Source organism: Malus sylvestris, chromosome 3, assembly GCF_916048215.2.
Source record: "Malus sylvestris chromosome 3, drMalSylv7.2, whole genome shotgun sequence".
In the NCBI taxonomy this organism is placed as follows: domain Eukaryota; kingdom Viridiplantae; phylum Streptophyta; class Magnoliopsida; order Rosales; family Rosaceae; genus Malus; species Malus sylvestris.
Window position 1 is genome coordinate 14,840,586 of NC_062262.1, and position 64,330 is coordinate 14,904,915.

General features: G+C 38.4%; 4 protein-coding genes and 2 long non-coding RNA genes across 7 annotated transcripts in view; 3 read left to right on the top strand and 3 right to left on the bottom strand.

Moving 5' to 3' along the window:
- The window catches only part of LOC126616213 (uncharacterized), a 1,957-nt gene extending 554 nt beyond the window's left edge, over positions 1-1,403 (bottom strand). Inside the window, exons 1-2 of the long non-coding RNA XR_007621059.1 lie at positions 1,026-1,403; positions 408-470 (exon numbers count right to left, since the gene is read on the bottom strand). This is a non-coding gene — a long non-coding RNA (uncharacterized LOC126616213). The remainder of the gene's footprint in view (positions 1-407; positions 471-1,025) is intronic.
- An 18,300-nt stretch (positions 1,404-19,703) lies between these two features.
- LOC126616212 (bifunctional protein FolD 1, mitochondrial-like) lies at positions 19,704-23,231 on the top strand. Of its 2 annotated transcripts, none has more exons than XM_050284227.1 (5): positions 19,704-19,958; positions 20,085-20,398; positions 20,484-20,720; positions 20,806-20,973; positions 22,868-23,231. In XM_050284227.1, exons 1-5 carry the CDS (start codon positions 19,811-19,813, stop codon positions 23,036-23,038), a joined length of 1,038 nt encoding a protein of 345 aa, XP_050140184.1. In that variant the 5' UTR covers positions 19,704-19,810; the 3' UTR covers positions 23,039-23,231. The 2 variants fall into 2 exon arrangements, with proteins under 2 accessions (XP_050140184.1, XP_050140183.1); XM_050284226.1 differs by having other exon boundaries at positions 19,705-19,958; positions 20,082-20,398.
- Positions 23,232-34,576: 11,345 nt separating this feature from the next.
- On the top strand, positions 34,577-38,827 carry LOC126616567 (uncharacterized). The gene is made up of 3 exons (XM_050284638.1): positions 34,577-35,125; positions 35,444-35,650; positions 38,497-38,827. Exons 1-3 carry the CDS (start codon positions 34,622-34,624, stop codon positions 38,638-38,640), a joined length of 855 nt encoding a protein of 284 aa, XP_050140595.1. The 5' UTR covers positions 34,577-34,621; the 3' UTR covers positions 38,641-38,827.
- LOC126616565 (pentatricopeptide repeat-containing protein At5g08305) lies at positions 35,657-38,449 on the top strand (the record flags this gene model as incomplete). Its single annotated transcript, XM_050284637.1, has 1 exon — positions 35,657-38,449. A coding segment is annotated over one exon (1,647 nt), but the record flags the coding sequence as incomplete, so codon positions are not given.
- Positions 38,828-38,904: 77 nt separating the features above from the next.
- On the bottom strand, positions 38,905-41,109 carry LOC126616568 (uncharacterized). The gene is made up of 2 exons (XR_007621197.1): positions 40,779-41,109; positions 38,905-39,639 (listed from the first exon to the last, which is right to left on the bottom strand). It is a non-coding gene; the product is annotated as an uncharacterized LOC126616568 (long non-coding RNA).
- A 16,110-nt stretch (positions 41,110-57,219) lies between these two features.
- On the bottom strand, positions 57,220-59,029 carry LOC126614185 (cytochrome P450 94C1-like). The gene has a single exon (XM_050281765.1). The coding sequence runs from the start codon at positions 58,959-58,961 to the stop codon at positions 57,456-57,458; it is 1,506 nt and encodes a 501-aa protein (XP_050137722.1). The 5' UTR covers positions 58,962-59,029; the 3' UTR covers positions 57,220-57,455.
- Positions 59,030-64,330: the final 5,301 nt, after the last annotated feature.

Genomic DNA, 64,330 nt, shown 5'->3' on the forward strand with positions numbered 1-64,330 from the left:
TGGGCCCTTCCCCCAACACCCAACTACATGTTCAAGCCCTTCACCCTACGTTTGAACATATATAAGTTTTCAATACTTTGTTTAACCAACTTTACACAACTCAACACTTGACTCTAAAACATGTAATGCAACCTGAGCATTTCAATTTCACAGACACAATTGTAAACCTCAACATATTCAATCCATAAATTTTACATAGCTCAACCACTCATCAACACATAATAACATTTAACAAAATCAATATATAAAATACACCAGAGAGGAAACTATCAGCCCATAACACAACCATGACAATCAAATGTTTCCATTCCATCCGAACATTTCATTACTACTGTAATAGGTATAATTACTAATATCACAAAGATTAAACATGATATAGAACTATCATCGGGAAATAGAGCCCCAACCTCAAGTCCAGCTAACTAGAATACCTCTCTAAGCCTCCGAAGTGTCCGGAGTCACTCCCAAACCTAAAATCACATAAATAATAATAATAAAAGTTAGCTTAAAGCTGGAATAAAGATTCAATTTCAGCCTATCAAAAGTTTACCCAAATATACCCATGTCACAACCTCCTAATGAACCAAGCTTAAATCCCCATATTGTGACCCCATTTTCATCCCTCAAAACTCCATGGAAAATGATGAAATTACCTGGTTTTTAAAGCTTAACAAACCTAGTTTCTAATCTAATAAGAGTTTCCCAAAATGGATTTAAGAGAAGAAAATAATCAAGCTCCAAAGTTGAGTTCACAAACAGTTTTTCTGCAGAAAATCTGCAGATTTCTAATTTTTTTCACATTTTTAAATCATATTTTTCCATAGAAGATCTCAACCAAAATCAATGAAATAAATTGGGCTTTGTTCCTTGTCATATCTAATTTCAAATATATAAGAAGACTATTTAAAAACATGTAATGGATTGAGAGAAAACAAGAGCCAAATTGAGGCTCACGAAACTGCAGTTTTCTAGAAATCAAAGTTGTAGTGGTAAGAAAATAGAAAAATTAACAAATTTAAGCTAACCTTTTGTACCAATCGAAGATCACACCAACACCTTCTCAGCTCCCCTCTTCCGATTTCCTACTTTTCCCTCTCCAAAATCTCTCACTCTTCTCTAATTCTTCAGTGAGAGCTAGAAATACTCCCTTTAATCCCTTCATTTCATCTCTGTTTTAGGATGCTTACTCACTCCCCCTAAACTACCCACATCACCCCCAACATTTATGGACAGAATCTGATTATCTTGGTTCCCCACTGTGTGATGGTTGGGAAGAAGAAGAAGAGTTTGGATGTCTACACGTATAGATCATCCTTTGTTTGTTTTTTTTTTTTTAAGCTAAAATAATCTTACTCCTGTAATTTATATATATATATATATATATATATATATATATATATATACCCGGTAGTTTCTAACACGATATAGTGACACGACACGAAAACGACACGAAAATAACGAGTTTCGGGTCAACAAGATAACTTATCGGGTTATTATCAGGTGACCCGTTAAGAACCCGTTTAACGGGCATACACGTAGGTAACACGTGGGTAACCTATTTCGACCCGTTAAGAAAAAAATTATTTTGATAATTTTAAAGTTTAATTACTAAAAGATTTATTATAAAGTACAATATCCATATTAATATATACAATATATTCTATATTAAATATATAGTTTTGTATTATTATTCTATATAAGTTTAAAAAAAGTTTTAGTCATTATTTATTTTTATTATGAGAGTTCCTTATTATCATTACTAAGAAAATTTTTACTTAACATGTTGTTGTCCAAAATTAAAATAAACTAATATAGTATTTGTATAGGCAAGAACTAAGAAGACATACATACAAGTATGAAAAATGTAAAAGAATATATAAACATTCGTGATTCATCATTATTCCTTCACAAGTAGATAAAGGTTACACTTACATTATCATTTAGATTTTTAAAATCCTCCAAACCTTCATGAACAATGTTTTTTATTTGAGGGCAAAATTAATAATAATTATTGTAGAAGTGTAAAAACTGTAGAAAAAATATACAATCACTCATAGTGACAAACTTTACAACTTTCATGAAAGGGTCAGCTTCGAAATCCAACACTATAATTCATAAACCTTAAATTTATATTTAATCGTCGACTGTCATTTACACTTTATTCTTCTTATTGAATTTCATTTTTTAAATTTTCTTTTTTGAAAACATGATCATCTGGCTGATGTAAGAAGATAAACGATTCAGATCTTTGATATCATGTTTCGATATTTACGAGTAACTGAAATATGAGTCGATGTCATATAGTTTGTAGAAACTTTATAAACATCAAGCAATATTTTCACTAACCGTAAAACTCTTAATATAATATCAACGATCCAAACCGTTCATCTTCCTGCATCCTCTAATAGATCAAGTTTTCAAAAAAGAAAATCTGAAAAAACAAAATTTGATGAGAACAATGAAGTTTAAATGTAAATAACAATCAACGGTTAAATTTTGATCTATGATTTATATTATTATAATGGCAAATTTCGAACTTAAGCTCTTCATGAAAGTTGTAAAGCTTGTCATTACGAGCGTTTATATATTTTTTTCTATATTTTTTTACACTTCTACATTAATTAAAAAAACTATTAAAGACTTTAGGTAAGTGAAAATATACTTAAAAGAAAAATGTTTTTTTTTATGTTTTGGATGTGACAATATGGTATGTATATACTTATTTAGTATTATGTTTTTCATTTGATTATTTATTGGTTTAAAATATATTTTCCTTAACGGGTAACAGGTCGGGTCATATTACCTATTAATATTGTTGTGTCGATTTTGGGTCGGGTCATTTTACCCGTTTATTTTAACAGGTGTTACATGACACGACCCGTTAAGATATCGGGTATGACACAAAAACGACACGAGCATGGAAAACACGACACGAATGCCAGACCTATATATATATATAAAGAAAACCAAAAGAAATAATTTTGCAATCTATTTAAGCACTAGGGTTCTGCCGTCACCTTAACAATCCTACGTAATTCTTTCAATTACTTATGATTTACATATGCATATTTGAAGATTAGGCTTTCCTGAAGTATATCCTATTTGGAACCTCCAACATAGAACTTATATCTAACATCCAAACCTTTCGTGGCGTCCAGATCGAATGTAAACATGCAAGACTCATTAAGTTTTATGAAAACCTTATGAAAAATCATATAACCCTTAAGACGTGTCGTCCATCCTAAAAGGTTACACATATTAACGACAAGAAGCCAGCTCCAATTTTAGGGACAGCCGTCCACCAAAATTGCATCAAATTGCTTTTCTAAATATCCTAATGGTGGTCAATCATCAAGATAATTAGATAATTTAAAGCACAATGATTAATAATTCAAAACTTGCATGCATAATATCATAAGTAAATTGAAAAGAAACTACATATTCTTGCTAAGGCTCGTGGCCTCGGCCTAGCAAACGAAACTAGTTACGAACAATCATAAAACAAAATATTATTAAAAACATAGATAGAAAACACCTTGAAGATAAACTTGAATCATCAAAAGCTCTCTAAAGCCAAAATGCTTGCATTCTCTCTCCTTATCTCCCTAATGGCTAAATATCTTATTTATACTAATACAAAATAAAGCCCTAAAAGGTTTTAGAATAAAACTAGGAAACATAATAAAATAATAAAAGAGAAAATAAAAGGTTTCCTATTTGAACTAGAATTTGGAGTTCTTAGAAAATCAAACTTTTGACCAACCAAATCAACTCCGATTTGGTCCCAAAAGATCTCTTTTGAAAGATGGAGACGTTCCCTACAAATATTCAGAAGGAATCTTTCTCACAATATGCCATCTTGACTTTCAAAATACCCAAAACATCCAGAAACGTCAACCTGGGAAAGCTGCGCGCTGGGCCTTTATTTCTTCACCATGGTCTAACGGCTTGGTAGAAAAATCTGGACTTTTGATACAATCATCGTGAAAGACTCAAAAACACCCTTCAATTGGAATCACTCCAAAATTCATCCGTTTGGTTACTTTTTGCTCCAAAGGAAGTCGAATGTCCTACATTGAAACTATGTAACAAAGTATCAAAGTTCTACCAAAATAATCAATAAATTAATACTAAGAATAGGGTAAAATATATAGTATAATATCGACTTATCAAATACCCCCAAACTTAGATTTTTGCTTGTCCTCAAGCAAAACAAAACTCAAAAACAAAGATAAAAACTAGCAAACTAGCAAACTTTATTAAAACTCAACTAAGACAAAATTTCACCTTCAAGTTGCAGTCCATAGAAAACGTTAAAAATTAGAACATCTTTCCAAAAGTTTCAACTAATCCCACCACAGAGTCTAAGCCATTTAGAATCAATTAGAAAAGAATTCTTGAACTTCCTTTGTTGTAAAGTGAACCAACATAATTAAGGAGACTCGACTAAAATCTTTTTTTTTTTCTTTCTCTGATTTTTTCTTTTTGTTTTTGTTTTTTTTGAAGTAACAGTAGTGGTCGTGCAATATCAATTCCCTTAAGCTTTCGATCCAACCCATGTAACGAGTTTTAGGTCAATGACTCCCAAACCACAAAGGCTTTAGGGCACTAGGTGTAGAACACCCCTAAGGACTTATTAACTCGAGCTGAAAAGGCTACGAAACCAACTAACCACCATGCCCCATGCCAAGACTCTACCGTTTGTCGCGAGAATCACTGTTGATCAGACAAGACTGGCCCAGTTACTAGGCAAAGCCTCGGGTGGAACAATTATTACTTTATTCATAACAATAACTAACTTTACTTAAAACAAAAATTAAAATCAAACTTAGACTAAAAGTAAGTGTTTCAATCTCACTCCCCACTAACCATGTTGATGTGAATGTGCAAATTTTCAAAGTATAACTCATGAATAAGCAACGATAAATAGAAAAGACTTTACTGTGGGATTAACCTTTACTATGTCCATTTGTTCTAACGGTTAAAATAATCTATGGATATTAACTTAAAAAGAATGAAATTTTTTTATTTGACTAAAAAATTAAAAATCTAAAATTTCTTATTTCCCACCCCAAAACTTAATTCACACATTGTTCTCAAGGTGTGGAAAAAGAAATGACAGCAAAGACACTAAAGAAACCTAACTAAGCATAAAAAAACAGTAAAGTCAATAAAGAAACCTATCTAAATGAAATAAAGAAAAGAAAAATTTTAAAAAAAACAACATAAATAAAGAAAGAAAGACAAGAAAATAATGCACCTGGATTTAAAAATTTGGACTTGGCATTAGACATAGGGCCTGATGCAAAGAAACATGGAGCACGATTGGCAACCCTGGAAACCAAAAGAAATTGGGCCTTGAAAAGATCCATGCACCGATTGAAAACCAGCCCACGCCTGGCACACGTGCGATACACATGTGGGACTGAAACCCTAAAGCTCCACTATATAACTGAAAACACAGCCATTTCCATCATCTTTCATTTCTGAGACAAGCTTTTAGCCATCTATAGCCCAGAGTCATGAGAGCTCTCTTCCTCTCTCTTCATTTCTCTCAAACCTTAACACAAAACCGCTGCTCTCTAGCCGTGCTTCCATAACTAGAGCTCATATTCGAAGTACAACCTGCAACCCCCAAACTTGAAACAAACTCGCCTCACTTCATCCTATCTCAGTACAGCCATCACTGTAATCTTTGTCCTCAATGCAAGGTAAAAATGATGAGATGTGCCTCATGCATGTGTATATCGTGTGCAGGACTCTCGAATCCATAGCAGGAAGCAACCCAAATTGCAGATCTTAAGGTAGAAGGAAGGTAAAAATTCTCAACCACGATTTAGATGAATAGGTTATGAATTTGTGTGAATGATTTTGTCTCAGTGTCTTTATGTATTCGTGCACCCATGTTTGAATATATTTTGCATGCTCATAACTGTCCCTTTCTTGTACATGTCTCCTAATGATGAATGCCGAGGAAAATTCGTGCAAAAATCTGGATCTGAACTTAGTTACTGGTCTTCTCAGTGCTACTTGGTCCACCCTAAAACTTGTATTAAAGTTTTTTTTTAATTTGTTTAATTGAAATGTGAGAGAGAATGAGTGGAGTGGGTCTAAGTAGTACAAAGTCTTCTTTGCAAACCCACTGTAACGTTCCTTAAACTTCAGTTGGCTTTCCTTTTAAATTTCTGCGTCGTAATGTTCCTTTTAAATTTCTGCGTCGTAATGTTGATGTTGAATGCAAAGCTGTGATGAATGGATAGTTGAATGCATACTGAGGTGACTAGATGAATGCTATGAATCCACGAGTAGTTGCGATTAGGTCGAATCAGTTCCGAATGCAACCTGCATTCACAAATTAGAAACGTAATTAGATTAGTAAAGTAAAATAACAATAATTTATTTTATTTTATTTTTTCAATTTTCTGACTTTATTTTTTCATGATTTGTGTAATTGAAATAAAAGCAAGAAACTTAAATAAACAAAAATAAAAAGAAGAGAGTTAGAAATTTGGGTTGCCTTCCAATTAGCGCTTTAGTTAACGTCTACAACTAGACGGATTGGAATGAAATTGGTGATCACATGATTTGTTCTTTTATAGTCAACCACTCTTTGACAGCATCAAGGGCTAACAGTAGGTACTGAGTGACTAAATGGTGAACAACTGTGCATCTGAATTCACTGGTTGAGGCCCTGATGTCCACCCTTCTGTTTGAATGAATTTTTGTACGCAAATAAGGTTCCTTCCAGCGATATTTTGGTCTCCGTTGAATTGACTTTAATCTTGTATTTAATACCCATATTTTTTGCATTGGCCGAATTTGTCTATGAGAAATTTGGTTGCCACAAAACGTCTTTTTTTCCTTGTATGTCTTAGCCTTCTCAATAGACATGCCCTCAATTTTTGCAATTATGATTGGCTTTGTTGGTTCACTATCTGTTACAGCAGCAAAAATTGTTTTATCTTGAGCTGTTTGCCCTGTATCTAAATCTGGCAGATGTGTCAAGTGTTGGTCGTGTGTCGGTTCCAATGCATTCATGCAACTTTGTTGGTTTCCTTGCAGCCTCGGGATATTGTATGTGTGGCATATAGGTCTGGGTAGGAATGAGTTCTGGGGATATGTTAGGATCAACAGATTTTGGTGGAATTACAAGATTAACAATTTCCTCCATTAGGCTATAGTCCTCGCCTAGGGGCTCTTCAATTATGGTGCCTTCCTGCATGTAGTCATAACTATCTACATATTGAGGTGTTTGAATTACACACCATTCCTTTGAATCTTGTGGGCCATCAATTTGTTAACAAGGAAACTCATATTCATCGTGTTCGTCCCATTGATGCATAAGCTGCCCAACTTGTTGCACCAGATTATCTAATGAAGCATGGGTTATCTTGAATCATACGGTGGGTATCCTGAATCTCATGGAGGTTACTTTCAAAGGATTTAGCCATGTTTTCGATTGCAATCTTCCAATCAACTTTTGTTGGCACAATAGGCTATCCAAAAACCTGATGACTAGGTTCCCACATAGGATTTTGATGCTCTGGCCATGATGGTTTATAAAAAATTGAGTAGGGATTGCACCTAGGCCTTTGAAGATTGTTCCTCGTATTAATATGGTGTTGCACAAACTCTGGAAAATACTACCTTTGAGGACAATACATAATATCATGGGTATTCAAATTGCAAAGAGCACAAACTATAGGTGCTCCTTGTGAGGAACCAAACCAATCCATTGTTGCAATGCTCTCAAAATCAAAAAATTGTTACAAATTATTTGAAACAATCCCAGGCAATGACGCCAATTTCTTGATAAGGATTTTTACCACCTGCAAAAATAAGGATAAAAACACTTAAAATACTTGAAAGAGTACAAAGTTGTTGTAGTATAGCAGCTCAAGCAAGGTCGTTTTCCGCAAGAATTGAATGAATAATTTATGTTAAAATCAAATCTTAATTAATTATTTGAAAACAAAGTTTAGAAAAAGGTGATTTAATGACCTAAAATATTAAAAACGAATTTAATTCAAAACAATTAAATAAATTGAGAAAGTGAAGAAAACCAAAAGAAAATAATTTTGCAATCTATTTAAGCACTAGGGTTCCGTCGTCATCTTAACAATCCTATGTAGTCCTTTCAATTACTTATGCTTTACACATGCATATTTGAAGGTTAGGTTTTCCTAAAGTATATCCTACTTGGAACCTCCAATATAGAACTTATATCTAACATGCAACCCGTCTGTGGTGTCCAGATCGAATTTGAACATGCAAGACTCATTAAGTTTTATGAAAACCTTTTGAAAAACCATATAACCCTTGAGACGTGTCGTCCATCCTAAGAGGTTACACATATTAACCACAAGAAGCCAGCGCCAATTTCAGGGACAACCCTCCGCCAAAATTGCATCAAATTACTTTCCTAAATATCCTAATGGTGGCCAATCATCAAGATAATTATATAATTTAAAGCACAGTGATTAATAATTCAAAACTTGTATGCATAATATCATAAGTAAATTGAAAAGAAACTACATATTCTTGCTAAGACTCGTGGCCTCGCCCTAGCAAATAAAACTAGTTACGAACAATCATAAAACAAAATATTATTAAAAACATGGATAGAAAACACCTTGAAGATAAACTTGAATCATCAAAAGCTTTCTAAAGCCAAAATGCTTGCGTTCTCTCTCCTTATCTCCCTAATGGCTAAATATCTTATTTATACTAATACAAAATAAAACCCTAAGGGGACGTTTGTTTGACCGGATTAAGGGGGAAAGGACTAGACTAGACTATAGTCCCTTGTTTGGTCTGGACAAGGATTAAGTTTAATGGGACTAAAGGGGACTCGCCCCGACTGAACGGTTCGCTAAACGTTCTTAAGGAGACCCCTCGATTTCAAGCGGACTGGTAGTCCCGTTCTCTCCCCCGCTGCTGATCCCTCATCGTCTCCCTTCGCCTTCACCCTCTCCCTTCTGATTCGGACCTTCGCCCACTCCATTGGGCCTTTACTATCCCACCCAAACGCCTACACCCAGAAAAACAATCCACTGATTCCCTTCATTTCTTCTTCGTTCAATTCACTCTCTTTCTCAGCAAAATCGTCATGGTTGCAACCACCAGACGACCATCACCAGAACCTCGCCGTCGATCTCCGCGTTCGTGCGCGACCCAGATGCAAGTCGGGACTGAAAGCGTACCAAATGCCCAAGTACCAGTTGGGGTTTTCGTTTATGGTGGGGAAGAAGCTGAGAAACTTGTGAAATTTAGTAGAAATTTGTGAAATTTGGTATTTGAATTTTGTGATCTGTGAGAAACTTGTAAAATTTGGACCTTATGTTTTGTGATTCATGAGAAGCAGAGGTGGGGTTTGACAGGAAAAGAGGTAGATGGAGAAGGAAGAGAGGTTTGACGGGATGGAGAAGGAAGAGAGGTTTGACGGGATGGAGAAGTGGGGTGAAAAATGGTTACAGACATTGTAGAAGTAAGAAGAAGAGAATTCTAAAAAAAAATTGGAAAAAGATAAAGTAATAGTAATATATAATAAAATTTTAATTTTATATATATATATTAATTTAATATAAAATAATATAATATTGCAGTCCTGCTTCTTAGTCCGACGCTGCACCAAACACTTCACTAAATCAGTCCAGCTTAGTCTAGTCTAAGCCAGTCTATCTTAGTCCCTGCAGCTAGTCCAGTCCAAGACAGTCCGGTGCAACAAACGCACCCTAAAAGGTTTTAGAATAAAACTAGGAAACATAATAAAATAATAAAAGAGAAAATAAAAGGTTTCCTATTTGAACTAGAATTCGGAGTTCTAAGAAAATTAGACTTTTGACCAAACAAATCAACTTCGATTTGGTCCCAAAAGGTCTCTTTTGAAAGCTGGAGACGTCCCCTATAAATATTCAGAATGAATCTTCCTCAAAATATGCCATCTTGACTTTCAAAATACTCAAAACGTCCAAAAACGTCAATCTGGGAAAGTTGCGCGCTGGGCCTTTATTTCTTCACCACGGTCAAACGGCTGGGTAGAAAAATCTGGAATTTTGACACAATCATCGTAAAAGACTCACAAACATCCTTCAATTGGAATCACTCTAAAATTCATCCGTTTGGTTACTTTTAGCTCCAAAGGAAGTCGAATGTCCTACATTGAAAATATATAACAAAGTATCAAAGTTCTACCAAAATAATCAATAAATTAATACTAAGAATATGGTAAAATATATAGTATAATATCGACTTATCAAATACAAGAGGAAATAGGAGGATGAAAGAAATGGTTCCATACCTTCCATTTATAGAGTTATCAATGAGAACAGAGAAATTGGTACCCAAGTATCTCAATATAATTTATCAAATATAACAAAAAATTAATCCTTAATTTCAAAAATGTCAATTTTATAAAAACTTTCTCATATATTCAAAATTCACTTAAATAGACACAGATACCCTCAATTTATATGAATAACTAATTATTAACTAAAAGACTTCTTGTACTATAATCAAGGGTTGCTCTCACTAATATCTTCTTCTTCCTTTTTCGTTTCTTTTCCAAATGAAGAACAAAGGTTTCTCTCAATTTTATATTTTAACAAAATAATCAAAGAAACCTTGTGATCCTTAAATCTTTTTTTATAAATGTAATATAGCACGAAAAAATAAATACGAAAAGGACTTTCTCATAATTCCAAGCTGCCCTTCGACTATGGTATTACATATTGTACTAGCTTTTTATAGTATTGAGAAAAGTAGAAATGTTGAGCAGGACCAAATTTAAGGAAATTAACCAACAAAATTCTCATGCTAATTAATTAGGTTTTACCACAAAGAGAGGTTAAGAACATTGTAAAGAGTAAACAACTTAAGCACAAAGTAAGATATTGCTGCAATAATGGTAGCAACAAGAGCTCTCACTAAAGTGTTTTGTGGGAACCATGCGAGAAAGAAAGGCTTTTTTATTTACTTATTATTTCTTAAAAATAAAATTGAGAGAAACATTTGTCCTTCGTTTAGAAAGGAAATGAAAAGCAAAGAAAAAAAATATTAGTGAGAGCAACTCTTGATTATTGCACAAGAAGCCTTTTAGTTAGTGTAGATGATATCGTTTATTTAAAAAAAAAAAGTTATTCATGTAAAATGAGGGTATTTATGTCTATATAAGTGGAAATTGGATGTATTGAAAGTTTTTATAAAAACTGACATTTTTTAAATTAAAGGCTAATTTTTGGCTATATTTGATAATACCCGTATCTCAACTTTCAAGTGGTTTTAAAATACTTCCTATCTAAAGTTTTTTATTTTGTAGGCCGTGAACAAATGTTTGGCAGATGATGCTTTATTGCAGTGGTAGAAAATAATAATGCCTATGCATTTTGGGTGCGAGTTTGATTCCCAATGATCCCCTCCCGCTTAACAACTAACAACTTAACCTACTAGCACTATCATTTGTAAATACAAATGAACAAAAAAAAAAAAAAAAAATATATATATATATATATATATATATATATATATATATATATATATATCTCTGAAAATAGAATGTGTTCACTTACTTTCCAACTAACCTTGGGTCCCACCTCTATTAGAGAGTAGTAATTTTGTTTTAGAAATTACCACTAAAATTACAAAAATGGCACTCTTACCACATTTTCCATACAACATTTGTACCATCTCTCTAATAGAGTCTAATAGAGATGAGACTTACACGTGTTGGTGGGTCCTACCTTTGTTAGAGAGGTGGTATAAATATGATAGAAAAAATGTTGTAAATGTAGCTGTAAACACAAATTTCGTATTGCAAATCAAACAAGAACACGTATACAAAGAATATTTGTATTAATGTAAATTTAGGGTTACAATCTCTTTACAATTGAATCCTCTGATTCGATCTCCGAACATGTAAAGTGTGTATGTAGGGGTTATTAAACCAAGGTTCGCGATGACTTAATCTTGGATGAACGATTGCCTCAAGGATTTGACTTGTGGCGAGAGAAGAATCAGCACTTTTTGTGATGCTTGATGATTCTTCAAAGGTGTTGGCAAAGAACGTAGAAGGCTTTCTGAATTCTTCTGAGTATTTGGAAATTTGGATGCTTGAGAGCTTTAGAGTTTCAAAGCTTCAGCTTCTGGGCGTGAATGATTTTCTGGACCATTTTCTTTGTCATGGAGCCTCCTATTTTTATAGACTCTCCAAGTTTTGCCTACCGATGAATTTGGCCTTGATTGTGGGCTTGATTAATTAACGAAAGAACCAAGACTCGATTTGTGAGCCGGTTCGTGATTTGACTCCGTCAATTAATATTTGATTTAATTAAATTAAAATCAAATAATTTCTTTTCACCAAGTGTTGACATGTATCCTTCTTGATGACTTGTTTGATTTTGATGAGTCACATCCATGTGTACGATTTGTGAGACACATGGCACATGCCACGTATGCCCTAACATGTTTGAAACTTTAATGTGTTGGTGAACATTTATTTCACTGAAATTTCGATGTCTACATTAGCATTACTCTTACAATTATGTCTCTTTCCAACTAACCTTACCAAAATTATACATGACTTAATTAATAACAAAACAGAACATGTGGATTATATGCTTCTATAAACAATGATCAAACTTAACACTAGTGCTCTTTTTTTGAAAAAACAAATAAATAACACAAGTGTTGAATGTATTGATGCTACATTAGATAAAAGGAGAATTTGCGTGTGCTTAAAGAGTTAGATTATTTTATATATCGTCAATTATTGTGTAGTGGAACCACAGTGGCCAGTTGAAATTTTTGTTGAAACCCTGAACTTATTTCCCACATGTATCTTGACACGTGGGGTGTTTCTCTCAAGACTTTCAAGGACTTCTAGAATAGCTAGCTAAATAGATTGGCAAAATCAACTCATTGAGTGTTAATGAGAAACGATTTAAGATTTATTTAGTTTGATTTCACCATAATGAGGTATTACGCTATCATCTCTACTATCAATCTCATCATCATATTATGATTAAATCAAATTAACGGTTTAAATAATTTTTTTCGTTAACAACCTAATGGTTGTCTAGGTCTCCCTCATTTGTTTCTGAATCTATTGCATATTTTTTTTGCCGTGGGATGCTTGAACAAAAGAAATGCTATATCATCTAGGGGTGGGCTTGGAAACCCAAAAAAAAAAAAGATCAAACATTAAACTGAAACTAAAAAAGACCGAACCAATTAAAAACCAAATCGAATTCTACTATGAAGTCCGTCAAGGCTTAGGCCTTTATCACCGTGCGGGATCGGTAAACTAAGTCGTATTAGCCAAGTTTCAACGCCCATTTCATTACTCGGTGAGAAGTATCTAGACCATGTAGGATTAATCTTAGAGGATATTGAGTCATGACGATGACTGTATGAGCTTGAAAATATGGTCTGAGCTTCCAAGTCACAAGCCAAAATCAATTTCTCGATCTTTGGATATCTAGGTTCTGCATCGAGAAGATCTTTAGAAGTGTAGAATACCAGCAATTAGGCCCCCAACTCTTCTTGTATAAGGGCAGAGCTCCGGCTACTTCTGAAACTACCAAGTAGATGTATAAGTCCTGCGCTACTTCTAGCTTGGATAGTAAGGGAGGTGATGTGAGATACTTCTTCATGTCTTGGAAAGCTCTTTCATACTCATCATCCCATTTGTCTCGTTATGCCCTTTTGATTACTTTGAAAAAATGACTGCATCGATAAGTGGATCTCGAGAGGAAGCGGTTGAGCGTGGCTGCTCGACCGATCAAGCTTTGGATCTCTTTCAAGGTAGTTTGAGACTTCATCTCCAAGATTGCTCGGATCTGCTTAGGATGTGCTTCGATTCCTCGTTAGGTTACTAGGTACCCTATGAATCTGCCTGAATATACTCTGAATGTGCATTTTACAAGACTGAGCTTCATCTTGTACTTTCTAAGGCTATCGAAAGTTTCTGCCAAGTTACCGATATGGTCTGATCGTTGTTTACCCTTCACCATGATGTCATCGATGTAGACCTCCATGGTTACTCATTGAACATCATGTTTACTAGTCGTTGGTAAGTAGCTCCCACATTCTTGACGCCAAAAAGCATGACTTTGTAGCAGTAAGTGCCTCACTCGATCATGAATGCGGTTTTCTCCTTGTTGGGCACATGCATGGCTGTTTGATTGTAGCCGGAGTATGCGTCCAAGAAATTGAGCAACTAGTTCCTGGAAGTTGAATCTACTAGTAGATCGATTCAGGGAACTAGATAAGAATCATTCAGGCATGCGTTGTTGAGGTCCGTGTAGTCTATGCAAACCCTTTATTTGCCCTTCTCTTTCTTCATTACTAGTACGACGTTAGCGAGCCATGCTGAGTGTGCTACCTCTTCTATGAACCTAGCCTTTAGTAGCTTGTCGATTTCTCTTCAATGATCGTCGCTCGTTCGGGTGCGAAATGTCTTTTCTTTTAGATCACCAATTTGGCATCGGGGTCGACATGCAGCTTGTGGCAAGCTATCTTGGGGTCAATGTCGAGCATATCGGAATGTGACCATGCAAAGATGTCATGATTTTCCCAAAGGAAAGTCGTAAGTTCCTCTTGTTCCTTCAAACTCAGATGTGACCATCCCGTCTCGTTTGCTGGTGCATTGATTAGGACACCATCTTCTTGATTTGTCTGCTCATTTGGTAACTTCGTCGTCCCTTTGGACCTTGGTAACCTCTACGAGGGTAAAGGTATTTTTCTTCGACACCTTTAGTACTTGCACAATACATCGTCGAGATGTGGCCTGGTCAGACGATTTCTCCAACTCCTTATCCCGGGATGCAAAATCAAAATTTTTTATACTTGACAGAGGTTACAGCATCCAGTTTAAAAGCCAAGGTCGCCCTAGAATCCCATTTTAGTGAGACGGGTTGCTTACTATTGTGAACATCTGCTTTGGGACAACTGGTGGTATTCCCACGTCTAATGTAATGTTGCAGATGGCAGTCGAGGTGCCTCCATTGAATTAGATGAGTACTTCTGCTTGGCGTATAATTATGCTTTCCAGGCTTATCTTCTAAATTACTGAGAGCAGAAGTAGGTTGACCGTACTTTCGTTGTCAACCATCATTTTATCGACTATAATGTAGGCTAGTTAAACAAATACTACTAGTGCGTCGTCGTGGAGGAAGTCGACGCCTTCAGCATCCTACTTGGTGAAGCCAACGATAGGTCCAGGTTAGGTGTTGACTACCTGGACATGTGAGACTAATAGAGCTTGCTCGATCTTCCTCTTCTTGAAATTGCTGGTGACCCTAAGTGCTCGGACTCAGGCAAAATACCATTGATCTGAATTATCTTGGTCGACGGCTCTTCATCGGCCTCTGTGTTCCTTATAGGTTGTGCAGTTAGTTTGTCCAAGTATATGTCAACCTTGCCTTCTTTCACTAACTTCTCTAAGTAGTTTCTTCAAGTGTAGCAGTCGTCGGTTGTGTGACCAGGACCTTAGTAAAATGCACAGTACTAGGTGTGGTCCAACTTATCTCCTTTTGATGGCTTCGACAATTTAAACCATGGTTTGCTCTTAATGTCGCGGAGGATTTGGTGAATTGGGATCGAGAAAAACTTAGAATAATTATTCAGCGTCGGGCCTCCTGCCTGGTTTTGTTGTTCTATTGCTTCTCGTCCTCCTTGTTTTGAGCTACATGCCAATTCTTTTCAAGGCTGCTCGGATGCCTTGTCTACTCGCCGAGCCTCATCCTAAAGTCCATGCTTATTTTCCAGAACGAATGAGTCTGCCAGAGCTAGACCTTCTTTCATGATCAATTTTCTGAATAACGAATGGTCTGCTGGGAGTTCTTTTTAGAAAGCTCTAGCTATCGAGTCGTTGCAACCAATTACCTTCATTTTATCTACTTTGAACCTCTTCACATAGTCACGGAACGACTGCTTTGGGTTCTTCTTGATGTTGAACAAGTGGTCCGACTTCTTCTTAATCAAGCGATAAGATGAATATTCTTTAGTGAAAACCAAAGAAAGCTCATCGAAACTTTGGATAGATTGTGGCGGCAAGGTGTGGAACCAATCTTACACCTTGCCTTGTAGAGTGGTTGCGAATATCTTAGACATGAGGGCGTTGTTGTTCCGATAAATGATCATTGCATTGCGGTAGTGCTTTAGGTGCCTCTCCTTTGAAGGATGTAAAATATGGCATGTTGAACTTGCGTGGAGGCTTTACCTGCTCAATCTCATCCGTGAAGAGTGACCTGCTTATGTTGGTCATGTCTCTTCAGAACGCCTCATAAGTGACTTCGTTACGCTGGAAATCACGCAATCGTTATGTCAATAGCCTTTCTACTTCTTCCTGAATTTTCCTTTATTGGGGTAGTGGAGCTCTCAGCTACCCCCGGTCATGACCTGCTGGTTTAGGCTACTCTTCCATGTGCTCGACTTATCTATGCCACGGTTGAGGTACATGTGGTACTCTCCTAGCAAACGAGCGAATTGCTCATAAGCTACCAGTTGAACTTAAGTAAGATTAAGCGACTCCTTCTCTTCATCCATCATGGTGCCTACTCTGATGTGAGGTGGATGATGCTTCTTGCGGACCTAGTCATGAATAAACATTTCGCTTGGAAGGTTACTCATGTTGATTATCGAAGTGTGGCTCTAATCGTGAATGTATGCTTGTCTATGGGCCTAACTGAGAGTGCACGCTTCTCCGCCCATTAAGAGTATACGTTATCTCGGAGGCCTAGTCGAGCGTGTATACTGCTAGAACACTCGGTTCATGGCTGGTCGAGACTACTTGCCAGGACGCTATTGGAGAGGTTCATCGTCTGCCCTTATCTTACTTTAGGACACCTCTCTAGGGCATGCTGCATCTCGGTACGCTACAAAAGTTGATTCAACAAAGTCGTCTACTGCGCGAAGGCACTTGTAAACTCTATAACTTGTCGAGATAAGTATTGTTCATCATTTGGGGTGGAAGAGCTTGGATGATAATAGACTCCAAGCGCAAGTTTTGAGTTAGGATATGTTAAATCTGCGGAGAAATGGCGTGAAAATACCCCCGGTTCAATCGTCAATCTATAAATCTGAAGCCGGGACAGTTGAACTAGTCTTGGTGTGGTTTGGGCTGCTAGGTGGACCACGAGAAAGATTCAGGTCACTAGAGAGGGTCAAACCGCTAAAGTGGGCTGGGTCGCTAGAGGGGGCGTGAGCTGGGCCTCCTTCTCTCTCAGCACAACTTGGGCCTGCTGCTATGTGGCACGGGCCTGGGATTGGCACTGCTTTGTTGCTTGGGCCTGAGCATGCATGGCTATAATTGATGACATATGGGCCTAGTCTGCTGCAGTGGCAGCAAGCTAGGCTGCTTGCGCCTCTTGGCCTGTGTTGGGCTCCCTTATGGTGCGAGCTTGGGCTCGCTGCTACAAGATGGCATAGGCCTGGGCTTGGAGCTACAAGGTGGCACCTTCACTGTGGGCTTGGGTCTTGTCGCAGGCTGCCACAGTGGCTTTTGCTGTGGTGGCTGCCGTTAGCATAACCACGGTGGTGCCCCGTATGGGTGTTACCACTCCTCTTGTCATCGCGTTAAGCCTCGTGGATTGTCATGGTAGGGCTACATCGAGTCCTCCATCATTTGATCCGGATCTTTGAATGTAGGAAGTTTCGTTCGTCATGGTTTCCAAATTTCTAGTCATTGTACTTTTCTTTTACGTTTATTCATAAAACTTTATAAATAAATAAAATCTAGGAATAAGAACGTATGAAAAATCTACGAATGAATGAGAAATGAGAAACTTTGAATGAGAGAGTCTTCTTCGAGCGTGTGAATCAAACTCTCAATGAAAGCGCCAATTTGTGGATGCAAAATTCCGTCATCTTCTCCTTTGATGAAAATGAACCTGCAAAATAATAACACCTAAGATTAAGGCCAAAAACCTCACCCGTCCACAATGAATGTTGGGGCTTTGATCGAAGAATCTCTGATGCCAATGTTAGAATTCTGAAAAGAATGTGTTTAGGAGTTTGTGGGTAGCAAATGGCTTGGCATTTTAGTGGGATAATAGGGCTATTTATGGGAAAGTGGCCGGCCCTATTTGAAGAATAGTGGCCGGCAATATATGGTGTAATTGGGTGAATAATTGCAAGATATTATGTGAAATAATATCTTACAATCAACATGGCAATTAATCTTAAATTAAATAGGAAATTTGGGAGTTACCTTTTGAATAAGGATTTGATGAAGAGTGATAAGAGGGATTTGAAAACATACCATTTTGATCACCTTTGACTCTTCCTTGATTGAGCCGTTATTGTCCGTTACATGCGCGTGGAAATCTCAATGTGTCGCGAGGGTAATTTTGTCCTTTTAACCCAAACTCATCGTTGCCTGCTTCTATCAATGTTTACGGAACGGCTGGGCCTGCAGATCTGAGCCACAACTTGGATGACTCGACGGGAATGTGAGGCTCTTTGGCTTCTTGCTTCGTCATCTCTCCTTCTACGCTCCTCATCATCTTCCTCTTCCATCACATTTTCACCCACCTGGAGATTGAACATTTCTTTCCCTTGCTTAAACAATTTTTTCTCTTGCTCATCAATTTCCCACAACGTCCTTGAAGAAGACATTGTAAGAAGGAAGCAGAAACTATGAATAATGATAGAGATTTTGATTTTGGTGTGTGATTTCTTAGGATGGATGGTGAGTTATATGGAGGAAAAAGAAAGGATTATGGTGTAGATAATGCAAGTGGCATGCCGTCATTCATTAAAATTATGATCGAAATCTATCCTCAAAGATTGTAAACAGATTGTGACACGTGGCGCGACGTGATTGGTTAAAAATCTTATCGGAATTCTATCATCAACAATTCTGAAAAGATAACAACACGTGGCGCAACGATAACGATTAAATTTTTTATCCGAAATTACAAATAAAATTACATTGTATTATTTTATAAAATAAAAAATACTAATATTTTATTGCCATAGCTATTAAGTTTAAAGGTGGAGATGCAAAAGGCAGTTACTGTTCATTAAAGACAATTACTGTTCACTAGAGCCTATTTAATAGTGAGTTGCCATAGGAGGCCTTTGCAACGCTAGAGTTTAAAAGAGTGTTGAGGAGCAATATACATCTCTTTAGGTCTATTCTGGAGAGCTAAAAAGGAAAATTTTATGGGGGACAATTTCAGTGGGACTTCATGCCTTCAAAAGTGAGTCACATGCCTTTCACTTGACGTTAAAAAATAAAAAATTTGATAAAATTGGTTAAGTCAGTCGTTCAAGGTTAAATTCGAATCTAATAAAATCATTTCCTTTGATAAAAAAACAAAAATAAAATAAAAATAAAAAACAAAAACAGAACGTTCAAGGTCAAATTAAGGGGTGGGCATAGTCTGATTCCGCCTTAAGTAATTAAAAAATAATTCATTTCAGTCTTGTCGAAAACCAAAGGGAGAAAATATAGCAAAAATCACTTTGTCTAAAAAACCTTCCGATATCTCCAACAATATTTTTTTTTTTTTGAATTGTTATTAACACTCAAAAAATCTCATTATACTCTTCAATCATTAGGAAAGAAACATTAGGAAAGAAAAATACAGCTATGAGAAATGTAGAATAAAATTTTTGAAGTATCAATAACAATACCCTTCTTTTTTTATAACTTTCAACTAAAATACAAGCTACTTAGTAGCGCATAGTATTCTTTCTTACTTGCCAAATGAATTTACCTTTGGTTTTTGCTTCGCTGAACGATTGGATACCGAATAAAGCAGTAGAGAGCATAGTACGATAATCAAGGATAGAAGGTAACGACGTTATGGTGGGCGTCTGCCGCAGATTTCGTACCAAACCCAGAGCCTTGTTTTCAGCGAAGCTCTCACCGTCGTGTTCAAGCCCTCTCATTCTCCCTCCCGTCCGGATACCCACCCAAACCGCCCACCGTCTCCTCTCCAGCGGCGTCCACCGTAAGTGCTTTTCCCCACCACACTTTTTACATTTTCAGCGCATTCCCAATCATGGGTCTCTCTCTTATTTCCTTGAGTTTAAGCTGTTGTGATTGTAATTTGTATGCAACGCTGCAAACGCAGCAGGTATGAGAAGTGCTGAAATTATGAGCGGAAGGCCGATTGCAAAGGACATAATATCAAAAGTAGCTTCTGAAATAAGTAGAATGAAAGCTGCCATTGGAAGCGTTCCTGGGTTGGCTGTGGTTTTGGTGGGCAACAGAGAGGACTCCCAAGCTTTTGTCAATATAAAGTTAAAGGCTTGTAATAAAGTTGGAATTGAAACTTCCATTGTGCGGTTGCCCCAAGATTGTACTCAAAATCGGCTTATTGATGTAGTTTCGGGTTTTAACAAGAACCCGTCTTTGCACGGTATAATTGTTCAACTCCCTCTGCCACAGGTACCAAATTGTTTGAATTTGAAATTTATTTACAACTTTTTTCTTTGAATTAAGTTTAGTGTTGTTAATTTGGTATTTGGTTCAGCATTTGGACGAGGAAAGGGTTATCAATTTCGTTAGTCCGGAAAAAGATGTGGATGGCTTTCATCCCCTTAATATGGGGAACCTTGCATTGCGGGGAAAGGAACCGTTATTCATTCCTTGTGCTCCTAAGGCTTGCATAGAGTTGTTGCTCCGGTATGGAGTTGAGATCGTTGGGAAGAATGCGGTGGTAATTGGGAGGAGCAAGATTGCGGGATTATCCACTTCATTGCTATTGCAGGTGACACATAACTTTTGTTCTCTACTGTATAGAAAATCGGAATGTTTGAATAGTTGTTCAATGATGCTGCCTTAGTCCTTGACAGAGGCACCATGCAACCGTTTGCACTGTTCATTCGTTCACTAACAACCCAGAACAAATTACTCGTCGAGCTGATATTGTTGTCTCAGATGTTGGCATTCCAAATATAGTCGGATGCGATTGGCTGATGCCAGGGGCAGTTGTAGTCGATATGGGGAAAAATTCAGTAAAGGTGAATTCTCATGTTTTTATCTATGGTTGAATACATCAATGTACATTCATCTGTTTCTTCTAAAGAAAAATATCTGTTTCCTGGCTTTATGATTGTGTATAAGGAAATTAGTAGTTCAATGTCCCCGCCTGCAACCCTAAAATGCATTTTTGATATAGGATTTCCATAACTTGGCTCCTTTAGAGTTATTATGCGAACCATTCCATATCATTTTCCAGCGAAACTAGATTTGTCGGATCACAAAAACTTGAATTTTGTGACTTTACTCTCTTTATTCATTTGTGATCACAAAGGAAGATTGAAATACTTAGGATCGTACAAGTCCTGACCATAGAAAATCGTAAGGATATTTATAACATCCTTAGTATTTAATAGGCCTGATGGCGGACTAAATTTAAACACGTCTAGGGTAGAAATTAGTCCCTGAGGCAACTTAAGGACAATGAGGGATCCTTGAACGCTACTGCACATCCTTACTAATAGTATAGTTTAAAAGGTTACTCATCCACCTATTACAAAGAAATTTTCATGAAATTTCTGTTGCATCATTACTACTCGGACCTAGGACTATAAATTTGTTACTGGTATTATTGACCACACCGTCACTAGTTAATGTATAGCTGAACATCGATTAATATGTAAGAGAAATGCTAGCAACCTTCTCACTTACCTTCTCCGCATCTCATTTCAAACATCTCACTTCTTCTCATGTCACGTGTACTCCACTAGCACTCAAACTAAAATTTTAATTATAAACTATTTTTCTCCCTTTGTTAGTATAATTAACATTTTAGTTTGTCAACTAAAAAGTAATCAAATTTTTAGTTTTGCGTGCTGGTGGAATACACGTGGCATGAGTAGATGTCAAAGGGTTGAAATGAAAAGGTAGGTGAGAAGGTTGAAACTAAAATTTTAATTGTACACTATTTTTCTTCCTTCTTACTTACCTTCTCATTTCATCCAATACTGCATGAGTACCATAGAGAACAGCAGCCATAACTTGGTTAAAAAAGGTCGTACCCAGTGCACAAGGCTCCCGCTTTATGCAGGGACAAAGCTTCTAACTTAATGGAATTGGTCATTTAGGGGTTGTTCTTGATCGATTGTAGAATTGCTTTTTATCCTTGCTTTTTCAAGGAATTGATAGTGTTATTTCAGCGATGCTATTGTTTACTTGTGGTTTAATAGGGCTTAACGGATCCTCGTGATTAGTTTGTTTTCTAAGAACTAGGTTGTTATCTAGGGGTTTAATCTATAGATAAGCTCATGATTTCTTATTTTTGCAGTAAATAAATTTTGATCAAAGGTTACAGCATAATTGTGTTTGAAAGACTAGGATTATTATGATCTCAAGAATGATAGTCTTTCCCTTGTTCGTTAGTTTTATAATGATAGTGAATGATAGTGTATACCAGTTACAACTTACCTGGTATCTTTCGCTTTTTCCTCCTTTTCTTCTTGTTAAGATCATTCTTTCTTTCTTACTACTTGCCTTCTTAATTGTTTGCTATCCAATAGATTTTGCTAGATCTGTTTGAACCGTATACAGAACCCCAATTTACTCTTATATTCTTTCATTGAGCGAAGCCCTAATTGGACTAACAGTCTATACAGCATCAAGGCTTTGCACTTGAGGATTTCAACTGATAGAGGTTAAGTTGTAAGTAGTTTTCTCTGCCCATAAATGAGAGGCACACTAACCGACTACAATAGACTTGGGGGAAGCCAACGCACTTGAATTTTTAGTCATTAACTTCCACCACCGCATCGTATTTCAAATATATGAACATGTTTTCGTTTCACTACAGAGACTTGTATGCGTAATTAGTTGAATCCTTTGGTTTGCTCGCTCATGATGATAATGTGATTGGATGTGGTTGGTCATACTATGCAGGATCCTAGTAGCAGGAGAGGTTTCCGTATCACTGGAGATGTGTGCTATGAAGAGGCAGTTAAAGTGGTGTCGGCCATAACACCCGTGCCAGGAGGGGTCGGACCTGTTGTACTCTCAATGCTCCTCTCCAACATCCTTGACTCCGCAAAGCGAGCTTTTGGATTTACTTGATCCTTTTCACCTACAAAGATGATGTAAATTATTTTGATACTGATTTGATAGTTTTATTTGCGAAAGATCATTTATGAACTTTTTAGAACATTCCTAAACCTTGAACATCTCTTTGTATCGTTCTAATTTTATCGGATGTCCCGGAAAGGACAACGTAAGACAAGTGAAAAGAAGCTCTGTCCAGCAACCTAAATCCCCAGCAGTTTTTGCCTCCTGAAAAGAAAATATAACCTTGATCAAAGTGCAGGATCACTTATGGTTCTTTGGAATGTATAGGGGCAAAGAAAGTAGCATAATGCTTATTGGCATTTTTTTGTTTACTTCTGAATGCCCATTTTTTGTTGTTTAAAAATTTGTCAATTTGTTATTCTTTTTGTAAGTAATTGAAGTAAGGAGTTGAACGCAAGATAAACAAACTAATTACCTTCATTCGGACTTGTCATCCACACAATGTGATCAGTCATAATAATTTGATTCAAACTTGTCATTCACATGGTCGAATTTAAAACTTCTCACTTACAAGTAAAAAGAGGAATATCAATAAACTAGAGTGTCAAGTGGCCATGCTCCTATCTTTCAAAAATGCTATTTCATTTCTAACTGGGGTGTGGCTTCAATGCTATGTAGCGCTACAAGTATTTTAGCCATTAAATTTATTTCCACAACTGGTAGATTTCTATATTCAGTCTCATTCATTTATTGTTTGTACCACTCGATGTTAGGTAGCACTGAAGAAAAAGTTCTCTAACTGCCAAATTCATCAAATATTATGTTTTTTTTCCTACTTGGATGGATAAAAATAACCCAGTATTTGGCATTTTTTTTATTTGAATACATTGATATTTTTACACTGAGACGAGGAGGAGTTCGGCAAAGTCACATAATGGGTAGTCTAATTTAGTATCAAAATCGTCATCCACGAGATTCGAACCTAAGACTTTTCACTTCCAAATGAAGAGGAATATCATCAGACCGTAGTACTGAGTAGCAGTATTTGACATATTAAGTTGGCCAAATAGCACAATTTTTAGTAGAAACAATATTCGGGGAAGAAAAAGTTTTGAAATCCAAAATACAGTAAATTAAGAACAAAAAAACCCTAGCTACCAAGCAATCCTCACTTGCAACACATTTTCAAAAGTTAGAGCGTGTCCACTGGACCTTTTTGTGCCCGTCATTTGGCTTGAATTGCCCTAAACCCAACAATTTCATCTCCATGTTCCAAAAAGGGAAAGGCAGTTGGACCAAGGGAAGCAGCTCGTTGGACTGCTCACACAAAAAGTGTCGGGCCTTGAGCCCGCTGGCAGTAGCTGATGTTGGCAATGACGTCACGCAGTAGAAGGTCGGGCCCCATTCACATGCGCCCAACTGAGCCAACAGCTCGTTTTTCCTGGGCTAAGAGCAACTCCAGAGTTTGCTCCGGTGACAGGCCAGGAAAAAGGGCCCGAGAGCCTAGCCTACACACTCCAGCGTGGGAAGCCCGAGGGACAATGGAGGCCTGAGCATCATAGGCCTGTGAGGAATTACCAGCCCGCGAGCCCAAAGTGGATCTGACGTAGGGCTAACATCATCCAGGCGTCAGCCTAATTTTTTATTTTTTTCTGTCAAGCACGTGCACCTCACCCGCGCGTGGGGGCGCGTCACCTAACATTGTTTCAGCGCCTTGGGCCCGCGGCGCAGTTTCAAAAAGTTACCGTTGGAAGCCACGTGGCTTCCCATGGTCCGTTGGATCTCAACGGCTATATAATGTGGACCGTCCAAGTTGCAACAGTAAAAAAATAAAAAAATCTTATTTAATATCAACCGTGGGATCTGAGATCAATGGTTGATATTATTCTCCTTTATAAATGAAAAAGAAAAAATAGTTTCAAATTAAGAAAAGTTATTGTTGTGCCACGTGGCACAATCTGGAGTGTTGGAATTCAATTTTTTTTTAAATCCAACGACAGAGATTAATTAGTTGAATAAAAATTTTAAAAAAATTGTAAAAAATTCGAAAAAAAAATTTGTTTTTACTTTTCTATAAATACCTTTTCATTATCGTCTACTTTACACCACAATTTCATATTTTCTCAACTACTTTCAATCACATTCCTATCTTTCTCTCAAAGTTTCAATCCAATTTTTTTTCAACAAAATGAATACTGATGTAGGTACGAATTGGTCGCTTCTTGAAGATGTTGCATTGTGTACTAGCTGGGTTGAAGTTACTCATAGTTCGCTTACGGGTAATGAAATGCAGTTGTGAGAAATGTGGAGTCTTATTCATACGAATTATCTTGAGAAAATGGGTGGGAAAAGAACCAAAGAATTGATGTCCAGTCGTTCGAAATTACTTAGCCAATCGTTTAGTACGTGGAGAGAAGCTTTGGCACAAGCTAGTACTAATTTTCGAAGTGGGGAAAATTACATGGATCAGGTAACAATATATTATTTATTTGTTTGTACTATACCCAAATTTACATTATAATTATTTGTTTGTATTATTTATTTGTTACCTACTTTCATTATAATTATTTATTCTCCCGCATTGGTAGCAACTTCAAGCACAAGCTTGGTATGGTGCCAAAACCAAAAGCAAATATAAATCATTCAACCAGTGGGAATGTTGGAATATCGTCAAAAATTGTCCTAAATTCAGAGTTGTGCATGTCGGTCTAGAAGTTTTCATGAACAGCACCCCTCTACACTCTACACCTGATCATGGCTCGCATGTTCATGAAGATGATGCAGAAGAAATGCCCGAAACGTCCTTCCCTGAACAAGCTTCAGGTTTGACCCGTTATCCAATTAGGTCTTAGGCCATCTCCAACCGATGGCTGGCCAGAGGGCTCGTTTTAGCCCTCTGGCCCTCCAAGATCCTCCAAGATATTAATATTTTAATGAACAGTACATGGCCATATTTACCTCCGTCTCCAACCGAGGGCCAGATGGTTCGTTTTAGCCCTGTCACAAAAAACCATCTCCAACCGAGGGCCAAACATAATTTAGTATTTAAAAACTACATTAACTTAAATTTAAAAACAACAACAACTTAAATGTTAAAACTACAACTTATATTTAAAAACTACAACTAAAATTTAAAAATGACAAATTAAATTTAAAAACTACAAATGTTTGTGAAGTACTTTGAAGGTGTTTGGCAAAAGAATAAGTGTAGGGGTATTTCATGTTTGTATTTAAAAAAAAAAAAAAAAAAAAAGAGAAGAAAAGAAAAAGAAAAAGAAAGATTGTACACAAAGAAAATAAAAAGTTGTTCAAGTTTCAGTTTAAGGGTGTGGTTGGAGGTGCTAAAAGAATCGTTGGAAAGATTGAGTTCTTATAAATCTAAAGAAAAGAATTGCTTGCAATGTAGCTTGGAACTTGTGTTTACCTATTCTTTCATTTCAATAACCCTCTCCCTAAACCTCATTACATCCAATAAAAGTCCTCTTGATTTAAGTTTTGCAATTATGACTGTGGAGAAGTGATCTTTATGCAAGCTTATGGTAGAACTTTCACATTTGATTCTTTGAGCGAAACACATTAAAACTAAACACATGTGTGATTGAGTGCATATCCCGTGAGAAGGTCGCTAGTTTGCATATGATGATTTTAAAAATAAAAACTTGAAATTGCATTAGCATGGCTATCTCACACACTACACTTCAAGGATGATTTAAAGATTACTGCTAATATTTGAATAAGGAAGATGAACTTGGATTAGTTCCTTGATGCTAGCTATGGTTCTTGTTGATTTGTGTTCTCGAATGAAATTCTATAAGGGTCACATAGAGGGAAGCTAATGTTTTTCTTGTTACTTCTTGTTCTTGTTTTCTTTGTTTTGCTCGAGGACTAGCAAAAGTTAAGTGTGGGGGTATTTGATCGGATCATATTTATATATATTTTTACTTCGAATTCACTCGTCTTTTCTTAGTTAGTTCCTTATATTTTTGAGCTATTTACGTTATTTTTGTGTTTATAGGATTTGTTATGCAAAGAAAATAAAAATAGAACAAGTGAAATTTTATGTAATAAATTCGTCAAAAGCAAATTTAAATTACAATATTGCTAACCCATTGTGACGCTAAATGATAAACCAATATTTAAACTATTTATTTCATCCTTTTATATTTCTTTTCTTGTCTAATTTAGTTGGAAGCTTTAAGTATTTATGATACTTTTGATATATTGTGTTTGTAGGAGTAACATGATCGAATATAGTGAAAAAGTATGCAAAGATGGAATTTTTCAGTGATTCCTTTCTAAGGACATCTCATTGTTGATTAATGGCCAACTTGCTAGATGGAAATCATTGAATGCATACATCGTGTCTCATCTTAAATTAGTTTCTCAACTTTGTGGTACCAAAAGGACTTATTTTTCTGCTATGTGAGGCTGCTAGAAACTAAATGAAAATAAAAGGTGCGATCCATGTGGCTTTGCCAGAAAAGTGGGGATTCCACTTAATTTGCAGAAAATAGCAAAGAAAACAGAGAAGAAGAGGGAGTGCGGCATAACAAAAAGAAAAGAAAGAAAAAGTGGAGAATGGCAGACAGATAGAAAGAAAAGAATATAAACTGCAAAGAAATAAAGGAGAGAGAGTGGGGCGACAGAAGTGGGCAGAAAGAAAATAAAATAAGAAGAGTGGCAGACTGGAGAGGGGATTGACAGAGCACAGTCCACATAAGACAGGGCAGAAAATAAGGAGGGCAGGGAGAAATAAGAAGGCAGGCGCATGGGGAATCACGGGACAGCCAAGAAAAGTGGGAAGAGGAAAGCTGCCCTTGGCAGTGAGAGAGAGGCAGAGACACGGGAAGCTACCCAAGGCAGAGCAGAAACGGGAGCAACACAGAGCAAAGTTTCACTCCATTTTTCTTGGTTTTATCTTCTCAACCCCATGTTTTACTTTTGGTTTAATTTGATAATAATGTGTAACTAAATTTATTTTGGCTAGAGGTTAATTCAAAGCCATGAATATATTTGTAATATGAATTGATTACCTTCAGTTGTGATTTATAAGTTGTGATTTAATTTGCTTAACTGCTTGATTGATAACTTATTTTTGTATGTCGATTAAGAATGCATGCTTAATTTACATGCATGAATTTGATGCTAGAATATAAGTGAATTTCACCTAATCGTTATGAACTTATATTCATAAGTAGTGAAGGTTGCTAGTCACAATCACGTTAAGTAAATTCTAGGCTGGATTAACATGCGTATTCCATAGTTATGAATGCCTAGTCAATGTTTATGATTTCCGTTGAACTTAATGATCTTTGTTGAATGTCTCTATCATGCGTATTTCATAGTTAGGGACTTTGATGAGGAATAATTTGGTTGTAATGCGTATTCCATTCAATCCAATGAATCTAGGGAAATCTAAGAGTTAATTTAAGCGGACCTAATTAACTTGGAACATTGTCATTCACAATTTATTGAAAGAACAACTGAAAATCAATTTAGGTTGCATATGTGTCATGTGTGGAGAAGAACCCTCTAGCTAGTCTATCACTTATCCTTTCACCTTAATTTCATGCTTTTGTCAATTCTGTAATTTATTTAAGTTTAATTTACTTCTCGTCAAAACCAAACCCCCCCCATTATTAAATTATATTATTTAGTTAGTTTTCATTGTTGTTGGTCTTTTAATTCAATTTCCGTCCATTTCAGTTCCTAGTGTCTAATTTGATTGTTTTCATTATTTTGAGTCATTCTAAGTGTGTTTCGAGTTATTAGAGTTTTTAGCCTAGTTTTGTGTCCTTGAGTCTTGTTTAATATTTTTAAATTAATTTAGAATAGATTAGCAATCCCTTCTAATCCCCGGCCTAGAACGATACCCTACTTACATCTATACTACAATTGTCAAAAAGAGGGTTTAATTTGTGTGTTAACTTATTCTCACATCAAATGGGCAAGGACATTGAGGTCATTTAGAGCTCTCGGAACCTCCAAATAGGCGTGCCAAATCCATGTATCAAAAGATGCCACCGCCTCCAAAATGATACTTTTTGATCATTTTCTGTTCCCATAAGCACCTTGCCATGCACTTAGACAATTTTTCCATGTCCACTGCATACAATCGATGCTTCCAATCATCCCAGGAAAACCTCGCATCTCGCTCTTCTTCAGAAGCTTTTACAAGTCCATTTCAGTAGGTTTCCGGAGGTACTCTGCGGTGTAGATAGATTCGATTGCTCCACAAAACCTCATCAGGGACTCAAGAATGGTTGATTTCCCCATCCTCGTTATCTTATCTACTTGGTCTGTATATGCTCCATATGCAAGCATCCGCAAGGCAGCAGTAATTTTTTAATGAGGAAGAAGACCCATAGCACCAAAAGCATCATTCTTTTGCACAAAGTAAGAACCATGGTTGCAAACAACAATCATGATTTTGTTGAACAAATGTCATTCCATTCTAAAACGACGTCTAAAGTATGTAACAGGGAATGCACTATTACAGACAAAATAATCGTCCAAGAGTTCCATACCTAGTCGTTGTCTGCTTCTATCAAGGTTTCCGGAACGGCTGGGCCTGCAGATTTGACCCACAGCTTAGATGACTTGACGGGAATGTGAGGCTCTACCCATTCTTGCTTCATCATCTCTCCTTTTACGCTATTCATCCTCTTTCCTCTCAGTTTGGGCCACATGGAGTTTGAACATTCCTTCTGATTAGTTAAACAATTCTTTCTCTTGCTGATCGATTTCCTACATCATCCTTGAATTCCTTATGATTGGTTAAACAATTCTTCCTCTTGCTGATCGATTTCCCACATCATCCTTGAAGAAGAAGACATTGTAAAAATGTAGCAGAAACTATGAATAATGATAGAGATTTTGGTGAAGAATGAAACAGAAACTATGAATAATGATAGAGATCTTGAGAAAATTGGTGTGAGATTTGTGAGGATGGATGGTGGATTATATGGAGGATTAAAAAAGGATTAGGTTGTAGATAATATCACGTGGCATGCTATCATTCGTTAAAAATCTGATGGAAATCTATCCTAAAAGATTGTAAACAGATTATGACACATGGCACGAAGTGATTGGTTAATAATCTTATCAGAAATCCATCACCAATAATTGTATTTTTAGATAATGACATGTGGCGCAACGAGAACGATTAAAAATCTTAGCGAAAATCCATCACCAATAATTGTCTTTTTCGGATTAAGACACGTGGCACAACGAGAACGATTAAAAATCTTATTCGAAATTACAAATAAAATTATTTTGTATTATTTTATAAATAAAAAAATACTAATATTTTATTACCTATTGCCAGGGCTATTGAAGTGCAATGGTGAAGATGCAAAAGGCGGTTACTGTTCATTAAGGGCAGTTACTGTTAACTAAGTGGATAGCATAGTGTATTGCCTGGGGAGGTTCCCACGCTGAAATTGCTCTAACAACTGTTCGAAATCCAACGGTCTTTTCATCTGGACCGTTGGATTTCCAATTCATGCCTTTTGACTTAAAAAAATCAACGGCTTAGATTAATCCAACATTAAAAAGTCTTAAAATTTTTTAAAATTTCAGGAACTTGGCAAAAAATATCCAATTTTTTCGTATAAATACCTAACCATCTTCTTCATTCTACACACCGCACTCAATATTTATTTTTACAACATTCTCCTATATATATATATTTTATTTTATTTTTACTTTCCAAATCCTTTTGTTAACACAAAAAATGAATGAAGAAGGCAAATTGGTCGATTGGGGAAGATGTTAATTTCCTTCAGGTTTGGGTGCTTGTTACTCATAACCTGGTCATAGTAAATGATATAAGGGTGCAACACATGTGGAAGAAGATTCATGCACAATTGGTCGAGCAAACTTACAATGATACAGTTCAACACGGTAACAAAGATACAAAGTTCAACATAGTAAGAATGATACAAGGTTCAATACAACTACAATGATACAGAGTTCAAGACACATACAAAGTGCTCGATCAAGTCATGGTGATGCTCTTTGTGGATGTAAGTTGAATGTACAGTCTCATACGTTGAATGACCATCTCGTGGTAATGACGCAACGTCGATCCCTTTTAATGGAATGTGCTGGGTGGATTCTTTAGTGTTGCCATGAGCTTGATAAATTCTAGTATGTGAATTGTTCATCATGTATTCATCAAAGACTTCTTGGTTACACGACTGGTTCTTGAACCACCTGCTTCATCGTTGTGTTGATCAATTGCAGGGACTGCTTCCACAACTTGATAGGTGATGCTTTTGTAGCCTTCGGTGTTGGGCACGTCTCCTTTTTAGTTTAGCTTTTCACTTGTTTTCTTGCTCTTCTTTCTCTTGCAACATCCTCAAGTTATTCATTGTTGAAGGAACTTTCTCTTTTGAAACTCTATGAATTGAGATGAGTAGATAGGATGGCAGTTTAAGTATGTGTGTTGGTTTAAAAGGATTTTATGGAGAAATAGGAGGAAAATAGAAGATTGGATAAAGATATGCGACACTGACACACCCCGCCCCGGAATGTCCATTAGGACTTCGAATTGAGCTGTGTTGGCCGACACTTGGAAGATGACGAAGCCATAAAGTGTATTGATGTGGTAAATGTGAATAAATTTAAACCTAAAGTGCCTAAATACAAGAGTGCGCTTATGAGCGGGAATGAACCCATTTCACACGTGATGACAGAGTATAAGTAAAGTACAGTAAGGTAAAATAAGGATTATACCATCAAAGGTAGCCACTTATACTGAGATTTGCCAAGAATCCTCGTCGATACTTAAGCTCAGCTACTAAAACCTGGAGGGGCGAAAAACAAGGGTAAGTGGGCCTAAAAATAAAGTTTTATAAAAACCTTTTTAAAAACGTTATAACCCCTCGCCGTAAAACAATTATAGTTTCCAAAATATACATATTACGTATAGTATGAAAATACTTACCATAGCCTGCAAACTCACAAAATGCCATACGTCGCAATATTGCGTAAATAAACACATAACAGCCAATATCATATATCCCGCATAAACAAACATGTCATAACGAGTGCTCATCGACACATGCTGACACACGAGTTCATGTAGAGATATTCTGACATGAACATGATTAGGTGTAATAATGATATATGCTCTAGTACTACAATCACATAAAGACTGGCGCTATGCGCAACACATATGAGTCGGGGTTGCCTATGGCAACCTATACGATAGGACTAACACCTACAATGGATCCAAAGTGAGCGTACGGTGCGATGTGCACATACATGTGAAAGACTGGCCCTGACCCGGGTGAGTACCAACACCAGTGCAGCAAACAATGAACAAATACCATAAATATAGTCATGTCGCAACCATTCAACAATTCTAGTCAATATCATACTATTCATGACCATAAATATAATCAAGGCATCCCCTTATAGTAAGCTTACCTGTACATCCCGTAGGATTATTTCATCATTTCCCAACTATAAGGTATTTCTTATAAACGTTAATTTAATCATGGCAATTGCATAGAGAATTTATTAATGATTGTATATATGGAAACTAACCAATATATATAAAGAAAAGACCCATTCACAAATCATGTCGTCGAGTAGAACCCGCCTCGTAGCGTCAAGAGTCCTTGCAATGACATTTTGCCTAGAAACGAAACAATTTATGTAAATACGTAACGTACAAATGTATAAACGCGTTTTTGTACAAAGTGTGGTTGATAAAGGAACTATCTTAAAATGGTCAAATTTCGGAAAACAAATAGCAGATTCGAAATTAGCGCGTCAAAATACACTAAGGAGGGTCCCCGACATATTTTACAAAAAGTCAATGGTTAACATAAAAGTCAACCAAGACGCCCTAGTGGTCAATGACGTTAAAAATTTGAAATTTCACTAAGTGGATGTCAAATACAGAATCGGGGCATCAAAATTAGCCTAGGATGGTCAGGTGGAGACTTGGCCCACACGACGGTCAGCCACCCCGACTTGCCGGAAAAATCAACTATTTCCAAAAATTGCCAAATTTCACATAAATTAAGATATCAATGAGTAGAGCAAGTTTTATACCTGTGGCCAAGTCCAATTTGGCCAGGAAAAGCTCTAATTTCCCTTGAACTCGCCAGAAACCCTAGAAATAGGTGGCTTCGATTTGTCACCTTTGGTGCTCCGCTGCCCCTAAAATTGTTTGGGCTTTGTTCCAGGCCTCAAGATGAGTGTTTTGGTGGTGGTGGTGGTCAACTTAGCTTTCCCAATTGGCGGATTTCTGGTGTGGCACCTCCGGAGCCGACATGTTCTGTTCTTCGTGAATTCAAGGCTAAACTCAATAAAAATTGGTTGGAAATGGAAGAGGGTAAAATGATGGTTCATTTGCAGGTGGTGGTGAGGTTCAAGTCGTTGGAAAACCGATGGGAAAGCGAAGGGAAAGTCACCGAGTTGCACGGGTCCGGTGGGGGAGACACGGGTCAACCCGGTTTAGGTTCCCTCCTATTCTTCTTCTCTCATTTCCCTCATATTCTCTTTTCTGATTCATCCCTTCCCTTTCTCTTTCTCCCCTCCATTGACCCAACCTCCCTCATTTTTCCTCATTTTCTCCCCTTCTCTTCCGTCCATCTTCCCCCTTCCCTTTCGTCACTCCTGCCACCCTTTTTTTTTCTTTTCTCTTCTCATCCGTCCATTCTCCCTCCACTCTTCATCACAACCGTCCACGTGGCTCAATTAGATTGCTCCAGAAAATCTAGAGCCTTCTAGAGTGAAGGTTAAATTTACTAAAATGCCCCCAAATTTAAACGTTAATAACTCATTTGTTATAACTCCAAATTACATTTCGTTTACGCTCACACACTTGTATCTTTGTGTACTACGCAAATATGCTAAAAGAATAAGTGTATGTCACTCTAAATGATGGTCAACGAAAATCAAAATCCTTGCCTCTGGGGGCATTTTTGTCAATTCACTCAATCAAAATTTATAAAAACGTAAAATTAGGGACGAGTTGTCACAACACTACATGAATGAAAAAAATCTTAGCAAAAATTTGAGTGGATATTATTAAAGTATAATGACACATGAAAAAAAATACTACTAGATTGTAATATTAATCGGCAAATCAATTGCTCTTTAAAGTAACCCTCGTGCCCCCTTTAAGATTGGTTTGATATTGCTGTGCTTTGAAAAAAAATTGCTTCTACTGTGATGTGAGAATAAGCTCATTTTTGTTGTTTCACGTTTTTATTTTTTTTCACCTAAAATTGTGAAAATAAGATGTTTCTAAGTGTTTACCAAACACATTTTTGAGCTCAGCTATTTTTTTATACCCACTTTTTATAAAAGCATCCCAGTACCAAACCAGTACTTAGACGGGTGGACTTGTTATTGGATAGACTTTTTAGTGTAAAAATGTAGTTTTTCGTTAAAGTGAACAGTACCAGGATGAAGCCGACGATGTCGATGAGGACAAAATAAAGGGTAAAGTAAATAGTACCATGATTAACTTTTTAGCGTAAAAATATGATTTTTTTGTTAAAGTGAACGGTATCAGGAGTTTTTCGTTAAAGTTATCTAAAATAAAAGGAGGGATAGCCAAAGCTAGGGAGTTACAACTTACAATTGAGGATAGGGAAGAGAGGGAAAGGAATGGCTGCAACGACCCTTTTGAAAGGAAGCTGCACCAGCATCAGTGTCCATCGTCTCTTCACCTTCGCCCACGCGCACCGCCCTCTCAATCTCCACCAAATCAATTCCGCCGTCAATCAAAATTACTATCACATCCGCATTCGCCGCAGAAAACCCACAATATCACCACCACCAAGACTCGCTGCCTTGTGGCACTCATCTTCTTCCTTCTGCACCGCCGCCTCGGCCGACGACGCTTCTGCAACTGCTGCTACTGCTTCTTCTGAGGCAGTGAGGGATGCTGCTGTGGTCGACGAGGCGGCGCCGGCAAGCGAGGTTGTCGATGAACAGAAAAAGATAAAGGATGCAGCCGACGTGCTCGACATAAGGGTTGGCCGAGTTGTTAAGGCGTGGAGGCATGAGGAGGCTGATTCTCTTTATGTGGAGGAAGTTGACGTCGGCGAGCCCGAACCCAGAACCATCTGCAGTGGCCTTGTCAAATATGTGCCTCTTGATCACCTTCAGGTACCTAAACTCTTAATTAATAAGAAATTCCTTAGCTTGCATATAACCCATGTGGATTTCAAAACATAATGTGAATTTGGACCGTATGTATGTATATTTGATTCTTGTTGGAGAAAGTCTCATGTTGAATGTATTATTAAATAATATACAATTTATATGTGGGAGGTTTACTACCAATCTGACCGAGGACTTCTGTGATAAAACTTCACACCTATTATCTCTGTTATGTTGGCCTAAAAAGTTCATCGATTCTTGCGTTACACAAACGAGAATGATCAGATTGACAATTGTGTGTGATTTTGTGTTTGTTGGATGCAGGACAGAAGTGTAGTTGTGCTTGCTAATCTGAAGCCGAGGAACATGCGCGGTGTGAAGTCTAATGGAATGCTTATGGCAGCTTCGGATGCTTCCCATGAGAATGTTGAGCTTCTTGTGCCACCTGAGGGTTCACTCCCTGGCCAAAGAGTATGGTTTGGCTCTGAAGAGGATCATCAAAATCAGCCTCCTCCTGCCTCGCCTAACCAGGTACTCACCGTGTCTAATCCTCAACTGTCGAATGTGTCATTTCCAAGCAAGCATGCTAGTATAATTCAAAAGCTAGTCGCACTCCATGAAAATTGCAAATCGATGTTTGAGCTCAAGCAAATACATGCTCTGCTCCTCACTTTAGGCCTCTCCCAACACCACTCGTTGACTTCCAAAATCCTTTCTTTCTCGGCACTATCCAATTTGGGTAATATCGAATACTCATATCGAGTTTTCTCACAGCTCCCTCACCCAACAATTTTTTATTGGAACACAGTTATTAGAGGTTACTCCAACAGCAAAAACCCGAATCGCTCCCTATCAGTTTTTGTCAAAATGTTGCGTGATGGGGTCTCTCCGGATTATTTAACCTATCCTTTCCTTGTAAAAGCATCAGCTCGTTTATTGAAGCGAGAACTGGGTATGGCTGTGCATGCCCATATTGCAAAAAATGGTTTCGAGTCTGATAGGTTCATAAGCAATTCCTTGATCCATATGTATGCTACGTGTCAAGATATCATGTATGCACGTAAGGTGTTTGATGGAATCCCTGTGAGAAACTCGGTTTCCTGGAATTCGATGTTGGATGGGTATGCAAAGTGTGGGGATGTGAATTCAGCACAGGAAGTATTTGAGTTGATGCCAGAGCATAATGTTGTGTCCTGGAGTTCTTTGATTGATGGGTATGTTAAGGCTGGGAAGTTTAGCGAGGCTTTGGCGGTATTTGAGAGAATGTGCGTTGTGGGGCCTAAAGCAAATGAGGTAACAATGGTGAGTGTTTTGAGCGCATGCACGCACCTAGGTGCGCTTGAACAAGGGAAGGTGATGCATCGTTATATGGTCGAGAATGAATTGCCGTTAACTTTGGCGTTGCAAACATCACTTGTGGACATGTATGCAAAATGTGGGGCAATAGAGGAGGCTTTAGGTGTGTTTCGTGGGGGTTCACTGCATCAATCTGATGTGTTGATATGGAATGCAATGATTGGAGGACTTGCAATGCATGGGTTAGTCCAACAGGCACTTGAAATTTTTAGCGAAATGCAAATAATTGGGATTGCTCCAGATGAGATAACGTACTTGTGCTTGTTGAGTGCTTGTGCCCATCGGGGGTTAGTGAAGGAAGCTTGGCATTTCTTTGAATGTCTTGGTAAACATGGTATGACACCCAAGTGTGAGCATTATGCTTGCATGGTGGATGTTTTAGCACGTGGAGGCCAGGTAGTGGAGGCATACCAATTTATATGTCAAATGTCCAAGGAGCCAACAACTTCAATGTTGGGTGCTCTACTTAGCGGGTGCATGAACCATGGAAAATTAGATCTAGCAGAAATTGTTGGAAAGAAGCTTATAGAGATACAGCCAGATCATGATGGTAGATATGTTGGTTTATCAAATGTTTATGCTGTTTCCAGACGCTGGGATGATGCAAGAAGCCTGCGAGAAGCCATGGAGAGGAGAGGGGTGAAGAAGTCCCCTGGTTTTAGTTTTGTGGAGATATTTGGAACCCTTCACAAATTTATAGCTCATGATAAATCTTATCCTGAATCAGAAGATATTTATAGGATGCTGAATTTTATTGTGAACCAGATTAAGTTTGATAAGGAGTACAGAAATCAAGATTATTTTTTTCATGCAATAGGAAACTTCTAAGTTCATGATTCTTCGGTTATTGAATATGCCTGGTCCAAGCGGTGGCAGATCTCATTAATTGGGGAACCCGAACCTGGGTGTTGAGCCCTATTCAGGAGTATCTATCTCGGGAAAAGTCTGAGTATATGGACAGATAGCACAAGGTCTAAGCTCAGGCTGGACAGATAACATAACCCATGCAATCCTCACATCAATTGGACACGAGGTTGATATGAAATGTTTATACCCTTTCTTAAATTTGCCAGTTCCTCTGTAGAATCTTCCCCAACTCCATTCCTGCAAAAAATATCTATGGGAGAAAATTGAGACTACTCCTCCAAGTCCTATCGGCAATGAGTATCTAGTCTTTCGAATATTCTTATTACTCTGTCCTTGGACTCTGGGGGTTGGTTTGGGTTACCTTTGGGCGCAAGGTGGATTAATGAACAATTCTACCATAGATTACTGCCATTTCAGAGTTTTTAGTTAAAGGAATGTGCATGTGCATACAGTTTCCTGCGAGCAACAGAGTTAAATTGCTTACACCTTGTGGTACATCTGAAAACCAGATGTAAGTGTCTCTTTGAACATAACCTGCTGGACCCTGTGAGTTATCTACAATGTGTCCGCTGTTGTCATAAAGCATCTGAGTATGTCATGGCAAATTGTGAGCAAATGCAGTAACTTTGTTTCGACATACTCTCAGGATTCTACCTTGTAGGAGCCTCTGAATGAATACGAGGTTAAAATCTACTCTGATGATGCATGGGAACCTGGAGGGATGATAGCAGGATCAAATGTTGTACCAGGGGTTTGAACAGCTACATTATGGAGAGTCAATAATTTTCTTTGAAACATTGGGTTGCTGCGCAAGGTAAACAGGGGATGTGCACAGAGAGTTGGGTTTAGCCACGCGCGTTCTCTCTTGTTCTGATTTTGATAAGTCATGGCTTACTAGGGGTACCTTATGAGACAATGCCATTGTGTTAACGGATTGGGGGTTCTTAGTTTCTTTCTAGTGTTTGGTGGTTGTTTGTCTCTTGCTGTCTGTATAACAGAATCTCCATTGGACTGACAAAAAATAATAATAGAAAACATGTATATGCTTCAGGCCAGAGGCACTAGATTGTCAGGGAAGAGTTGGGTCAAGTTTTGCTTCATCTATCATATACTTTTGTTTTGCATTTATGGTTCTTGTTGATCACTTTCTGCAGATTCAAAAGAAAAGGATATGGGAATTGGTGCAACCTCATTTGAAGACCGACGATTCTTGTATTGCTTTACTTGGGGAGCATGTAATGCGGACATCTGCAGGTCTGGTAACCTCAACATCTCTGAAAAACGCAAATATCTCCTAATTGTACCGGGAACTTCGTGTTATTATTCAGTCTCATGCGTTCTCATCAACAATTTGTCCTTACTGCCATATGATGATTTCTTAACTGATTTGTAGAGAATTTGGTGTCAAATGGTTCTATAGTTTTTGACGATTTTTATGGTGTTAGTTGTTTTACGTAATTTAATGAGAATGAGGTTGTGTTTTCACTCTTGATTCGATTTCTGAAGCTACGCCCTAGCTCCGAATGCTGCAACAGAATTCCTTTTTGGATCACTTATTGAAGTTCTAGGAAATCATGGATTGTTCTCTATTGAAATTGAATTGGTAAATCATGAGATTTGTGATCCATGAATCATGTTTTCTGTTCTATAATCTGTAGGAAATATGCACCGAAAAACTAATTTGGCGTTTACATTTAATGTTGTATGAATATTAGTAGCAGCATTTGGAATTTAGAATGGCTTATGCTATACCTCAAGAAATTGTGAAAAAAGATTCACCGCATGCAAGTTCTATGGCCCGTAGAGGAGAGCAAGTTACATGAAATGTGTTTACTGCCGTCATGGCGTTTTGATCCAATATTGCAATTTCATGTGGAGAGAAACTTACACATGATATTGTATTATTGGTTTGGAACGCCACGGTGGTGTTGAACTTGTATGCAAGTCCTCCTGCAGAGAAGATAATGAATGTGATGACATTGTGCCATCCTTACGGATTCTGTCATTGAGGAATTTAGAAGTGAAGGCCTGCTGGACAAGGTGGGAAATTGGGTCCCCTTTGCCGAATTCCTCTCCAAGGCTTGAACTTTCGACTCGGGTGCCCGCAATCTATGGTCAAATGCCATAATCCACATAACCTTCCTCTTAAAAGTTCTACACGACCTGATCATACGCTTTATTCATGTCGAGCTTCAACCCCACTTCAAAAGACTTATAGGCCGGCCTTCCTCAAAACTAGTAGCACATAATTCTGCATTTCTTTCTTTGTACACTCGTATTGATTTTCGGCCTTCAAACTGAGTAAATCAAAAGATAAACACGAAAAATAAGTTAACAATACTATTTTGGAAATCATTTATGTATCAAAACTATTAGATATCGGCATCCCTAACTGTGAGAAAACCATCCATTAAAACAAAACTGAAAATGGTTAACGATAGAACTCTCATCAGAAGATATGAGGCCATCGAATTGGGTTAATAAAGAGCTGGTTGCACAACAAATTCTAATTGGTCTTAAAATCTAAAGGTAAGTTTCCTAAAGGTCTGTGGTCTTGGTTTTAAGTAGTCTTTTGAGTAAGGCAAAAGGAATGAAACAAGTAAAGGTAGCTTTGGTTTGAAAGTCTGTAGTCTGTTTTGTTGAATGATTAGAACATTTTCAAACGAGATGTCAAAATCCTATGTGGAATACCACTGTGCATATTTGACATCAAAAGTCTCTTCAACTGAAGTGCTATTTGTTGGATTTGAAGGCTTGATGATTTGAAGTAAAATTTGACATCAATGTCAAATTTATTTTTAATTTATTTTAATGATGGTTTCCTTATTCCACTTTTAACCGATAAAAATTTTGTTTCAACCTTTTTTTAATAATTACAACCATTTAAAGCTCTATTTAAATAATAAAATAACATTTGACAATTCGGTTGGAGAAGTACAAAATTTGACAGAAGACTTTAGATTGCCACATCAATCATTAATTGTAATTTGACTCTTATAGTTTACGGTTCCTTTGGAGATGGTCTTAGAGTCATTTCATCAAGTCATTGACTTCTATTTATAGACCTACCACTTTTTTTGTTTAATGCTTCCTAGGTTTTTGTTTTTGTTTTTTATTTTTATTTTTATTTTTATTTTTTATTTTTTTAAACCGACTTAGGATTATTTTCTAGAGAATAATACACCAATAGAAAAGTAACCCAAAATTTATGAGCAGCAAATGTAGCTCAGCATAACTAAAACGATGGTTTTACCTAAATCCATGATCATCTGGGTCGAGAGGGAAGCATAAGTTGTGATATCAATCTGATATGGGAAAAGTTGGTATAGATTCATAGAAACCACCAACTACAGACAGATATTCATATGTTCTCTACCGATAAGAAAGAGATAACATTTGATGAAGTCCAAGATAATATCAATAACGTGCATGGTACCTGTCGAAGGAATTGATTTCATAATGCAAATCGTGGGGCGGTAGGCGGTTGGTGGCGGTTGTCGGTAGCCCACCTTATCCATGGCATATGGGAATTTGGTAACTTTAACTTCTGCAGGCTGTAAACTCCCTTTGACCTTTGCTTCCATGGATGTATAGCTGCTCTCATGGTGAATAAGGAACATGTGGTAAGTTTGAACTCTATAAAATTGATGGCAAAGTAAACTGCACCAAACTCCTGCACTTCAAATCGGTCTTTATTATTTAGGCATTATTTAGGCAAACTTTCTCAAATACAAATCTTGTAATATTTTTTTGGCTAATGCTAGGGATACAGATCTTGTAAATTATGTTGATGTTGATGAATGGATATTATTTAAGTGGGAAGAGGATCCTCTCGTATCTTTTTTGTGAGGATTCTAGGATTCTTACATCCTATCCGTTCATCGTACATCGTGCGGCTAGCTTTCGTTAGATACTATTTGTGTTTAATTTTAAATAAAAAAAATTCATAATGATTTATGACTGCATAATATGTACAATGAATGAGTAGGATGCTAGAATCCTCATCAAGAGGATTCAAATGGAATCCAAATCTATTTAAATGTTGATTAATGTGCTTGTTTCTTATTGGTGACACATAATTTGGTTTGCAAATTTAGTTCAAAGATTTTATCTCCATAGCTTTATCATTTTTTCTACGGCAAATTCTAACCAAATTTTGTAAATCAAATGATGTGGATGGAAATGAGTAGATTATTACTTAAGCGTTGATTAATGTACTTATTTCTTGTTGATTACGCATCATTTGGTTTGCAAATTTAATTTAAAATTTGGTTTCTTTATCATTATCCTTTTTTTATTGTGTTCTATATGTAATAGACCTAAATTGCAGCATAAATTTGAAGGGTTGGTGTAAAGTTGGTTGTGTCCGAGACTTGAAAGAGTATGTAAATTCTTACTGCTAAACACATTGATCTTATCTCTAACGTAATTACATGCACAATTTAATAAGTGTGGAGGTAAATAATGATCTGATGCAACTAGACTACTAGGAGTAGAACCGGTTAGCGATTTAACTTGATGAATTTTCTAATGTGGGACGTGTGCTTCAACATGATCGATACAAGTCAAGCAGAAGAGAACCCCACATTAGACAATGTGACAATATCCAAAGTTAAATATAAAATGACCTACTCTTAATTCGACAGAAACTTTTTAAACCTCGGGAACTTGAGGTCCATTAGGTTTCATAACACCTTGGTGTCGAGTTAGGTGGTTGTGGTCTCTTGAATGTTTTCTTCTTAAATCGTCTTCTTCTTCTTCTTAATAATATTGTTCTCGAGAATGTTTTCTATCGCATTACACTACTAACGCTCAAATTAACAAGTGCCAATATATATTTGTATCATCTTTCTAATAAAGACGAGACTTGACAGGACTTACCTTTAATAGAAAGATAATACAAAATGATGGTACAATTAAATGCTAAGTGTATCATTACTCAACTCTAACAGAAAACCTCAGCACCGGTTGTTCCCAATTGACATTAATGTAATTTTTCAGTTTTTTTATGTACTTAATAGCAGTGCACTATAAATGGTCCTTCTACACTTCCCGATCGGTGTAGTTTTTCTTTTGTCTTTGCAAGTAAGCGTGTTCCATAATTAAAAAAAAAAAAAATATTGATATCACATTGTATGTAGATGATTGTTGTTGACATTCTGAAATTCTTAGTGCACTTTAAGAGCATCTTCAAATAAGATGTTGAAGGCAAAGCTTTTTGTTGTCAAATTTGACAGCAGGTGTCAAATTTACTTAATAAATTTTTAATGGATGTAATGCAATATATAATAAATGTTATCATGTGTCCAAAGTATTTGATTGATAGTCTCAATAATTGTATCTCACAAAGAGATAAAAAAAAGTTATAGAATGACATTATTATTTAACATATAGGGTGGAGCAAAAAATTATTCAAAATGTCAAATTGCCACATAATTCATCAAATATCATTGTGATGTTTTAAATTTGGTATTTTCTTTAGAGATGCTCTAAGCTTTCTATATTTAAAAAATAAATACACTTGTGAGGAATGCACAGTGGAATTTTTAGAGTGCTAATAACTAGACATGTCGTTCGTGTCGTGTTTCTCATGTTTGTGTCACTTTCTTGACATACCTGATGTTTTGATGGGTTGTGTCACGTAACACTCATTAAAATGAATTGGTAATATTAACGTGTAATAGTGTTATCCGTTAAAGAAAACATATTTCACTTCAATAAATAATCAAATGAAAAACGTAATACTAAATTAATGTCTACATACCACATTGTCACATAAATATTACTTCAAAATATAAAAATATATTTGACTTACAAGTATGACATACCCCAAAATAAGAGGCAAACGAAAAAAACATTAGTACATTACTACAAATATCAAATGTTCAAGGATATGCAAAATGAGGGTAGTATTTTTTTCAAGGCTATTGGCGTAGTAAGGTTTCTTTAATAGTGTTTTAATTAATGTAGATGGGTGAAATATAAAAAAATTACAAACGCTTGTAATGACAAGCACTACAACTTTTGTGAAGAGGACAACTCCGAAATTCGCCACCATATTCCCATAAACCATATTTAAATTTAATTGTTGATTGTCGTTCACGCTCCATTCTTCTCATCGAATTTCCTTTTTTTTTAATTTTTTTTATAGATTTTCTCTTCTGAAAACATGATAATTTAGCTGGTACAGAAAGATGAATGGTTCGAATAGTTGATATAACATTCAAATTTTTATGGTTAGTGAAAATATTGCTCAGCGTTTATAAAGTCTCTAGAAACTATATAACATCAACTCATTTTCCAGTTAACTATAAACATTGGACATGATATCAATGAACTGAACCATTCATTTTTCTACATCTGCTAAAAGATCTAGTCTTCAAAAAACTAATCCTGAAAAACAAAATTCGACGAGAAGAATAGAGCGCAAACGACAATCGACGGGTAAGTATGAATCTCAAATTTATGAATGTGGTGTTGAATTTAAGAGTTGACCATTTCACGAAAGTTGTAAAGCTTGTCACTACAAGTGATTGTATATTTTTTTTTTATACATTTTTCACCCTTTCTACATTAATTATTATGAATTTATTAATTCTGCACTGAAACAAAAAATACTATCGCCTAAACGATGTTGCAACCATGGTCTAGGCGTAGAGGATACAATCGTGAATGTTTGTATTTTCTTTTCACTTTTTTTACACTTTTACATTAGTTATTATGAATTTTTATTTATTTTGAACTTCCCCTAAAAACAGTATTCATGAGGGTTTGCAGAGTTTTAAAAATCCAAATGACGATGTACCCATCTCAAAGCGTAGATGATGTGATCATGAGCTTTTGCATATTTTCTCACATTTTCACACTTGTAGTTAATTATTATCAATTTTTAACGTGCTTTGGTATCTTTAAATTGCTTTGGTATTTTTAATGTGCTTTGGAATTTTGTAATTTCACTTATGTGATTTTAAATCTTATGGCTATTGTGGATGCAAATTTCTTCCTCCTTGATCTTGGACAATTTTGCACCTACAAAACAATTAACATCTTAGGTTAAGGCCAAGAGCCTCACTCGCCTACGATGAATGGGGGGGGCTTTGGCCGAAGAACCTCCAATGCCAAAGTTAGAATTTAGAGAGAAAGACTGTTTAGAGAATTTTGGGATTTTTGCCAAAGTGTTGGGATTGCTTTTTTGTGGAAATGGGAGCCTATATATAGGGATAGGAGGTGGCCGGCCTAGCTAGGGTTTTTGGGTTGAATTTAGGTTTAATTAGGGTAATTAAAAAGGGAAAATATGGTAGAAAAGGTAGAAAACATGGAGGATGGCCGGCCATGTGGTGTTTTATGGGTTAAAGGGATCACTTAATTGACAATTTAAGGGATTAAAAAGGCAATTAACCCCTTAATTGGCCATTTATCATGATTTTTAGAAGGAAGGTTTTAAAGTTATGGAAAGAATAAAATAAATAGCTAATTGATTAGCTAAAAGAGGGAAAAAGAGGTAAGAAATATATGGAATGAAATAGGTTTTAAGTTGATACCTATTTTGGGCACTTTTGACTTAGTTTAGGGATGATTGCCCGCTGCTCGCGTGTAGGAATCCCAGTATACCTCTAGGGTATTTTTGTCTTCTTTTACCCAAGAATCCACGTGTCACCTTGTGATTATTTTTTGCTCCACAAATGCCCCCACACCTGTTGGGCTGCTCGCAAGAAAGGGCAGCAGGTGTAGAGATCTTCTTACTTTAGGAAACTTAAGACTGCTTCCTATTTTGATGTTGATTCTCTTTTTAATAGGAAATTAGATCATTCTAGGAAAGGGAAATAAATTTCTCTCAAAGCCTATTTAAGTCCCTCTTAAGTGGGTTATTAAATCAACTTTGGAGAGCGATTTATTCTACCCTACAAGAGAGAGATAACTTAGAGGATATTTGTTCCCCCTCCTCTAGCAATCTTTTACATCTTGCCTGTGCAAAGGACCGTCTTTCATTGCTTTCTTCATCTTCTTCGCGCCGCACCGAGGTAAGAAAAAATTAATTTTCCTTGTCTTGTTCTTGGATGGCGCTACCGCGGGGCAACCATCGGGGTAGTGCGGCACGTTGGCTGGCATGGGCCAGGAGTCGGCTCGGCATGGGCCGATGAGGTATTGTGGTAAGGACCACTACTTTAAACTGCTCGACTTGGCTAGAACCAAGGGCAGCTTGTGTGGCCGTGGCCGCAGATTGTGGCATTGGGGTGCAGTGTTAGGCACGTCACATGGCTCATGTCCTTTTAGGATTTTGGACATGACACGAGCTAAGCCGGTGATTGAGAGAAATGAAGAGGTTGCGGCCTTATGAGCTGCTGGAATGTTGGGTTGAACTCCTCTGCTGAGTACCACGAATGACGTTGGCTACTTTAGCTCTTTTCGTCAGGAGAAACGTGGGCTGCTCCCAAAAGATGAGGTGAATAGGATCAAGATGGATGCATTAGCTGGTCCAACCACTATTGTGGATCTTGCTGCAAGTGAAGGTGGGAAAAAGGATATTCCCTGCTTGCTTAAGAGATGCCGGCTGAGAAAAAACCAAAAACTTCTTTCACTGCTCGCACGGGTTCGCCAACTGCTTCCAGGCTTGTGATTGACTTGACTTTTTCCAAGGGGACGAAAAATGAGGTTGCTAGATCTGAGCATGTGGCGACTGTCATTTCAAGAATGGCTAGTACGATTGCTGATAGGATTGTTCGGCATAAAGGTCCTGTCATGCCCCTAGTGCCGAATTTTGTACCCAGACGTCTGTTGGGAGCTAAGTCCGGTTCACCTTTGGAGAGGCTTACTATTATGAAGAGCGATAAGGTGGAATCTGCTGCTAAAGTGGCGCCAAGGCCCATTCCTTATGCTGCTGAGATTGATTCGCTTGCTGGGAATGAGGAGACTGCTCGCGTAGGCAGCTGTGAGAAATCCACTAAGCTTGCTTCTAGGGAGACTGCTGAGATCTATGTGTTTTTGAAACCAGCTCTGCTCGAAAACATGGACGCTTGTGCCAAGTTTGTTGATGGTGTTAGAAAGGTTGTTTGCCCAAGCTCGTTTGCGAAGCATACGACCCAATATAGAAGAATTGCTCTGCTTGCTATGATGCAGATATAGCAAGGCTGCTAAGGAGATGGCAAATACAATGGCAGATTCTGAGCTCGTTGCTTTGAAGGGGTCTAATATTTCTGCCCCCCTTTCGTTGCAGCTTGAGACCACTCGCCAAGAGATCATTGACTTGAAGACTAGGCTTGACACGATCCAAGTTAAGCATGAAAGTGCAGAGAAGGAGATTAGATGTCACATACCTTAGATTCAAGATCTTAAGCATGTCGTTTCTAAGCTTTGTTCTACTGAAAAAGATGAAGAGTTGATTGCTGCTTATAACCAAGTGATCCACTTCAAGAGAATCATCGATAGGCTTGAACCCCAAGTGTTGGAACTTCAAGGCGTACTGAAGATCAACGAAAGTCTGAAGAAGGAAGTGGATGAGCTGCAGAGCATCCATGTTGATCTGCTCGAGGAGGATGAGCAACTGAAAGGTGAAAAGGCTGGGCTTGGGGTTTCGAGACCTTCTCTATTTCTCCGGAAGACTTGCTTGATTTTACTTTTGAGGCTTCCATTAGTGAAGTAGTTGGAGAAGTTAGTGCCCAAGATGGGGAAGCCGGGGGTGAAGCCCCGAATGATATCGCTGCTAAGAGCGTCGCGGCTGCTGAAGGTGTGGCGACTGAGTAGTCATTGGATGTCCAAGTTGCTATAGCTTTCTAGGTAGCCTTTAGGATTTTATTTGTTTTTCCTTGTAGCTCTTGTTTTGCTTGAACTCCTTCGGCCTTTGCTAATTGTTTATAAACATGCTTCATTCGCTTTTCTTCATCTTTGCTTCTTTTGTTCATGCCCTAACCTTTAGACTTAATAGACTAGTGGCAAGCATGCTACTTTTTTATAAGCAGACAAGCTCGCGTAGCCTATGCAGCTGTAGGTGTTGGTGTAGAACTTTGCAAAGTTGTTAGCCATAGGGTTGGCAGCCGGATGCCTTACTTACAGAAGCAGACAAGTCCGCGTAACCACTAGGTTGTTAACCTTGGCTTTCTCCAATTCTGTAGGTTGCGTAGCAAGTATCACAACATTTTAGGACTTGGTGTAGGTTGTTCCACGCTTAGCAGAGGTGAAGCTTATCGACTACGTAGCATGTCGGCAGTGGATAAAACTTCGTATATGCGCGCTAGCTTGTTTAACCTTTCACAAGAATGTGCGGTTGTATAAGTTTAGCACGGCTTTACTGCTCAAAGGGCAAGCCGTAGGCAATATTCCGAAATCCGTAGGCTACCTTAGTGCATTCGGTAGCAGCTTTAGGGTCCCAAGGCAGACGTCTGTAGGGCGTACTACGTAATGTGCCCCCTCTATCTCTAGGGCCCGATTCCCCACGGATTAGGCCAAAAGACCCAAAATCCTTCAGTTAGCTAAGCCTTGAAAAAGACCATTATGGCTACTTCTAGGAATCCCGGTGCAAGCCATCGTGCATCTAGCTATACTAGGGTAGCCAGGCTCATCCACGTCTGGATATTCGGAGTGTAAAGTTTATCCTCCCCTTTTTAGAGAGTTGACCCATATGGGTGTCGGGGAATTGGTTTACCCTCTCGCACTGGAGAGCATAGTTGGTCCCTCGGGGGGCGCAATTCCTGCAATGAGTCCCTAAGAAGGGCGAAGTCTTCTTTTGAAGTGCAGGAGTGATTAGTTGTTGTAAGCATGCAGCCGAGCTAAGTTTTGATTACTTTTAAATTCCTCATTGAAAAACGAGTGAAACGAACGTGAACTTAGCTGTAAGGTAGAAACTGCATAATAACTGGATAGTCCTCAGCTTGTGTGGTGGTGCCCATCGAGCTTCTTGAGTCTTCAGGCTTTGATGTAGTGGGAGGTCCCACATGGTACCCCTTCAGATTGTAGACGCTCCATTGCTTTTTGATCTTTTTGTCGTTTCATGGTGGTGAGGGTGTAATTACTCTTGCTGCCTACTCTGTTGATCTTGTATGGACCTTCCTTTATGGAATCCATCTTTTTGGAGCCTTCTCCTCGGGCAGTGATGAAGGCTTTTCTTAGGACTAGATCTCCGGACTAGAACTGCCAGATTTTAGCCATTTTGTTGTAGCTGGAGAGGAGCTACTGCTGGTAGGCTGCAATGCGGGTACTGGTCTGCTCACGCTTCTTCTCTGCCAGATCTAAGCTTGTGACCATCTCTTTACTGTTCAGCTCAATGCCTGGTAGTAGAGCGGTGATACTTGGCTTGATGACATTGGGATGAATGATTGCTTCCGAACCAAATGCCAAAGAGAAATGAGTCTCACTGGTTGCTCGTTTTTTGGTGGTGCGATATACCCATAGACATCCAGGGAGTTCGTCTGGCCATTCTTCCTTCTTGTTGGTTAAGGATTTCTTGAGGCAGTCGAGGATCATTTTGTTGGATACTTCGACCTGCCCATTACTTTGAGGATATCTCGGAATGGACATGTGCTGCTTGATGCCATATTCTTGGAAGAACTTCTCCAATGCCTCAAGTTGCTTGCGTACTTTCTCTCGGTATTGCGCCATCCTCTGATGTTTTGCCGTGTACTCCCCAGTAGTCTAGCTGGTGATTAGCTGGGAATCAGAATGAATTGCGAGCTTCTTCACTACCAAGTCTTTTGCCATTCAGAGGCCTGCTAGTAAGGCATCGTACTATGCTTCGTTGTTAGATGCTTTGAAGCTTAGAGTGATTGCCTTCTCGAGCATTCAATCGTCTGGGGTGACAAGAACCACGGCTGCTCGCGAGCGTTTGTAGTTGGATGCCCCGTTGACATGCAAATGCCAGAAATCTCCATTGAGGGAGTAGGTGCGGCTAAAGTGTGCTCGACTGCCTTCGGGGCATCGTTGGGCTACTTTGTTGCGTTGTCAAGGCTAGGCGTGAAAGCACGGCAAGGAGCCGTGGAGCTGGGGCCATGTTACATATAGCAAGTGATGCTTAACTTTCGATATTGGGCCACTCTAGAGTTGAATAATTGAGCAAGGGTCGGCTAGGGCCGTGTGACACGCGGCAGGAGGTAGTGCTCAACTGCCGGTACATGTTGCTCTTATGTTGAATCTTTTGGGTCGACAAGGATAAAACTTGTTTCTGAGTGTTCTTTCCAATGTTCGTCTGCCCTTGGTGTTTCTTTTGGGCAAAGTTGTTGTGTTTGTCAGAAAACTTTGCATCCGCTAAGGTCCACTCCTTTATCGTTGCGTGTCTAGATTCGGCAGAATGGTGCATCATGATGATGACTGCATGCGTTTGAAGGTAAAACTTGAGCTTTTAGGTTACAACAACTATCACCAAATGTAGCTTTTAAATTTCTGATAACATCAATGAGAGCTTTTAAACTGTGGAATACAACTGATAGCATCGAAGAGAGCTTTTAAACTGTGGAATATAGGTCGTCGGGCCCCCAGCTCTTCTCGCATGATGGTAGAGCTTATTGTTGGTCTAGATATCGTCAAACACGTGAATAAGTCCTCCGCTACTTCCGGTTTGGATAGTAGGGATATGACGTCGAGTACTTCTTCAAGTCTTTGAATGTGCATTGGCGAGCCTCGTCCCAAAGTGCATGATTCTCTGCTAGAGCGAAAGAGTCTGCCAGAGTTAGATCTTCTTTCATGATCAATTTTTCGAATAATGGGTGGTCTGCTGGAAGTCTTTTTTGGAAGGCTGCTCTAACTATCGAGTCATTGCATCCGACTATCCTTGCCTTCTCTACTTTGAACCTCCTCACATAGTCGCGAAGTGACTCCTTTGGGTTCTTCTTGACGTCGAACAAATGGTTAGACTTCTTTTTTATCGAGCGATAAGATGAATATTCTTTGGTGAAAACCAAAGAAAGTTCGTAGAAACTCCGGATGGATTGTGGCAGCAAGGTGTAGAACTAATCTTGAGCCTCGCCTTGTAGAGTGGTGGTGAATATCTTGCACATGAGATCATCATTGTTTCGATAAAGGATCATTACGCGTCGGTGGCGCTTTAAGTGTCTCTCCGGGTCTTCATCCCCTTTGAAAGATGTGAAATATGGCATGCTGAACTTGCGTGGAGGCTCTGCCTCCTCGATATCGTCCATGAAGGGTGACCTGCTTATGTTGTTCATGTTCCATCGTAGTGCCTCATCGGTAACCTCGTTGCGTTGGAAATTATGCAATCACTTGGTCAAGAGTCTCTCTACTTCTTTCTGAATTTGTCTCTACTTCTTTCTGAATTTGTCTTTGTTGGGATAACGGAGCTCTCGGTTGCCCTCAGCCATGACTTGCTGGTCTAGGTTGCTCTTCCATGTGTTTGGCTCGTCTATACCACAGATGCAGTGCATGTGGTACATTTCTAGCAGGCGAACGAGTTCTTCGCAAGCTACTAGTTGAACTTAAGCTGGATTGAGTGACTGCTTCTCTCCGTCCGTCGTGCTGCCACTCCGATGTGAGGTGGAGGATGCTCCTTGCGGGCTTAGCCACGAATGAACACTTTGCCCGGAAGGTTGCTCATGTTGACTATCGGAGTGTGACCCTAACTTTGAATGTATACTCATCCGTGGGCCTAGTCGAGAGTGCACATTCCTCCGCTTGCTAAGATAGGAGTATATGCTATGTTGAAGGACCCAATCAGGAATGTACACTGCCCGAACACTCGGCTCGTGGCTGGTCGAGTGGCTGCTTGCCGGGACGCTGCTGGAAAGGTTCGTTTGCCCTTGTCCTATTTCGAGATACCTCATCCGGGGCACGTTGGATCCTGATGCGTTGTAAAAGTTGATTCACCAAGGCTGTTTGTTGTGCAAGGGTGCTCGTCAACTCTATGACTTGTCGAGACAAGTGTTGTTCACCATTTGGATTGGAAGAGCTTTGAAGGAATGTGCCTCCTTGGGCAGTGGAAGGGTGGTAGATTCTGTGCGTGAAATTTGAGTTAGGAAATGTCAAATCTGTGAAAAAATATGGTGAGAATGCCCCCGGCTCGATGGTAGGTCCGGATGGTTGAGATAGTCTTGGGCTGACTTGGACTGCTTGGAAAGCCACGGGAGCAGGCTGGGCCACGAGAGCAGGTTAGGCCATGAGAGTGGGCTGCTCGACGGGAGCAGGTTGGACCACGGGAGCGGGCTGCTCGTCGAAAGTAGACTAGGATGTGAGAACAGGTTGGGCCATGAGAGCAGGCTGGGCCGCGAGAGTGAGCTGCTCGTCAGGAGCAGGCTGGACTATTGGAGCAGGCTGTTTAGCGCATGATGCATGCGAATGCGAGCCTTGGGCTCGGACGCGTGCAAGCTTGGATGACACAGCTTGGGCTGTGGCCTTGGTGCCGTGAGCCTTGGATGGCACGGCTCGGGCAGTGGTGAAGGCACCATGGACCTCGCCACAGGTGGCTACCGAGGTAGCCACCGTGGTGGTTCCTGTGGTGGAAATTCGTGGTGGTGGTGCTGCTCCACTTATTGTCGCATTTAGCCTCACGGTTCTCCGCAATCCCATTTCTTGAACATTAGAATTTTCACTTGTGGAATTTTCCAAATTTCTAGCCATTATATTTTTCTTATACGTTTTATCAAAGAACCTTTGCAAGTAAAAAATTCTAATAATAAGAATGTATGAAAAATATTCAAATGGACTAGAAAATAAAGAAAAATCCTTTTTGTGCGAGAGTCTTCTACGAGTATGGATTTCAACTCTCAATGAAAGCACCAATTTGTGGTTGCAAATTTCTTCCTCCTTGATCTTGGACAATTTTGCACCTACAAAACAATTAACATCTTAGGTTAAGGCCAAGAGCCTCACGCGCCCACGATGAAAGGGGGGGCTTTGGCCGAAAAACCTCCGATGCCAAAGTTAGAATTTAGAGAGAAAGACTGTTTAGAGATTTTTGGGATTTTTGCCAAAGTGTTGGGATTGCTTTTGGTGGAAATGGGAGCCTATATATAGGGATAGGAGGTGGCCGGCCTAGCTAGGGTTTTTGGGTTGAATTTAGGTTTAATTAGGGTAATTAGAAAGGGAAAATATGGTAGAAAAGGTAGAAAACATGGAGGATGGCCGGCCATGTGGTGTTTTATGGGTTAAAGGGATCACTTAATTGACAATTTAAGGGATTAAATAGGCAATTAACCCCTTAATTGGTCATTTATCATGATTTTTAGAAGGAAGGTTTTAAAGTTATGGAAAGAATAAAATAAATAGCTAATTGATTAGCTAAAAGAGGGAAAAAGATGTAAGAAATATATGGAATGAAATAGGTTTTAAGTTGATACCTATTTTGGGCACTTTTGACTTGGTTGAGGGATGATTGCCCACTGCTCGCGCGTAGGAATCCCAGTATGCCTCAAGGGTATTTTTGTCCTCTTTTACCCAAGAATCCACGTGTCACCTTGTGATTATTTTTGGCTCCACAACTATTATTGTAACTAGTAAGTTTTTTGTAGTAGTTTAAAACTATCAAACTAATTTTTTTTTTCTTAAGGTGCTGAAACAAGTTACCCGTATATAAATTTGATAAGAATCTGTTAATGGTGAGCCAATAGCAACCCAATTAGTTAACGTGTTGACCAAAAACCCAATATTTTAGTGTCATTTTGTGTCGAATTATCAGGTCGTGCAAAAAATCGTCAGGTTTACTAAGAAAATCTCCATCTATTGGTGAAAGGCAAAGGCAAGGGCTCTAAACATATGCCTTAACCTGGGAAAGGATCATTTCCGGACCCAATCCCACCGGATCCTCTGAATCCATATTCTTTAAGGGCCGAGTTGGTGTCGTGGCTTTCCCTGAGTCGGCATCGGTCTGGAGTCGGCTTCGTGGCCTTCTTGGAGCTAGTCGACAACGCTGTAATAGTCATCGACGATTCGCCGTACTAAAGTTTCCCATAAACAAACAAAAAGAGTGAAGAAGAAGACTCAGAATTGATGAAGAAGAATCGAAAGAGATGAGGAAGCAGAAGAAAAACTGCTGAGAATAATGAAGAAGAATGAGGATCATATGGGATTGGATCCTCTCCCCCCCCTAAAAAAAAAGATCGGATCCTCTCCCCCCAAAAATTACTTCCAGCAGTTTTAGAATAAGATTGCAAGTGGTGGGCCATATGAAGTCTTCTCACAAGCTCGAGCATCATATGCCCAACCTTGAGCTGGATGGCAGTGAGCAACATCATCATGACGTAAGCAACTAGCATGTGGTCTTGGGCTTAAAAAGTAGGCGGCAAGTGGTTTTCAACAGAAGGCAGCGGGTTTGGCTTCTTTTTGGTCAAACGGGTTTTCTTGTGCAGGGCATATAAAGGTTTATGTTTGGCTGACGATGGTCGATATGGTACTAGTATCAGCAAGTGGTTATTCTCTAGACTTGCTTATCTCTATAGGAAAGCTCACAACTATTACCATATCTAAATCGATTTGTAGTTTTAAATACCAATTAATGTTTGAATTAAAGGTTTATATTGTTGTGGAGAAATATTAAAAATAGAAAAAAATCGAGATTTGAAGCTTCTCTGACCATCCAAATCTTGCAAAATAACTTAAAACGACAAGGATAAGGTTAACAAAGCTTAAAAAAAAAAAACCATTCTAAGGAAGAACCGAATGGCGTTCGGGTTAAGCTGGTGAGGAGTTAAACCTATGTGGGCTAGAAATCCGTGAAGGAAATGATGGAGGGCCAACTGGACACCTGACTTGAAAAATTTAGTAAAAAAGGCACCCAACCGCATGGCGGTTGGCTAGACCTTTGCCTTTTCGTAGGCGCTCGGAAGATGGTATAACAAAAATCTAGTATCGATTCCCTGATTCTTCCAACCAAGTCGAGTTCATAATACTGATGATATAACCAGCTATATGATCCTGAGCATCATAATAATAAGGGTTGATAAGCACCTTGACCCTATAGGTGCACGAAAGGTCCCCATACCCCATCTTAGAATTCACAGACAGAAGGTTTCCTTGATCATCCAAGTCAATAATGTCTACTTGGGGTACCGATAACCCCATGGCTCGGTTTGTGGCTCATTTTGAGTAGTCGTCCCCACAGATAGAATTGGATTTATCCCCAAATAGAATTGGACTCGTCCCCATAGGATGAAAAGTCCCCTAACTATGATCGGCACCTTAGCGAATAAGAGTGATGCTTGATCTACCAAGGTAGTCCTCTCGGCCGTCATTTTCGAAGTAAGAAATGATTGATAATAGGCGTGCTCGGTATCTACATATATTTTGGGGGTCTCAGAAATGCGAAGTAAACTACTTGCAAAGTTAGATCCTAAGTGCTAAGGAAAGTCAACGCTATAGATCTACCTAGCCTACTAAGTCATAAAGAATGCCCTACTCCACTCTACCAACCAGACTAGCCAAATTTGGTCATTGCCGACATTGTTTGACATCTGTGGCAACCCACAACATAAAAGTTAGAGTAATATTGAAACTACTGTGAAATGTACCAAAGGAAAACAAAAGAAAGATATTAGCACAAGAAGCCAACTTGAGAGAATTCGAAGGGAAAGGCCTAAGACTCGTGATTGGTAAAACTTAAGTCACTAGAGATGGTCATGAGTTATACAGCCCTGAGCACTCAATCTTAGTCGTTGGTAAAGAGCGCCAAATTGACCATATCGTGACACGTGGCAGCCCACTTGCTTAATCTCTGATGCAGAGGGGACGTGAAACCACTTCACGGGCCACAAGGTTACACTTACCTGTTACACCTTTAATAGGGAGGCCCCTTGATTCCACCACCAACCTACGACGAACATATGCTCAACAAGTACATGTTCCTGACAACAATAGCTTCTAACTCAAGAGTCTGGTGATTGATAAGATTATGAGCTGAGTGCCCAAAGAAGAAAGAGTTGATCGCCAAAGGCACACCATTATGGGCATGCAACACAACACCTAAGTGCCACCCCTAAGTGTCGACCAACCCTTGTAACTCCCTACCCAAGAAAGAACCCTTAGACAAGGAGTTGGCGGACTTGTTAACGTAAAGTCATTTCCGACCGCGATAGGCGTAAAGAAAAATCAAGGTCCAATGAACGTGGAAATATGAAGCCAAGTGCTTTAAGAAGTCTTGGCCTCTAGCGTTTAATAAGCAATCAATCCGAGCACTAGATGGCAAGATGGCCATTGACAACTTTAAGGCACAAGGTCTTAGGAGCAGAAAGAGCATGCCTACTCAAATGTTAACTATATGCCATGTGGCAACTAGACGAGGGAACAGAGGCCTACGAAGGGACATAAAGGCTGACAAGTAGAGCGCTCAAGTACGAGTCCCGACCAACTCTAGGGCCAAGCAAGGTGGTCTACCACGCCATCCCAAAAGAGGACATAAGTTGACTTGCGCAAGTGTCACCCTTGTGCTATGTGTCAGCCAACGAACAGAAGGACAACTAGCAAATCTAATATATGCATTCGGCCCATTAAAGAAAATAAGTGATAGACTTGAGCCCATAGGCTGAAGACTCAGAGAATGGCCTATATAAGGAGGATGAGTAATCTTTAGAGAGGGTCGAACGAATTGACTGGTACTATGCTGGCCGACAACTACTTGTAATCGGGTTGGCCATTTATCTAAGAGACTTAGTGGATGTAGTCCAATTTTGAGGGGTGAACCACTTAAATCCTTTGTCTTTTCTTTATCGTTTGCAAAACCCAAGTCCATCAAAGGCAACACTTGACCAATTCTACCTTTATTGGCTTCACCAATTTTAGCATTAACACATTCCATACATATTTATAATAATAGTTGGTTTCTTTTTCTACATGTTATTTTTAATAATAGAATTGTTTAGTAATAACAGAAATGCCACATGACACTATTTCAGTAGTGGAGTTTGTTAGTATAGTTAGAAGGGTATTATTGTAATTGAGATATATGGCTATATAAGGGATTGTATAGCTATTATTTTCATTAAGTTCATTTGTATACATTTTCTCTAATCAATCAATACAATCTTGTTTGTTTCTCTCTACCATTTCTTTCTCTTCCTCTATACCAATTCTTCATCTTTGCAATGTAGTTATTATGGTATCAGAGCTATAGCTAGTTCAAACTTCACTTGGCTACACCAAGTTCAGTTTGAAGGGGGAGTAATAACATAAATGTTTAGTAATAACAGAAATGCCACATGACACTATTTCAGTAGTGGAGTTTGTTAGTATAGTTAGAAGGGTATTATTGTAATTGGGATATATGGCTATATAAGGGATTGTATAACTATTATTTTCATTAAGTTCATTTGTATACATTTTCTCTAATCAATCAATACTATCTTGTTTGTTTCTCTCTACCATTTCTTTCTCTTCCTCTTTACCAATTCTTCATCTTTGCAATGTAGTTATTACTTTTGAAATTTTTATTTTTTACCACCAACTGTACACAGTTATATATTTGTCTTTCATTTCTATGATGAGTTAAATAGTGTGATGTAGCAAAATTTCGTAGTACTCGTTGCATGGAAGAATTGCTCTCGTTGCCTTGATTGTAGCTGAGATGTTTTCCTTTCAATCCATGGAGCTACAAGGCTCTCTCTAGAAAATGAACCAAATACTTATTATTACTCAAACCGGAAGAATATATGGACCAACAATACATCAAGATAACATATAAATATAAAGTAATACTGTACAACTCTATACTTCGCAGTTTCATTCTGTAGGCCAAGAGTAGTACAGATATAGAAGACAAACTACTGTTTATATATAGATGGTAATAAACTGGTCGTCTAGGCTACTATAGCTAGCAGCCTAGCCACTGCATACACTCATTTAGTTCATGGATGTTCTTTGTACCATTATACCATATATCTAGTACCGAATAATATTTTGCCTCATTTACAGTATGATAAAGTGACCCAGTGATAGGAAGAACCATGACAATATGAACCACAAATTAACCCATTTTCCTTTTGAACTATTAAACCATATATATACATCAAATTTGTGACTTCTGCTCATGAATTCAACCTTATGGGTTACTTGAATAAGTTAGCATTTATTCTACTCCCAAGTGCCAACCACTTCCAACGTTCCCCAGCAGCAGAAAGGCAAACTATATATAGAGACCTATGGTACGTATTTATGCATGCATGAAACCACCAAAATCTTTATCTGCTCATCAGCCTTCCCTTTCTTCAATTCGAACCGGCAGGCCGCCCCTCACGGTGGCAGTGAGGCCGGGGACAAACTGCGGTCTCCTTTCAGGTTCCAGAATCTGAATATCAAACCTCCGCACAAGTGCGACCGCAACACATTTCATTTCCATCACCGCCAATTCCTTCCCCAAACAAACCCTCTCCCCCCCTTGAAAAATCGGGTACTTGTACGGACTCTCGGGCGAAAAAAGCCCCTTCTTCAACCACCTATCGGGCTTGAAATCGAGACAATCCGAACCCCAAATGCTCTCCATCCGGCCCATTGCGTATTGATGGTACGTAACTCTAGTCCCACTCCGTACAAAAGTACCATCGGGTAACACATCATCCTCCTGACAGAACTTGGAATCGAATTGTATCGGCGGGTACAACCTCATTGTCTCATAAAGCACCGCATGCAAGTAGTGCATTTCCCGCATTTGATCAAAACTCGCAGTCGCAAGTCCTTCTCTAGTCGGACCCATGACCTGATCCATTTCCTCCCGGATCTCCCGCTTCACTTCCGGGTGTTTTGCGAGTAAATAAAACAAGCTGGTCAACCCGGAAGAGATGGTGTCACGGCCCGCCAACAGAAAGCTCACAACAATGTCTCTGAGGTACTGATCGTCGTCCATGTTGGCCATGAATCGAGAGAGAAGGTCCTTCTGTGTTGAAAAAGTACCCATTTCACGACGTTGTTTGATCATGCTCTTGGCCAAGTTGTCCACCATTTTAACGGCTTCCTTCAGCTGCCTCTCCGATCCAAGGTTGAAAAATCTCTTTATCTTCCACACGATAGGCGACGACGTCATTGCCCGCTCGGCGGAGAGCTTTGACGCCAAGTCGAAGGCCACCGCAAAGTCAGATATCGGAAGGGATAGCTGGAGACAGCCAGGGTCCAATCCGAAAGAGAATTTGCAGATGTTGTCGAAGGAAAAGCGTCGAAACAGGTCCTGTAAGTCAACGACGCCATTTTCGCCTTCGTTACCCGCAACCGAGGCTAATAACGGAATCAGTCTGGATTGGATTTCGGCGCTCACGATTTCTAGCGCGTAGGAGCGGACCGAGACACTGCCGAGCTCTAAACTCGCCATCTTACGCTGGAACCGCCACCCGTTGCCGTCGACGTTAAAGATTCCGCGGCCCAAAAGGTCGCCAAGAATGGTGGTGAAGAGTTTACCTTTCGGGTAGTTGTGGAAGTTGGTATTGATGATATGCTCGACGTTTTCCGGGTTGGCGGTGATTATGTTGCCGAGGACGTGGACGTGGATGGTTCCGGAGAGCGACTTTTTGAGAAGGTGAGTGTACCAGTCACATAGATTGTCGAAGCTTCCTGACCAGCTTGAGGTCAGAAAGCTTCGACATATGTGGCAGTTGCACCATGGCCGGAGCCTGATGATGAAGATCAGCAACGAAAACAAAGAAAACAAGGATGTGAAAGAAAAGAAGACAAAGGAGAAGGTGCTGCACATGGACTCCAAAGTAGTCATATTTTGAGAGAGAGAGAGAGAGTAGAGAGAGGCAAGTGGAGAGGAAATGAGTAAGGAAGGGAGCTAAGGAGGGGGTGTCTATATATTGGAAAATATTTGAGTAGGGCAAAAGTTGGGGTGTGTGTTTGTTTTTTTACATTTGAGTGTGTTGTGACAAAATGATAGGCGCGCACAAGAGGGAAAAACGGCATGAGAAACGCGTGCGCAAAAGAACAACTGGGGCTCCGGGCTCGGAAGTCATGATCATAGTCACTCGTTTAATATCCCACGTGGTTGTATGTTTCTTATTATTTGTTTCTCGGCTGTGCATGCGTTACAGTCTATACACAGCGCTGTCTTTGCGTCGACAAAATGTCGGCTTATGTGTCAGATGGACGACTTTAAGAGTAAAACCTTGGCACGGGGTTTACTTCAGTTAGGTAACTGAACCGAAAATACCGGGAAGTAGAAAAGAAAAAAAATTCCGAATAAAATTATTGAAAATCTATAATTTCAAAACGTTTTTTTTTTTTTGACGAAAAATTAAGAATTTATTTTGGTATCCTATTTGAAATTTTTTATCATTTCTCAAAACATTTCTTAAGAATGTTTCTTGAAAACAATTTTCTTTAAGACTAAAAAACTTGATTGGTTTGCGATTTAAAAATTTTAAATCTTACAACTTAAACTAGATAAAGAGATCTAAAAAGAGGGAATCGCATGATAGGGAGAAAGAGAAGAGAGGAGGAAAAAAAGTAAGAGATGATTGAAGGAAAGAGAAAGAAGGGAGAGGATCAGACGAGATAGAGAGGAAAATGAGTGAGAGAAAGAACTGAAAGAATGAAGAGGATTGGAGGAGAGACGAACAAGGCAAAAAAAAAAAGGAAAGAGAGAAGAAAAAAGAGAGATATATTTGGAGTGAGAAGGGAGGAGGGAGAGAAAAGAAATGAGTGAGTTTAAGTCTTAGAACTCTAAAATCTCACTTTTTATGTTTTTAGAGAATAAACTATATTTTTTAGTTAGTCTTAAGTTCAGTTTTTTAAAATAGTCATACCAGACAAGTTTTTAAGGCCTAAAACTTGAAAATTATTTATGAATTTAAAAAGTTGGATTCAAGTGGAGTACCAAACTGTAGGGATTGGCACGGTTTGATTCGGTGCGATTTTGAGTGAAACCGAAACCAAAACCAAAATTTTTTGCGGTTCGGTTCGGTACGGTTTTGAAGCCAAAACCGAAATGAAACCAAACTGTTTGATTCGGTTCGGTGCGGTTTCAAACGGTTTCAGTTTGGTTTTTAAGAAAAAATGTACAATTTGCAATTTAACATATTAATAAGTATTTCCCAGTAGCAATAGGAAAATGACATTTGTTATGTAAACAATTAGCATGTTGCATGCAGTTGTGATGTTAAAATATGGTTTGTGCAACAAAAGGGTGTCCCATACAAGGTATAACATAAAACAAGTTGAATAACTTTGAATTCATTAAATGTGAGTGAAACTTTCATACTAGAATATGTGATATCATGCTTCAAATGAGTGGACTTCATTAGATCATTGTTCAACTCTTGATAACATGATTAGTCCACCTTTGTACATGTATGTGTGTGTGTGTGTGTATGATGGTATAAAACAAAGGTCCTTCAAGTTAATGAACGAAAAAAAATGATGAATGATGATATTCTAGTGTGGTTGAGTCCATACTAAGTGTATAGATTCTAAATTCTAGTGTGGTTCAGTCCATACTAAGTGTATAGATTCTAATAAGCAACCAATTAAAACATGAAATCTAATATGGACATTTAATTAAATGTTTATGAATATTTATGGTGCGGTTTGGTTTCGGTGAGGATTTCAACAGCCAAAACTGAAACCAAACCATTTTCTATGTTGCGGTTCGGTTTCAAAACCGCAAAACCAAACCGTTCGGTACGGTTTGATTTAGTTCTTGTTTCGGTTTTGGTTTTCGGTTCTAAGTGCCCACCCCTACCAAATTGGCCCTAAAATTCCTTGGTTATAAAAGTGCCTCAAGCTGCACAAGGATTCAAACATCATGAATAGCCAACAGCTGCAATCAAGAAACAGCAGACCAAATTAAACCCAAATTGAAAATCGAAAACCCTACTTCAATTTTAAAATCCCTCAATCGAAAATCTAATTTGATTTCAAAATCCCTAAGTATTTCATTATAAAAAAAAAAAAAGACAAAATAATTCCGAGTCAGGGTGAAATTTCTTACCTTCTAGGCTTGTATGTGAGTAAATGGTGGAAGTTTCAGTGGGTATTCGGAGGTGAAAGATGAATTTGGTGGGGTGTCGCCGATTTAATGACATCAGATGACACTATACTTGAACAATCTCTGAAACTCAAATTCAAGGCGAGCAATAACGAAGCAGAATATGAAGCATTCCTAACAGGACCCAGGGTAGCAGAAGAACTCTAGGTAAATGAATTGTCAATTCACTGTGACTCAATGCTCATAGTTAACCAAGTTACAGGAGACTACGTGGTTCACCATCCCACAATGGGACTTTACCCAAATAAAGTTAAGAAGCTACTCGAGAGATTCCAGAAGTATGAAATCACGCAGATCCCAAGAGAAGAAAACAACCATGCTGACGCACTGGCAAACATAGCTTCAACTATCAACTATTCCTTCCAGCGAACGATCCATTTTGAGTACCTCACTATTCCAAACACTCACAAGTTAAAGCTAGAAGTAATAGTCGTCATTAACACCCGAGAAAGTTGGATGGACAAAATCATTGACTACATACGAGACAGAAAATCACCAGAAGATCACAACTTCGCCATAAAATTAGTCCAAAAGGCGTTGAGATACACGATCATACGTGGCATGTTGTACTGACGCTTCTATTTTGAACTGCACCCCTTATCTGTCACTCTAAATCTAGGCCTACATATCCTAAGTGACATCCATTCCAGAGTATGTGGAAATCATGCAGGAATAAGGTCGTTGGCCTAGAAGGCATTAACTGCGGGATATTACTCACCCACTATGCTGCAAGACGCCATTATTTGTGCCCAAAGATGCGACAAATGTCGAAGGTATGCACCTATAAACCATCAACATGCAGAAGAACTTAATACTTTAGCAGGATTGTGGCTTTTATACAATTGGGCATCGACTTAGCTGGGGCCCTTAAGAAGGCTCAAGGAAGCAGGGAGTACTTGATAGTGACCACAGATTACTTTCCAAAGTGGATGAAGGCATAATCGCTGACTAGAATCACCAGAGTCGTTGTAAAGTCTGTTGTTTGGAAAAACATCATTTGCCAATTCGGCATCTATATGGAATACTCATTGACAACAGACTATAGTTCGTTAGCTCCAAAGTCACAAATTGGTACAAAAACTAAGAATCCATCACCTTAATTCCACTCTGAGATATCCACAAAGTAATGGGCAGACATAAGCTTCAAACAAGGCTATTTTGAAGTGTTTGAGGAAGAAGCTTGAAAAGAAGAGTAAGTGGCCGGAAGAGCTATCTAGAGTCTTATGGTCATATTGCACAAAAAATTTGGAAAGGTACAAGGGAAACACCATTCTCTATGGCTTATGGGATAGAAGCTGTCATCCTAGTCTAAGTCATGACAATTTTAAACCTGCACGATATAAAGAAAGCTACTTTAGAAAACGCGAGAATCCTCAAGTCCAGTCCAAGTCATGTACTCAAGTCCGACTAGCAACCTACCAGTAGCAAGTCCACTCATACAACAAAAGTGTAAAGCATAGGAGCTTGCAAGTTGGGGACTTGGTCTTAAGAGAAGTTTTTGAGAATACCAAGATTCAAGAAAATGAAAACTTGGGGTAATTTGGGAAGGTCCGTATAATGTCATCGAAGTAGGGGGCAAATGAACCTATTATCTGGAGTGCATGGATGAGACCATGATTACTAAGAAGTGGAACATCACTAAACTCAGGCGATGTTATCCTTAGATGCAGTACCATCCAAACTACATGTGGTTTAATCCCTTCCCAAGATATGTAGGTAGTCCACTTTGGACTCAATTGCAACACTGCCGTTTGCATGAAGACAAATCTATGGAGAACTCATCTCCCAACACCCCACCACAGCCTTATCGTCAAAATTAATCCTTGATGTAATTTTTACATTATATCATCATTTTTCTTAGAACTACACATGTGATTTGATTTTTCTTTCTGGAGATATGTAGGCAATACTTTCTAGATTCAATCACATTCCCTTACTAATCAATTATATTTCTTACAACAATAAGGAAATTTTACTTTTCTTGCTACCAATATTTGCCTCTTTTTATTTAGCAATGCAGAGAATACCCCATTTATTTCAAATAAAGCATAAACTCTAAAAACTTCTCTTGAATGCAAGTCTAAAAGTTCAAAAGTTCAAAGTAGTATTGTTATAGGAGTCTCTTTTAACCCATCCTATCTTGAATGGTTAACAGCTTGGGAGATTTGAATCGTAACAAGTGCGGTCAGGATTGGTGGGCTATGGGCACGAGCACATGGTGCCCTAACCCAGAAGTCCATTGCACCATCTGAACTCCAACAAGTCTATACAATAAGCAAAATTGTGGTTTATAATATTTAAACTCGAGCTCTACGCCATTCGAGGGAATAGTTGATAGGGCGATCCGGAAGTTATCCGAGGGTGCTCTGAACTCCCACCTTGAGTATGACTATTTCTATTGTAGACCAAACTACTACGATAAGTATGTTCTGCAACACCATGTGTTTAGCAGGTCCGAATGAAGCATCCACACTAGGTAATCCCCAAGAGGAATTTTATTCTAATGGAGCTCCGATATGCGGAAGTGTTTTGATCAAACTCATCAAGGTAGTCTGATCTGAAATGCTCAAGTCCGACGTATAGGGTTTGACAAAAGAATTCAAAAAGTGTTTCCGACCCGCATGCTGACGACCAAGTCTTCAACAAACTTTTGTTTAAGATTCACTGGAGATGTATAAGAATTTTGAGCTAAAGGAAGAGCCCTAACTTAGCATCACATTGCAAGTATTAAAGTCCTTGGTAAAAATTGGGCAAGGTAAAAGGTTGGCTCATTTTTATATCAGGTATAGTGTAGGATTTTTTGTGTTTAGTCCGATAAATGCATTTGAACAATTATAGGGCAAAAGTTTTGTCATGCATTTAATGTTTAATTCATGGTACCAGAATAAGGTGGTATTCCAAATATCACTATGGGGAGCTTTATGGATGCTAAGTTTAGGAGGTAATGTTTTTCCGAATCAACATTGCCAAAGAGGGCTTTTGAGCTTTGTCTTGAGCCTGCAAACTTACTTGTGTTATACTCTATTCTCTCTTTGTGTTGCTAGCCCCATTCCCCAATCATTTAAATATAGACCACAACACGTTATCAGCACGCT

Coding starts and splice junctions, on each gene's coding strand:
- LOC126616212 (XM_050284226.1), top strand. CDS start 19,811: ATGGTGGGCGTCTGCCGCAGATTTCGTACCAAACCCAGAGCCTTGTTT. Junction 20,399..20,483: donor TTCAACTCCCTCTGCCACAG/GTACCAAATTGT, acceptor TATTTGGTTCAG/CATTTGGACGAGGAAAGGGT. Junction 20,721..20,805: donor CCACTTCATTGCTATTGCAG/GTGACACATAAC, acceptor AGTCCTTGACAG/AGGCACCATGCAACCGTTTG.
- LOC126614185 (XM_050281765.1), bottom strand. CDS start 58,961: ATGACTACTTTGGAGTCCATGTGCAGCACCTTCTCCTTTGTCTTCTTT.
- LOC126616567 (XM_050284638.1), top strand. CDS start 34,622: ATGGCTGCAACGACCCTTTTGAAAGGAAGCTGCACCAGCATCAGTGTC. Junction 35,126..35,443: donor TGCCTCTTGATCACCTTCAG/GTACCTAAACTC, acceptor TGTTGGATGCAG/GACAGAAGTGTAGTTGTGCT. Junction 35,651..38,496: donor CTCCTGCCTCGCCTAACCAG/GTACTCACCGTG, acceptor CACTTTCTGCAG/ATTCAAAAGAAAAGGATATG.